Consider the following 70,445-nt stretch of genomic DNA (forward strand, 5'->3'; position numbering starts at 1 on the left):
GGCAAACGGAGGTGGATACAGACAGATAAGCAGATCCCTCCTACCCCCCTATTCTCACCTGACAACCTTCCTCCATCCCGCTCCCTGGCGCCCCTCTCCAGCCAGGACATCACACTGGGCTCCTCTCCTGGGCCCACCCCCTACACTGTTTCTGCAGAGTGAGGAAATGGGAGAGAGGCCAGGAAATGAGACCCCAGGACTCTCCAGTCCCCACTCATCCCAGGGCCCTCAGTCCATGCCCTGCGGACGTCCAGGGAGCTGTGAGAAGGAAGGAGGGCCAGGAGGAGCCAGGCCACTGAGACAGATCCCAGGTGGACCCCAAGATGGACATGAGGACAGGAGCAGGGAAAACGAGCTTTCAAGAGAGACATCCAAGATGGAAAAGGCAGTGGGGCTGGGACTGCCAATGACCAGAGAAGTGAGAGAAAGCCGGTGTGAGTGGAGAGGAGACCAGCAAACAGAGGGCAAAGGAAGTCGGGAGACAAGAAGACAAGAGGAAGGTGGAGGGCTCCGACCATCTCACAAAGAGCAGTGAGGGAGGGCCAGCATCAGGGGAGTGGGGGGAGGACAGGAATAAAGAAAGAGGAGAGGAAGCATGGTGTGCCACCAGTCAGGCTGCCAGGGAAACTGAGGCACAGAACAAGGTGACACGGCCTCATCTACAGGTTCCAGAAGCAAGCAAGGCCTGGGGCTCCGGGGACTCCCGCCACCCCAGACTCAGACCACTGAAGGGGCAGACACAGAGCAGAGTCTGAGCTGAGACCCTCAAGGGCCCAGCTGCAGCCCCTGTAGTCAGGAGCCAGATCCGGGCTAAGGCTCTCAGGGCACTTGCTTCCTGACTAGAAGGCCACAGCTGGTCCAGGGGGGCAGGCCCGGAACAAGCTCTTGGGAGGACCTCAAGCACCCCCAGATGTGAACCCTTCACCACTCCACAGAAGCCAGGAGAGCCGGCACGTCGGTGCACCCGGGCTGGACCCTGCATCAGATGTGGGTAAAATCCCTGCATCCCTTCAAGTCAAGGCTGGAGGCTCTCCTGGGCCTGCAGATTTCCATTTGCTCCCGTGACCTGAATGGTACAACACAGCTTCCTCTTCCCCCTCCTAAAAGGGTCCCAGACCCCCTCTGTGATCCACTTGAACCTGGCTTCTGGCATGTCCTATTCTCACTCTGTCTGGGAGCTTCTGGATAGAACAGGGCAGGCCCGGCCCCAGTCAGACCAGAGAGAATGAGGTTACTGATGCAGCCTCCCCCGCCCCATCGCAGCCCTGTGGATGGATGAACAGAGTCCTGAAGCCGTGAGGGATGAGGACTCGGACCCAAGGGTAGGAGGAAGCACCCCAGACTAGGCTTGGGGCACAGCCCCTCTGGGAGCCCCAGTGTCCTCATCTGGGAAACAGGCACTGTTGCATTTGCTTTTCTTCCCAGTGCAGTTGAGAGCATGCCAGGGGACACGTATGGGAAGTGTCACCTCCATCGTCCTCACTCTCACCTCCCAAAGAGAAAGATTGAGGTAAAAGCCAGCAGAGACCAAGGTCCAAATCCTGGCCCTGACACTTACCAGCTATGTGACCTTGAAGAGGTTATTTCTCTATTCTGAGCCTATTTCCTCTTCTATAAAATGGAGACAAGGATCCTAACCTCATGGGTAGTTGTGAGGATTAAATTAAACGTGAAAATGCCTGGCACCGGACCCAACTCATCCAGGCATTCTTTGGAGCTACTGGACAAATATATCTCAGAACCTGGGTCCAGGAGGGGCACGCTGGGGTGACTGTAAAAGCAAATTCACCCACCCCGAAACCCTTCCTGGGTCTGCTAGCTGCATACTACACACCCCACCCCCACCAGACAGATGCTCTCCGCCAGAGCCCTGGGCAAGAGCGCCCTGTCTGGAACACACAGTTCACACTGCCATCCGGGGAACGGAAACCCGAGGAAGAGGAGCCAGGAGTCCCAGCAGGATGAAGCCAAAACAGCATTGTGAGGAAGATGTTGGAAGCAGCCCAGAAGAGAGGTGGAATGGGGGCACATAAGCCCAGAAGAGGCTGGAACTCAGGAAGAGGGAGGAACTGAAGGATGTCTCTCAAGCAGGGGAGACAGAAAAGAAAGCACAGCAGTGAGTTCCTAAGCTTCCCGCCCCCACTGAAGATAATCAGGAGGAAATGGTCAGGACTAAGCAGGAAATACTCAAGTTAGACAACAGGTGGAACTTCCAATAAGGCACCACAGTGCCAGAGAGGCCTCTGTTCTCACCCTACTATTCCCCCACTCTCCTCTTCTAAACCCCAGGTCAGGTTTGAGTCTTCAACTTCCTAGGACTTCGCATAATACCTCAGTATTAGAAGTTCCTGTTCACTTTAGCAGGAGAACAGGCCGGCCCTGCCCCACTGGTCCCCAAATCTCCAGCGTTACTCAGTCCAGCACCTTCTGTATGGATTCTCTTGCCAAAACCAAAACTCATTCCCATCATCCGTGGCCATCTTAGATTCCTGGGGTAGGGGAACACTTCCCATGCAGACATCTACTCCTCATCCATCAGAAACATCTTCCTCAGACTTGCCTGGTGGTACAGTGGTTGAGAATCCGCCTGCCAATGCAGGGGACACGGGTTCGAGCCCTGGTCTGGGAGGATCCCACATGCCATGGAGCAGCTAGGCCCATGCGCCACAACTACTGAGCCTGTGCTCTGGAGCTTGTGAGCCACAACTACTGAGTCCACGTGCCACAACTGCTGAGGCCCGTGCACCTAGAGCCCATGCTCTGCAACAAGAGAAGCCACCACAATGACAAGCCCGCACACAGCAATGAAGAGTGGCCCCTGCTCACCGCAACTAGAGAAAGCCCGTGCACAACAACGAAGACCCAACGTAGCCAAAAAATAAATAAATAAATAAATAAATAAATAAATAAATAAATTTACAAAAAAAAATAGATAAATTGGACATCATGAAAATTTAAAAAAAATCTTAAAAAAAAAAAAAAAAAAAGAAACATCTTCCTCAACCAGGCCTTGCCTAGGCCACTCACACCTGGTTCTGTCTAACCCCAGATTGTCCCCTTCCTTAAGTTTCTGTCTCTGGGAGGCAGAGGAAAGTGTGCAGAGGCTGAGGATGGGGATAGAGGTGGTGGGAGTGGTGAAGCAGCTTGGAGGACAGGGTGGAGCCCTCTTAGGAAAAGGCTGATGGAACCCCCTTATTGTTGCTGAATGTTCGTAAGAAAGGGCTGGTCCCTGGTTAGGAATGGGCTATATTTTGTTTAAGGGGCCAAAGGAAGGAAGCAAACATGAGCCTGGAAAGAGAGGAATTGTGTACAGTGTACATGGACACACATAAAACACGCCCCTACAGGACAAGGTGAGGGTCCTGGAGCCAAAGGTCCAGGGCTGGGACTCTGGAGATGAGGAGTGGGGGACCAGAACAGGAAGGAGTGGAAGGGGGTAGAGCTGAGTACCCCTGGAGAAAGAAACATAGGTGCCAATGGAACCTTCTGGCCATTTTGGACCCCAAATAGCATGCAAATCGGATGCAGAAGAGTATGCAAATGAGGTTACTTTACAGGGAATTCTTCGTCTATGCCCTGCTTGACTATAAGGAGATGTCAGTGTAGGGCTGCCCTGGTGGTAAGAACCACCCCAGTCTTCCTCCTTGAGACCCCCATCTCCTTGAAGGAGGCCCCTCCCCCTCCAGCCTTGGGCCCAGGGAGGGGGGCCTTCTGGGGCCTCGCCCTACCCTTAAGTCTCTTTCTAGATCCCCAGACCTCCTTATATCTCTGCCCCCCACACCCCAAACTTCCTCTTCCACAAGGGGCTTATCCCTTAACCCCACAGAAGGGGGGACTCTGCGTCCCATGGAGAGAAGCTTTCTACTGATGAAAACAGGAAGGGTGGCAGCAAAGGGAAATCAAAAGATCAACAATCACGGGGGCAGGTCAGGCAGCAAGGCCCACGGGGATCGTCCCAGTCAGCACCCTGCCTTCCCGGAGATCCCCTCCAGCCCAGGTCAACCAAGGGCCCTCCTGGCTTAAAGTTCTTCCAGAAGGGAGACTCCAGAGCCTCCCCAGATCATCGTGTTCTCTGGCTTCACAGCCCTGGCTGCTGGGAAGTGCTTCCTAATGTCTGACCTCCAGCCCTTCTGCTGCTCTTTTCACACCTGCTGGTGGCTTCACACCTCACATCCCATCAATGGCCTCAAGGCCATAACTAAGAGAGCTGACTTAGGAGGAAGGGAATGGAGGACCCCCTGCATCTGGGTCGAGAAAAGGCTGCATCTTGCAGCCCTCCTCACCAGTCACAGCATTCCTGCCAGCCTCACTCCACGGCAGGTGAAGGAGGCCCCGGCCCAAAGGAGCGAAGTGGATACTTCCGGGGAAGTTGGCTGATTGAACACACACGTTTTACGTGCTCCCTCTTGAAACTCCTCTAAAGCAACAGGAAAGTTGTTGTTGTTTTAAGGAAAGCATAAAGCCTGGAGGATCAAAAAAAGAACTAAAAAGAGGGAGAGGAGACTACAGGAGCGATGTTCGGCACAGCACAACCACTGCGGTTGTTAAGAACTAAAATACTTCTGGTCCGGTGGGTAAGTAGTTACTGCACACCCGCCCTCCCAATGCTCTAGCCCCTCGCCTGGACCCAAAAAGGCTAATTCTTGTCTCATAAGGGGCCTCAGCACCCTCTCCAGCCTCTCAGCGCAGTCCCTAGGATCTCTTGTTAAATATTTTGATTATCACCCCTGACAACAATGTCAAGATTCTGGGAGTTGGAGATCAGATGGATGTGTGGGAACTGTGAGCCTGAGAAAGCTAAACCCCGAGCTGGCTGCGGAAAAGCCAAGAAGCCACCAGATTCTTCAGTGCAGAACCCCTCCAAGGCTCAGGATCCGTGGCACTGGAATACCTGGTGGGGGGTGAGCGGCGGCGGTGAATGTGAACCTGAACCAGGATTGGTAGGACACTGAAGAAGTGGTTAGATTTCCAGATCCTCTCCCTGACCCCTACCAGAAGACAGGAGATTTATTCCCTGGAAAGGGTAAGACAGTGGGCTCTGGCCCCAGGGCCACCAGGCACAGTTGAGGGCATGAGTACTAATAGAAAAGAGGGGGTCAAGTGAGTGTTTACTGAACATGAGGTGGCCAGGCCTGTACCTGCCCCAAGACAGAAAAGTGAAAACTTCTTTGGAGATCTGGCAAGCCCAAGAGGAGAGACCCAAAGATATTGACAGCAGTTTCCCTGATACAGCAGCCCAGCTGGACACCTGAGAGCCAGCAAAGCCCTCAACTGGTCCATCCCCACCCCCAGGGCAAAGAATCCACCCTTTAATGTTCCGCTTAAAATATAAGTGGAAAACCCAGGCTCCCAGGCCTCTGAGGAAAGCTTAGCGGAGAAGCAATAGAGACCAACAGCAACTTGAAGAAAGTGAAATTCAGTGGGAAGAACACTTTGAGAAAAAGTTCGTAATATCCTCAGAGAGATCAGAGAAGAAAATGCATCCATGAAACAAGAACAGCAGGTCATAAAATAAAAAGAATATTCAGAGAGCAACAGTAAAAAAGCTCTTGGGAATTTAAAAGCACAGAACCCAGATGGAGGCCCACGCTGGGCACCCAGCCTGTACTTGCCCCTTCACCCACTCTGCACACCATGGCAGAGGCCAGGCTCTCCTCTCCAAGGAGCTCTGCAGACCCCATAGGGCCCCCAAGTCCATGATGGGAGTCATCTGGAGACCAGAGAGGACATGGAGACCCAGACACAGGGGGAGATCCAAAGGGCCAGGAGGAGACAGAGGGTCCATAGCTGAGGCTGAAAAGCGACGGAGGCTGCCAGCTTGGTGAGCTTATGGACGTCCCCCGGGAGTCCTGTCAACCACTGACCCAGCAGCCATGTGCCTAGCAGTGGCCCCATCGTACAGGTAGGAAAGCTGATGCTCGGAGAGCCTGAGTCATTGCTCAGAGTCTAAAGCAAGAGAAGTGCAAAGCTGGGAGTGAGAACTCATCTTAACTCAACCTGCGTGCAACAAAACCAGCTACAGCTGGAGTGACTCTGCCTCCAGTCTGACAGCCTGGGCTTGGATTCAAGTCCTAACCATCGACACTTACCAGCTAGGAATCCTCGTTTGATCTTGGCACTCAGCTCGCCTCTTTCTGCCCACGTGTCACCCATCAGCACCAGAAAGTTCCTCCCAGGTATCGTTGGGGCCCGAGGCCCTCCAACCAAGCTTCTGGCTGCAGCAGGGTGGTGGGGAGGCCCCAGGGCCCCAGTGGAATATGTCCCCCAAGGAGACCATGAAGGACCTGTGGGCTGGACCCTGCCTCTGCCCCAGACTGCCTTGAAAGCACATCACGCATGGGTCTATTTTTAGCCAGGCCCCAGCGGGCGGCCAGCCACTCAGTGTTATTCTAGACTGTGGGGTCATCGGGCTGGCCGGGGTAAAGGGGAGCCACAGCTAAGGCTGTGGAAATAGTACCCCTGGGAGGAAGCACCCTGTAGATCGAGGAGGGAGGGGCAGGAAGAGTGGGGGTCCAGGGCAGGGAGTCAGGGCCAGGAGCGCTGAGTTGGGGACAGAAGTCAAGAAAAGGCTAGAATACTGGGAAGGCAGCAGGCGACAGGGCCTCCCTGGAACTGGCATTGAGGGGCAGGGAGGGGTACCTGTCTGGTGTCTCCTTGGTGAGGGGTCAGTGCCAAGGAAGGCAGACGCCAGGGTGAGAATGAGGGACGTGAAGGAGATAGTGGGCTGTGCAGAGAGAGAAGGAGCAGGGGAGGGAAAGGAGAGAGAAACAGACAGAATGATGGACCCAGAGAGAGAGCCAGGGGCGGGGAGGGGTGACAGCACCCACTCCCGGGGCCAGAGAATCACTCCCAAGCCCGATCCCCTCCTCCTCAAAGGCACCCAGTCTCCTTTCTCCCACTAGGGCCTCTCAGCCTTGTTGTAGGGGCCCCAAGACTGCTCTGCATCCCTGAATCCTTTCAAGATTCTCCCTGCCCACCGCCCATATAAAAGAGGCCAAACTGGGACATGACACACGCACGTGTACACACATACACACACACACACACACACACATACATACACGGCCTCCTGAGAAGAGACGGGACAATGGAGAGGGGAGAGAGGTGTCCCTCTGTCCCCCTGCCCAGCCTTGGGAGCTCAAATCCACATAAAGAGCTTCACAAAGGGCCTCTGGCTCCCAGAGGGGGAGATAAAAGGGGGGAGGAGGGGAGGAGGAGATGGGAGACCCCAGAGCTGGAAATTCCTGGTCAGTGGGTCTGGGAAGCAAGATGGGGGCTGTTCTCACAGCCACAGAGGCTGCTGGAGAGCTTAGGGGGAAGGAGAAGCAGGGATGGGGCATGGGGCTCCTGTGCTCAGTGGGTAAGGAGAAAGCTGGGGCGAGGAGTGGCTTCCTGGAGGGGGCAGTCAGAAGTGCCGACCTGCTAGAGGCAACTGAGGGAGAGGTAGCTGTGTTTCCCTGGCCAGCCTGAATGAGAGAGGCAACAGGACTAACCCCACCCCAGCCCCAAAGAAGGCAGATGAACCCCTACCCGTTCCCAACACTGCCTCGGGTCTGGCAGGGGGGAAGGTGGGTGCCTTCAAGGCTGAAGGCCAGGCCAGGAAGGGGGGTGTCCCAGGAGGACTGCCTGGTCAAACAAGACAATGACTTCTTTCTCCCAAGAGACCACTGAGAACAAGAGGAACCCCAACCCCAGTACAGTTGAGGGAGGCTGTGTTGCTCAGCAGAAAGAGAATGGGTAAGAGGCAGGAGGCAGGCCAAGTGCAGACAGCCAGGAACCCTAAGACCTGGCTCGCATCCCAACTCTGCACTTACAGTAATGAGACCATGGACAAGTCACTCCCTGGGCCTCAACCTCCCCATCTGTGAAATAGGGTGATAATGCCTGCTCACATCACTTTTCAGGGCTGTTGTGAGCATCATGTGAGGCTTGTTTTAAGGACATTTATTATCATTATTGCTAAATGACCTCTGACCTGTCTGCCAAGTCAGAGACCCTAAGCCCAGGGCTCTCCCCATCCCTCTCCCTCTTTCTGAAAGAGGCTCAGAGGTGAGGCCCTTGGCCAAGCCAGCAAGTGAAGGGGTCAACCAAATGACTTCAAAGGCCCCTTCCAGGAGGAGAAGGAAACATGTTTATTGAGGGCCTGCTAAGTGCTGGGAACTTTACCTACGTCAGCCAACTTAATCCCCTCCCTAACCCCGTGAGTAGGTGTTATCATTCCCATTTCCCAGATGAGAAAACTGAGGCTCACAAAGTTAGTCAGTGGCAGAGCCCAGACTTGCAACCAGATCAGTCCCACCCCTGGTTCCACACTTTTCTGCTACAAACCCTCCCTCATTTTATTGGTATCTGTCCCACCCCTCACCCCTAATCCCTGAACCCAAGAGCAGAGCTCTGAGAACAGCCTCTTCCTAGCACACCCATCCCCAGCTGACCTCAGGATTCAGGAGTCCAGACTGCAGAGGGTGAAAAAAGAAGGAAGGAGGTGCCAACAAGACCAGAGTGTGGACGGGCTGGAACAGTGCCACCTGCCCACTGTGTCCCAGAGCTTGGCATATACTCTTTCCAACAGCCTGGCAACGTGGGCTCTATTGTGCCCATTTCACAGGTGAGGAAGCTGAGGCTCAGAGACACTATTAGTTTGCCCAGGGCACCAAGCTAGGAAGCAGTAAGCAAGGACTCATCAGCTGCCTGTCCCCAAGTCCCTGCTCGCTTCACAACAGGGCCAGCCTTGGGAGAGGCAGTGTTGAGTCACACAGGGAGCCCAGGGGTCTTGCAGGAGAACCATGGAGAACTGCTCTCCCCCCAACCGGTTACCTCCAACACACTCAGCCTCTGCTGGCTTTGCTGCAATTCCATGAAGAAGCAAGGGAATAAATTAGCCCTGCTTAGCATATTGAGTGGCTGGGGATCAAGAGGCCGTCTGGGTGGCTCACGGATCTCAGTGAAGTCTGCAGTGGTGGGGAGCTAAGGGGGGGGCGGACAGTCTGACCGGGCTGGGCCTGGTCCGACCGCCCGCAGACGGCCTCAGCTCAGTGCCCAAAAACACTTGCTTCCACTCCAACTTCATTCCCTAATGGTGTCACAGCTTGGCTCGGCTCTCTGCACCCCTGCCCCACACTCCGGCCAGCTGGGCCAGTCCGGCCAGTCCCAGAGGACACCCAAGGTTAGCATCAGGGGTAGTATTGAGCTGCCCGGCCTCTCCTAGGATGAACTTTGAGGTGGATGGCTCTGTCCAGGGGGTAAGATTCCTGAATGCCCCTACCCAGAACCCTCACTGGCCCAGTGTGCCTGTGCTTCAGTTTCCCCCTCAGCACCAAGGTACCTCAAGCAGGAAGGGAAGATGGGGAGGGGAACAGAGAGCAGAGTCAGAGGCCAGGTGGAGTCAGCCCTCTGCTCCAAGCAGGACCACCACACCATTAACACGACTAAGCGAAAGGATATTAACGCAACAGCCAGGACCCAGCCTGAAGCCAGGCCCCGAGTGAGGAGGCCTGGCAGCCAGGCCAAGCAGGCAGGCCCGGAAGGGGGCATGACAGCCTGGGGCCCAGGCTGCTGCCTCCTTCCAGATCCTTGGGTCACCCCCCTCCACCCCTCCCAACCCACCTCAGACCCCAGGACCAAAGGCCCTGTCCTCCTCTGAGTTCGCAAGGCCCTGTGGCGGCCACTAGAATGCACCGCGCAGACCTCCTGCGGCAGGAGCAGGGGCCCCGCTGTGCACTGAAATCCATGCTTGCTGAGGCCACGCCTCCTCGGGCTGCTCCCCGCCACTGATTCTAAGGCAGACCTGTTCCTGGGGGTGAGGAGACTTGTCTGCCAACTTTGGTTCCTGGATTGCCTGTCTGCTTTGCTGAACTCTCCTGAGAGGGCACGGAGGTCTAGGGCACTTCCATCCCATTCTGGCTCCCTCTGTCTCCCCTTCACCCGGGGTCAGACTCACATTGCCATCTGAAGGCTCTCCCAGCCTTCCCCGGCTCCTTCCTTTCACTCAAGCATTTCCCTTAATAAAATCTTTACACATTTAATCCCATCTTGTTTCTCAGAGGACTTGGACTAATAACAATCACTCAATAACCATAACGACACCACCACCAACAGCTACTCTTTATAAAATGCTATCGATATGCCCCATGATGTTCTAAGTGCTTTTAAGGGCAGCAGAGGGAACCAAGGCACAGAGAGGTTACATAATACGCTCTGCGATGCACAGCCCTGAAGGGGCAAAGCCCAAAGCTGAATTTAGTTTAACCCAGAAGGCCACTTGTGTAACCACTACTCCACACTGCCTCCTGTGTAAGAGACAGGCCATCCATCCAACCCTTCTTCCTGCCTCAGGAGGGAAGAAAGAGGCTGGAAAAGGGATTTGAAACTCCTAAGGAATGGGCAAGCCAGATATAGAAAGAAACAGAGTTAGAGCATGAGAGAGATTTAAGGAGAGAAAGAAGGCGGAAATGAGACAGAGGAGACCAGGAGGAGAGCCAGCTCTGGCCCTCAAAGACTGCTGATCCTACAGGCAAGAGTGCCTCACCTCCCCAGGGCAGGGACGGGCTGAGCTATAGCAGCAAAAGAAGCAGAAGAGGAAGGAGAAGGCGGCCCTGGAGCACTTTCCACCCCACCCACCTCTTGCCACCCTTGGCCAAGCACCCCCAACTGGCGCCCTCGGGCACGTGACCAAGGTGTGCCAGAGGCAGCAGCCAAGGAACTCTGCAGCCAGGCTCCTCACAGCCCCAGGTCCCAAGAATCGCCATGCCTTCCCGCCTCCTCCATTCCTCGTCCTCCAGCCTCTCCAGGGCAGACACAGCAGGCCCAGCCCGGGTCTCAGGGTCCCAACAAAGCCAGGCCTGTCCCCTGCCCAGCCTCCGAGGGAGTGACGTCTGGGCTGGGCAGCAGGTGAAACTGAGCCAAAGAGACAAGGCAGAGAGCCAGGGACATACCTCCCCCAGGTGACCTCGCGGCTTAACTCCTGGCCTGCCGGACCCGAGTTCTTGGGGCTTAGGGGATGAAGGGGTGGGTGGAGGTGAAGTCAGGGATGAGGAAGGGGAAGCAGCTTCCAGGGGGCACCCGTACACACACACACACACACACACACACACACACACACACACACACACACACACACACACACACACACACACACACCCTCATTTGGTCCAGCCACAGCCATGTGAGAATGACCCATCAGCTAGCTCTAATCACCCCACACCCACCTGTCATCCATCCTCCACCCTGTGCCAGGGATACTTTAAAATGCAGACTCCCCCCAAACCTTGGTTGAGACTTCCAGAGGTTCTCCATGGCCCGAAGAAGTCTAAAATACAAACTCTTTGGCTTGGCATTCAAGGCCTTTCCCATGCTGATCCACTCTTTTTTTTTCTCACTCTCCTCTCCCACCCTCTACTCCAGCTCCCTGAGGGCATGCACATTTCTACACCCCCTGGGCCTGACAAAAAATGGCCTTGGCTCCCTTCTGTGTCACCTTGTAGGACCCAGGTCAAAATGTCACCTCCTCTGGGAGGGCTTTCCAGACTGCCCCAGGCAGAAGAGCCACTCCCTGCCCTAGAACCAGGTGACAGCTTGCACAGGCCTGCCTACACATTGTCTCAGGATGATGTGTTTGGATGTCTGCCCCCCACCTGCGCCCACTCCACGAGGCCTCCCACCACAGGGTGAGGACTCACTGGGAAAGACCAGTGTATGCACCCAGGACGTGGCAGAGGGTGAGTGAGTGGGAGAGAGGAAAGGTGATGGAGAGAAGGATGGAGGGTGGATGGAAAAGAGAAGATGGTGGAGGGAGCGAGAAGCAGGTGGGTGGAAAGGCAGATGGGCTGAGAGGTGAGCAGACAAATGAGAACTGGGAAGCTTCCACTGGGTACAGGACCAACATGGCACACATGGGCACCAGGGCCCACAGACCAAAGCTTTGCCAGAACCCTCTGAGGACTGGGTCTAAGGACCCACCCGGCCATTCTTGACAACTGCGGTTTCAGCTGTGGCAGGAAGAGGGGGTGAATGGGCTTTGATGGGGACCCCTAGAAGTTCCTGAGAAGGGGGTACTGACAGGAATGCCAAGAGGAGCTGGGCAGAGGCGAAAGCTTGATCTGAGATCAGAAGACAGCTCCACGCCCCCAACTGGCCTCCTCGTGACAGCCGCCCACTGCCGGGTCCCAGTCCAACACCAGGGTCTTATCTCCCTTCCTACTCTCTTCAAATCTCCAAAACGCCTGCTGTCAGTTGACCTCTTCCAACACTGTAGACATTCCTATTTTACCCCTAATCTTGCCTGAGCTTGACCCAGGTGGTCTTATCTCAGATCCCATCCCCACACCTGCACCCACCCAGTTGGTGCCCAGAAGAGCCCTAAGACCCAGGGGATACCACGGCTTCCCAGGCAGAAAAGCAGCAGGCCACACCTGCCCATCACTGTCCCCTGTGCCTGGCCTCCACCTGGGTTCTCTCTCCTCCTCTGGCATCTTTACCTGCCCCACCCTCGCCATCCACCCAGCCATCCACTGAGCAACCCTTATTGAGCTACACGTCCTGAGATACCAAATCCACTAAACCTTGACTCTGGCCTGAAAACACTGGCTCACAGACCTACCTACGGGGGAGACAGGCTTGTGAACAGACATTACCAGAAGCACCCCAACACTCTCCTTTTCTTGGCCAGAAAGGAACGCTAAAGCTGAGGCCCCTCCATCCCCTACTCCTGGGATGGGTTTGGAGACCCAGCTTCCTGCCCTGGGCCCTAGGGCTACTCAGGGTGGGAGACAGAGGATCTGGCCTGAAGCACCAGGGCGGGGGTCTCTTGATGGGGAGGGGGTCAACTTAGGGATCAGAGCTGGGACAGTCAGCAAGAAGACCTGGACCCTCGGCGTCGCCTGGGTCTCCTTCACTCCCCACCACTTGGCTTCTCTGCAGATGGCAGCCTCTGCTTCCCGCTCGCAGGCTGCTGCCCTTCCAGGGCTGCCTTGTCTTGCCTGCCCTTGGCGTCTTGTCTTGCCTGCCCTTGGCGCCGCACTCTGTCCTGGTGCCAGGGGCTCTCGGCAAGTTCGTACATCAAACAAGGAGGCAGTGGCTGGCTTCTTGCCCTCGGGAAAGAGAGAAGGACTAGAGGGCGTGGCCCCATCCTCAACCTCACGCACTCCTGACCCACCAGGGACCCGGGCCTGCCCCCAGAAAGTGGGTGAAGCTGAGAGAGGTGGTCAGCTGACTCCCACCCACCCCTAATCCAGCGCAGACCTCTAGGGCTTTTTCCTCCTTCCCCTCCGACACCTGAGCCCCATGTGGCCGGGGGGGGGGGGTGGCAAGATGAGAAGAGCCACCACAAGGGGACATGTTAGGGAGCTAGAGAATCTTCTCCCCTTCCCCAGGATGTCTCTCATCCACGTTGGCAAGACGCTGAAGTGCTCCCTTTGTAGAATGACGCCTCGGATTCTTGAGATGCTGGAGTCTTCTAGAGACACGCATCAAAAGAGATGGATGAGTCTACCCAATAGAAATTAGAACACAGGATGACCAAAGACATGCATGAAAATGTTCATGGCAGTGCTACGCGCAATAGCCCTGAACTGGAAACGACCCAAATGCCTGTCAATAGCAGAAGTGATAGCTTCACACAGTGGAACACTAGGCAGCAGTGAGAAGGAATGATCTACAGCCAAACGCAAGAATATGGATGAAATTCTCAACCATAATGCTGATCAGAAGAAGTCAGGCACAAAAGAACACATGTGCTCCATTTGTAAGTTCTGTAGCAGGCAGATCTATGCTGGTAGAAGTCAGGATAGTGAATAACCCTCAGAGGGGAAGTAGTACCTGGAAGGGGACAGGAAGGGGGACTTCTGGGTGTGGGCGATGCTCTATTTCTTGACTGATGCTGGTTACATGGACACAGGGGTGTGTTAAGTTTGTGGAAAGTTTGGGCACTTTTCTGTATTTATGAAATACTTCTCCCCCAGATGACTGCAACCACCTCCCCAGGTCTCCTTGCTTTGCCTCTCACCCCTTCCAATCCACACACACACACACCACGTGGACGGCAGTGCTCATGCAGGAGCAGCCAGAGAAAGCCTTTGTAAAACTCCCTAGGAGGTCCCAACTCTTCTCCATCTCAGGACCTTCACGTGTGCCATTCCCACCACCTAGAACACTTCTCCTCACTAACTTCTACCAGCACTTTGGCTCCTTGTTTAAACGCCACTTCTTCCACCTTCCCGATCTAACTGCGATCCATCTGGTAGCTCCCATTACATCCTTGACTTGTCCATCGCACTGTTTCCAATAACGCACTTGTGCAACTACTTGTTTGCACTTGGTTCTATCTCTCGCCCTGGACTGACACCCACTCTGAAGCCAAGAACAGGGGCTGCCTGCCTTCCTGCTCTGGCTTCAGCTCCCAGCTCCATGCTTGGTTCACAGCAGGTGCTCAGAAATGCTCATGGACTAAGAGACTAGATCTTCATTGTTCCCAACACAAAAAAGAAGTGATAATTATGTGACATGATAGAGGTGTCAGCTAACACTACAGTGGGAATCACATCACAATATATAAATGCACCAAATCAACACGTTGTATACCTTCACCTTACACAATTTATTCAATAAAAATAAATTTAAGAAATACATAAACTTACAGTGAAGTAAATTCTATTACACACTGAGGTAATGAATACCGTAAAACTAAAAGAAAAAGTTTGCTGAATGAATGAATGGCCAGGCCTGCCTATCTTGCAGGCAGTCTGGGAGCAAAACTCCCACTTCTGCAGGGTCAGGACACTTGGGTTATGGTCCTGGCTCTGCTACCCACTCGTGTGGCCCTGGGCCTTAGTCATTTCCCCTCTCTGGGCCTCAGTGTGCTCATTTGTGAAAGGCAGGGTTTTAAGGATCAGGACGCTGGGTGGGCTTGAGGGGGGTTACGATATTGTGTGTGTGTGTTTCTGCAGTGGCTGAGTGTATGATATTGTGTGTGTGTGCGCGTGTGTCTGTGTGTGTATCTGTGTGTGCACAAGCCCATGCACATTTCCCTAGCAGGAGAATCCATAGCTTTCATCAGATTCTCAAAGGAATCTGTGACCTTTTGAGGTTCAGAACCACTCACCAAGATCCTTCAGCTCTGGGGTCTATGACTATATATAACTAGAGAGAGAGAAAGAGGAAGTAATTCAACCCAGAGTAGAGGGAGTTAGCTTAGACCCCAGAACTTCCATTATAGATGTAGGACCCCATGACAGGAATGCAGGGGAGGCTGCAGGGCCACTACCCCTGGGGATCTCCTAAACTCAGCAGGGCTCTGGGCTATTGAGCAGAAGCCTGATGAACTGACCCCAGGAGTTGGCTTTCAGGGAGAGGAGGCAGAGGGAGCCCGGAGTCTCCTCACCTCTGCACCCACCACCTTCCGACAAGCACCCACCTGTCTTGGGATGCAGCAGAGAGCAAGGAGGCGAGGCTGGCGCCTGGAGATGCCCTCCAGGCCCCTTGGCGCCCAGGTCAGAGAAGGTTTGGCGGGAATGCTCAGGAGGGATGCCAAGCCCCACCTTCCCTTCTCCTGAGGCTGGCAGGCTGCTATGTGGGACCAAGGGAGGGCTCGGGGTGTAGGGCAGTCATGGGACCCTGAAGAGGCCACCTGAAGCGTGCAAGGCCTCTACCTCCAGGCTCCAGTAATCCAGAACTGAGGCTCAGAGGCATGGGAGCCAAGGCGGGCAATCTTCCTCAAAGCCAAGAGGACGAGCAGGCCACAAATTCCAGCCACGGGAGGAGAGAGGTGTGGGCAATGAGGTCTGGGGGGACAAAGAGGCCACCAGAGCGAGGAGGGCACTGTGGTCTGCGAAGAGGACAGGCTGCTTAGGGGGATGAGTGGGGACAGCGTGCAGGGGCAAGAGGACAGGATGGCCTGGTAGGAAGGGGGCTTGCCAGAGGGGAGAGAGGAGGGGCGAGGCTGCGGGTGGAGACAGGTGACGTGAGCACAGCCTGTGGCCCAAGGAGAGAAGTCTGGCCTGCGGAATGGGGGGTGGAGGGGTCTGTGGCAGGAATGGTGGCGTTTCAGCGGCAGGACTGTCAGTAGGAGTGTGCCCTGGCTGGGAGCCCAGATGCTTGCGTAGCTTCTAAGCCCTGACTCCTGAGGGAGGCTGAGAGCCCGAGAGATGTTTATCCAGCACAAGAACATGGTGAAACACCTCCTGTGGTGAGGTGACAGGCAGTCTGGCTGCCCTTTTCAGGGTGGCTGAAGTCTCCTGAGAGGTGCGGTGTGAACCGGGGCCCTGGCGAGGGGAGAGGGCACCAGCAACAGCGTCCCCTGCTGGAGCCGGAGCCAGAGGAGAGGTGGGCACGAGCTGGGACTGAGACAGAGTTTCATCCTGCAGCTAAAGGCGGGCTGAGTCATGGGTGAGCGCCAGGGTCTCTCAAGAGGCTGCTCAGAGACCAGCTCATCCGAATGCAGACAGACACTCGTCCCCATGCCCGTCCCTGTGGCCATCACAAGCCCACGCAGGCACCGGGCCCGCCCCCACCTTCTCCCCTCTCCTTGATCACCCACCTCCGGTGCCCCTGGCTCTTTCCTCCATCTCAGCTCTGCCTGCCTGTCCCTGTCCCTGCCCACCCTCAGCTGGCCCCCCTGCCACCCACCCCACTGCTGGCCGCATGCGGCGCGGAGAAGGTAGGGAGATGGGGAGTCCAGAGATCCCCCAACAGAGAGTAAAGTCAGGAAGGGTCTGAGATAGGAACAGATAAGGGAGGGAGACTGTGAACTCACTTCCCCCTGAAACCTTTCAAGGTCAGAGGAGGGTTCATGAGGCTCTGAGGCAGGCGGGGAGTCCTGATGACCCCTGGGGATGGCCCTAAAGTCCGAGAGTTCTGCCATGTCACCTTCACTCTCTGTCCCTTTGCCTGGGACCAAGAGGTGGTAGTCTGGGATGCCCAGCTGACACACCCAGGGCCTCACCCTTCCCCCGGGGCCCAAAGCTAAGCTCAAGCCTCCAACAGGATCATCCCTGGGCCATCAGCCACTGTGAGGACTCAGTCAACAACTACACCCCACCAAGCCTGTCCCTCACCGCGGTCAGTCATCGTGGTGAGGACCGGAGCTAGAGCTTGGGAAGGAGAGAGTTCGCTTTATAAGTGTAGCCCTATGCCTGGCACTGTGGAGTACAACCACGAATATGCCAAATCTATGACCTGGAGGGACGTCCAGTCAAGTGGGGTGCGGTGTGGGGGGGGGGGTCACTTTGGTGCACACGCGCACACACACACACACACACGTGCACGTGCACGCACAAGCGCGCGCACGCTTGGTTTCACTGGCTGCCGCAGGGAAGGAGGATAAAGGGGAGGGGCTGCGGCCACACCATACATTTTGAGTTGCCCAAACTCTGTGAGCCCCAGGGGGAGGGAGGTAAGATTCCAGCATAATCCAAACTCCACACAGCAAACAAATCTTAGGAGGCTGCAGCCTTCACAGCCCCCAAACAGAGAGGTAGGTTGGGATTATGCAGGGAGCCTAGAGCAGGGTTGTCTAGTCCCTGGTAACCCCAAATATCTCCCCCACTCCTCCTCCTTGGAGAAATCCAATGCCCACACCTAAACCAAGTCTGCTGGTTCACAGACAGGTGCCTCATCCAGAACAAACACCTGCCTCCTTGCACTGGCCTATTCCCACCCCTTTGCGTCAGCTTCCTACTCGCAAGGCTCCAAGACTTACCCAGAACAGAGAATGCAAGGGTGAGGGTCCAGCTCCCCCACCATCTTCAGGTCAGTCCTGGCTCTAATGGGGCCCTCCTTGACTCAGAAGGTCCCCTCCCTCCTGGCTACAGAGCCCTGGTCAGAAGCAATAGCCCCAGCTACCTGTGGGACACACAGTCAACTCCTGGACCAGGTCGGGGGAAATTCACTCTTTCAGTGCCTTTCCCAGCAAGCCCAGCCCTGCCCCTCTTGGGTGGCTCCTAAAACCTCACCTGAACTATTTGTCCTTTTAAGACTCAGGCCCTACTTTACCCTTCTCCCAAGGGCACAAGACAGCCAGGTGAGACCTCGGCCTAACTCGCTTGCCCCTTCACCTGGTCTTGGCTCCTGAGCCCCCCGACCGCTGTCCGGCGCTTTCCCGGCGGGGCTCTTTACCTCTCAGGTGAGCCGGGCTCTGCCGGCCACCCACCCCGCGCGGCGCCCTACCTGAAGCAGTAGCCGCCTGCTCTCGGCGCGGCCCGAGCCCCGGGGCTCCCGGCACTTGGGCGGCGCGGGGGCCGGGGGGCTCCCCGGGGCCTGGGGGCTGCAGGGAGGCCCGGGCTCCAGCGCCTCGCAGCACACCAAGCTCACGGTGCAGCCCATCCGGCCGGGGCGCCAGCCAGCCCCTCGCCCTGGCGTCCGCTCGGCCCAGGGAGCCTGCGACGTCGGGAGGGGGACGGCGACACCCCCAGCCCGTCCCCTCCCGGAGCCTCCTTGGCCCGCAGCTCCAGGAAGCGGGGGAGCACGGAGCCCGGCAAGGGGCGGTGACACGGGCGCGGACGCCCGGACGCAGCCAGTGAGGAGGGAGACCCGAGGGCGCGGTGGCGTGGGGAGGGGCGGCGCAGGGTCTCGGGACCGGGGCGGCGGACCGGCAGAGAGAGAGAGAGTGCGCCAGCGGACGCGACGGGAGAGGCAGGAAGCAGATAAGGAGAGATAATGAGGGAGAGACGGGGACACGGGGGACAGAGAGGGGGGACGCAGCCTCTGCACGCGGGAGACCAAGTCCCAGAGAAGGAGAGACAGACGGGCAGGCAGTCCCCATGGTAGGACAGAGCCAGGCTTGGGTACCGCGTGCTCCAGTGTTTACATGAGGTTCCTGGGGGGTTGTGAAACGGGTAGTCCTCGCAGATGCCTGCTCCTCTGTTCTCTGCCCCCAATACTAGCCCCTGGGAACCAACAGTGGAAAGACCCCAGCCTCAAGGAGACAAAGCACAGCCAGGGCGGGAGGGCCACAGTCTGCCTGGGCAACCCACCGGGCCACTTCCTGGACAGAGCATCTCACCAGTGCTTTCACTTTCAACCTTTCAGCGGTGAGTCCCAGAACTGGGGGGATGGCACTGGTGACCAGCACTCAACGGGACCCCTCAGAAGAGATGGGGAGGAGGAGGGAGACGTGAGGTGGGACCCTTGTCCTCCCCTCCACACCTGCACCACACTCCAACCAAGTGACAGTAAAGGTGGGACAGCCTCATAGCCTCTTTGTGCCACCTGGTGGCGATAAGGAAAAAGACAAGAGCAAGTGACCGTGATGAGAAGGGGAGAGAACTCGCAGAGCAACAATTGCCACTACCTCATCGGTGAGTCTGGGTCCCAGTCTGTGTTTGGCCAACAAGCGAACCTACCCCAGGTCTGCCTAAGAGGAACCATCCCCCATCTCACCATTGTGCCCTGGTGCCCTCCATCCTGCCTCTACCACTTCTGCCCCACTGTCTTCCGCTCCTCCTGCTCTGAGCAAGATTTCCCCCTCCTCCAGGGTGCTGGGCTGGGCATGAGTCACTTCCCAGGCAGCAAACTCTGGAAAAGGCTGTGCAGAGCCCTCAGTCACAAATGACAGGCTCAGGCTGCAGTGCTCTGCTTTCCATGCCCCAACCAGCCAGGCCTTCCCAGGTGAGTAGCAAGGAGACCCCTGGGTCTGGGGGTGGCCAGGAGCAAGGGCAGAGGAATCCTGGATAGAGATGAGGAAGGGGAGGAGGTCCATCTGGGTGTCTGTGGATTTCATAGATCATCTGAGCTAAAAGGAGCAGCAGAGACCCTCAGTCCAACCCCTTGGTCTACAGATGGGGAAATCCAGGCCCAAGAAAAGCGAAGGATGTGCCCCAGGTCACACAATGAGCCAGCAGCAGGGCCAGGATGGAGAACCAGGTCTCTTGACTCCCAGCACTGTGCTCCCTGAATGCCATTCCCCACCCACCCTCCCTTGTTTACCTTCGTTTCCTTCTCCCTTCCCCTCCTCTGTGTCCCAGCGCTCCTTCACTCCCACTCACTCCCAAATTCCAGCCACCACAGCATGGGAGGCAGGACACCTGGGTCTCCCACTCCATGCCTGTCTTTACTTCTGGCTCTCAGAACAAGCCCACGGGCCCTCAGGGACCACAGTATTCCTCTCTGAGCCCCGGGACCCACTGTGGGGGGAACAGGCTGAGATTCACTGGGGACAGAGCAGTGGGATTAAAACCCTGCTCCCTACACAGCCCCCCAGCATTCTGGCCCAGGCCCGACTCTGGGGCCTCGCCTTACTTCTGCCTCCTTTTCCTCAGAGAACACACATTTTCCATGCAGCTGGGGCCCAGGAAAGGATGAATGTGTGTCCCAGGGATGACGACTGCTCTGGCAAGGCCCCCTGGGGGGGAGGGGGTGACAGCCCCTCAGCCCAGCGTCCACATGGCTTGCACACATGCGCACTAGCAGGGCTGCTCACAGCCAGTCAGGGCTGAGAGCATGAGCCCTGCAGGCACAGGGACCTGAGTTCCAATTCTAGCTTCACCACTTAGAACTTTGTGACATTGGAAAAAACACTTACCCTCTCTAAGCCCCCCTCTCTTGGTATAAAATGGAGTTAATAACCTCCCAGGGTTATTATGGGGACTGAATAAGACAAGGATGTCAGGCACAGGACACAGGGCCTGGCACCCAGGAACGGCTCCATAGGTGGGGACCACACCGTCATCCTCCCGCCCTGCCTTACAAGAAAGAGCTGGGTCTTCTCCTACCAGTGAACTCGCTGTGTGACCCTAGAGACGTCACATTGTTTCTCTTGGCTCTGATTCTTCCTTTGTATAAGGAGAGAGCTGGGCAGCTGAAGCCAGAGGCTCCTTCTTGGACTCTAGACCCGCAAGGAATCACGTCATTTCCAAATACTCATGGCAGAAGAAGGGGCTGTCTTCAAGATGACCAGTGACCTGAAGGGTGAGTGTGTCCTGAGAGAGTTTCTGGGACCGAAATGGGGGAGAGGTGAGGGGTCTTGAGAGCCTTTCCTTCAGAGCCCTCACCATCTGAGGTCTGATGTCCACCATCCTCCCCACAGCTGTCATCTCTGCCATCCTCCAGGGCTATGGGCGTGGGCGGCAGCCGGTGACAGACGCCAGTGCTGAACTGCACAGACTCTGTGGCTGCCTGGAGCAACTGCTGCAGGTAGGGCCCTCCCCTCCCCCCCGTCTCTCCCATCTCTCCAGGTCCCAGTAACCAATAACCGAACGGGCTTTCCCAGATCCTGAGGGAAGAGCCACTGCCTCTCTTCATTACCACGCACTACCTCATCTCTGTCAATCGGCAAACCCTTCCTGACATCTAACCTCACTCTTGGAGGCTGTCACTGTAGCCTGGGAAGTGAGGTGGGACAAGACTGGGGCAGGGTTGGGTGGGGCTGGGGGCAGTCACCCTGCTCCAAAAACAAAAGTTTCAGAGGCACAGATGTCCTCGGGCTGGCCTTCCTCGCTTCTGGTTAGAGCCCCAGTCATCACTATCACTAGCTTTTATTGAGCACGTATTATGTGCCCAGCTAAACCCTTTACGTGCCCATCTTGTTTAATTTTCCTTCTAACCCCCTGAGGTGCTTGATGACCAGCCCATCCCCCACACACACACACATACCCTTCCTACTTCTCTGACGATGTGCATGTACATGTGTGGTGTGAGTGTGCATGTATGTGAGGTTTGTGTGTGTGTGGTGTATGTTGTGTGCCTGTGTGGTCTCCTGCCAGTCTGCCCCTCATGTGCTGCACTCCAATCACACCGGCCTCCTTGATCTTCCTAAAGCACAGCAGAAAAGCACCTACCTCAGGGCCTTTGCACTTGCTATTCCCTCTGCCTGGAATGCTCTTCACCCAGAAATTTGGATGGAACCCTTTCTCGTTTCCTTCAGATCTGGACTTGAATAGAGCCTCCTCAGTGAGGCTTTCTCTAGCCACCCTAATCTACATTTTTAACACACACACCACACATACACACCACACACTCACACACGCCACACACATCTCACACATGAATGCACACACCATGCGCTTTCCACTCCCTTTCCCCGCTTTATTTTTCTCCTTATCAGTCAGCGCAATCTAACATACTATATGTTTTGCTTATTCCGATTGTTCATTGCTGTATCCCCAGGGCTTAAAACAGGGCCCAGCACATAGTAAGTGCTCAATAAGTATTTCTGGAATGAATGAATGAATGAGAACACTGAAAGCTCAAAGAGGTCAAGCAGCTTGCTCCTGGTCACACAGCCAGTAGGGGCAGACCAGGACCTGAAGTGGGCCTGTCTGCACGAGCCCTTTCCGCTATACTGCTCAGCGTGCTGGAACACAGAGTGTTCTGGGAGGGAACATTTCCACACTTTCCTTTCCCTCATCTTGCTCCCAGTTTGACCAGAAAGAGCAGAAGAGCTTCCTGAGGCCTCGGAAGGATTACTGGGACTTCCTCTGCACGGCCCTGTGGCAGCAGCGGGGGGACACGGAGCCAGTCCTCTTTGTCCACTCACAGGACAAGGTATCCAGGGCCAGGTGGCAGGGGGGCTGGCCTCGGTGCGATGGGGTCCTGCCCCCAGGTCCTTGACGAGGATGGCTCGGTGGCCGGAGGGGACACCGGCCTGCCCGAGGCTCCTTTCTCACCCATCCCAGCTCCACTGACCATAGCCCCCCTCACCTGGTCCTCACCTGTTGTTAGCCCTGCCCTCACACCCCTCCGGTCACCCCCTTTCCTCCCACAGCCTTAAGTCCCAGGACACTCTTTCTCATGCACCACTCATTCTAGCTTTTCTCCCTCTGTGCTGGCTGCGTTCCCTCTGTCCTAATACCACCATGCCCCCACTTGTCGTCTGTGTGCTGTGCAGTTGAAGACCCCGCTGGGAAAAGGCCGAGCCTTCATCCGCTTCTGTCTTGCCCACGGACAGCTGGCCGAGTCCCTGCAGCTCTGCCTCCTGAATCCAGAGCTAACCAGGTGGGGCTACTGATACCATCCGAGCCCGTGGCCCTCCTTCGGGAAGATTCCTCATTACCCCTAGAAGGGTGGTTTGATATGAAAGATGACTAAAATAAGGGTCATAAAGGGAAAGCCAAGGAAGAAAGGGCAAAGGGGAGGTTAGAACCCCAGTCCCGGTAGCATCATGATGCTTGGCCTCCTGGTCCGCAAGGACCATAACCCTGTCTGGGGAACCATCCCACCCTGGTGTGCAGTGGAGGTAGATTCTCTGAGGTCGGGGGTGGCAATAGCACCAGAACCAAAGGCCAAGGGTGCTGCTCCCTGTTAACACAGGGAGTGGTATGGCCCCCGGAGCCCTCTGGTGTGCCCTGAACTCCAGGAAGACATCCTGGATTCCCTCTATGCTCTCAACGAGGTGACCTTCGACTTGGACCTGCAACAGCCAGACTTGGATGGAGCCTGGCCCATGTTCTCAGAGTGAGTGGGGACAGCGTGGAGGGAAGCTTCTTTTCAAAGCCTGCTCCCATTACTACCACCCACCCAAACTAACCCCAAGCCCTCAACCCCCAGCCCCATCTTTTCCTCCCTCCCTTCTTACTCCCTGACTCCCGATTCTCCACCTCCCTAGCCTTCTGTTTTCCCAGTGTCATCTTAGGATGTCCCATGGTGCTGCACAGAAGACACACTCATTAAAGAGTTGTTGGATGGTTGGGGTAGACGGTTAGAAGGATGAATGGATGTTGGGATGTTGGAATGGAATGGAAGGACGGATGGAGGGTGGGATGCATGGGTGCATGGAGAGAAGGATGCATGCATGAGGGTGGAAGGGCAGGAAAGTGGGATGGGTGGTGGGATGAATGGGTGGTTGGAAAGATGGGGTATCCTGCATCTGAGGACCAAGATCACTGCTGGAGAGAGGTCCAGGGTCCCCCTGCTTCTTTCACTTTCAGGTCCCGCTGCTCCAATTCCAACTGGACCCAGGGAAGAAGACCCAGAAGGATCAAAGATTCCCCTAAGGAGGTGCCTCTTCCCAACCTTCACTCTAGTTGCCTCTTCTCTATCTCTGTTGGGACCCTCAGGTTGAGAAGTAACTGAGCCCTGACTCAGCTGGACAGAGAGGGAGAGGCCAACGTGTGGACCTGGGGCTAGGGAGCCACAGAAGCGAAGGCTCACATTCGTAAGGTGGTGAGGATATCAGGGAGAGAAGGGAACCACTGGCAGCACCTGCAGGCGCCACTGGGACCCCTGGGAGGAGGGAAGGTTGGGGAGGGTGACCGGAAGCTTCCAGGAAACAGCCCAGGGAAACAACCTCTGCTGGACAATTTGCAAACATCTCAGTTCAATTCAGGGAGCGATTGAAGAGCCAGATTGCCTGGCTGATATCCCAGCCCCATGCCTTACTAACCATAGTCCTTGGGCACGTAACTTGTCCTGCCTCACGGGGGCATCGTGAGGATGCACTGAGACAGCCCAGGTGCAGCACAGAGCAAGGCTCCTGCTATGTGCCCAATAAGCGGTAGCTTGGGGTTGTCATCTTTCCACAAGCCAGCTTGGCACCCCCGCCAGCTTCCAGGCCCCAGGTGTAGATACTGTGACGCAGTCTCTGACCTAAAGGAGTTCCAGGTCTGCTGGGGAGACAGACCCCAAAGGAACGCATTGCAACACAAGTTAAGTGTAGTGATCAGACACGCCCAGGAACGTAGGAGAACAGAGAAGGCTTCTTGACAGAGGTGACTTTTAGGGGCTGTCTGTCTATTTAAGCTTTCACCACAACCCTATAAGGAAGTATTATTACTCCCATTTTACAGACCAGAAAACGGAAACACAGAGAAGTCAAGTTCAGGGGGGAAGATCAGAGGAGAGTGGTGGGAAGAACTAAGGGGAAATCAGATCGATGCAGAAGATGGAGATAAAGGAGGGAGAAGGATGCCAGCAAGAGGCGAGGAAGGAAAGGGCGTTGAGAAGCACTGCTCAGATCAAAGCCTGGGCCTTAGGTCACCTGGGGTGTTTTCAATATTCAGATTCCTGGGCCCTACCCCAGATCTGCTGAATCAGTATTTCCAGTGGGAGGACCAGGAATCCATATATTTAGCAAACCCACTGGATTAGGGCTGTGGCCTCTCCCATGCACCAGGTTGGTGAATTGGTGCTGAGAGGGATAACGGGTTTGCGGCTTCTCTGCAGATCTCACCCACATATGGAGACCCCACAGGAGGCCACCCAGAGGAGCCATATACCAGGCAAGCCAGTTCTCTGCAAGATGCACCCAGGGAAGACAGGTTGGCTGGACTCCCCAGGTCCCAGCAACACAAGCATCAGCCCCTCTTTTTGGAAAAGAAGAAAGAAGATCCCAGGAGGCTTGGGCCTCCCCAGAGCATGTGGGAACTAGAGGGGGAGGAGCTTCAGCAAAACCAGGAGAAAGGAGCTCCAAGGACGGGGATCTGCCTGGAGAACTCAACACCTAGCATCCAGGGACAGGGGAAGGGGGCCAAAGGGACTCTGAAGGAGGTGATAGGAACAGAGGCTGAGGGCAGGGGGGTTTTGCTGAGTGCAGAGGACCAGAGAACAATAGATGGGACTTATGAAGGGGAAGCAGAGAGGAGTCATATCCATAGGCTGCTGGCCTCCAGCCCCAAAGAGATGTTAGGGGATGCAGTGTCAGGGAGTCGTCAGGGCGGGAAAGTGCCCAGCATCCCGAGGGAGTTCTGGGTCCTTCAGGGCCTGGAAACAAAGGAAGGCTCCACCACGGAGAAGCCCCAAGAGCAAATAGGAGTGACCACTGCAACCAGGAGGGAGGAACAAGCAGAGATGGCCTTGCAGGATGTGGTCAAGGTGAGAGCAGTTGAGCTCTGTACCTGTCTCTGCTCCCTATCTCTAACCTAGCCCACAGGTGGGTGTCTTCAAGGATGGCCCAGGGCCATTCCAGCCCACAGTCCAATTTGCATTGGGCCACACCGGATCATTATGATCTGAGGATGCCTTTTGGAAGTTCTCCAGTTCATCACATGAAGAACACGCATTCTTCAGTTTACCACAATACCCACCTCTCCCTATTGCCTCACACCAGGCCCACTTTGTTCATCCTGCCCAGCCCCTGTAGGCATCTGAGTTTGTAATCCCCTCCCAACAGTTCTTCGGGGCAGTTGCTTGTTCTCAAGTTCCATAGCCCTCATTATTGGCAGGTTTCTTCCCAATATCTAAGTTCTGCTATTGCAGGCCCTACCTAATTGCTTCTGTAGATGTTTCTCTTCAAGGTCACCCAAACTGTTTTCAAGCCTTCCTTCAGCATCCTCCCTAGCCTGAGTCTTCCAGATCCTTGAGGTCTGTAACTTCCATCCTTTAGCGAAGGAGGAAATGGTGGCTCCAGGCTCACCCAGGGGCAGAGGCAAAGCACCACAGCTCCCAGCGCTGTCCCCAGTCCTGCTCTCCACCCAAGGGCTGTTTCACATGGCCTGGGGTCTCACGGGGGTGTTTGTCAGGTCAGGCCCCGGGCTGGGGTCTCTGCCCTCCTCCTTCAGCTTCCATTTCCCCTCCTTTTACCCTCTCCCTGCCCTCAGAGTCTCAGACATGGGCTCCAGAAAACCAAGGAGCAGGCCCAGCACCAGGAACAGCTGCTGAAGGAGCAGGAAGGGGAGCTGAAGGCACTGCAGGAACAGCTCAGCAGGTAACCTAGGCAACCACCAGTGCCACAGGGCATGGGAGCCAGGAGGCCAGGGGGGCAGGAGGCTCACGTTCACGGTCACGCCAGCAAGCATCTTCTGAGCACCTCCCGTGCACCAGGCCCTGTGCGGGCACAACTTTGGCATGCCGTGCATACAGGAAATTGTTCCCACTCTCAGGGTGCTCCTGCCCCCCTCCCCTCCCCTCCCCTTTGCCAGCCCCCTCCCTCGCTGGCCTCCCTCAATAGCCCCAGGAGAGGTCTATGCGTCCCATCCCTCCCTTCCCTCCCGCACTCACCTTTGCGCCTTTCTGCTGCCTCTTCTGGGCTCCCCTCTCTCTTTTCCGTCCACACAGCCTCCCTCTCCCACCACACTCCTGCCCCACTATCTCTCTCAGTCTCCCTCTTTGCCTCTTATTTTCCTGTTCCCTATTGTACAGTCGCTCTTTCACCCTCTTGGTTACAGTAATCATAACTATCATCACTGAGCACTTACTATGTCCCTGGCACTGTTCCAGGTGCTTCCTGGTAACAATCTCAGGAGATTGGTCCTCCAAGAACACCCATTTTATAGATGCGACGGCTAAGGCTCAAAGACCCACCTAACTCACCCAACATCAGCTGGTTAGTAGAGGAGCTGAGATCCAGACCCTACAACTGACTCCAGAACCAGTGGGCCTACAAGCTGCCCCGTCAGCCAGTATCCCCAGTGCTGGTGTCTCAGTCTCCTGTCTCTCCCCTCAGCCCCTCTCAGCATCTGGCATCTTCATCCTCCCACCATCACATTCACCTCAAGGGTCCAAAGTGCATGTTTTGTCTCTACGTTCCCCCTCAGTCTCTCCGTGTCTCAGTTTCTTTGTCATAATTTATTTTTAAAGAAATTATGACACCATGCAAAGATCTTCCTTGGTCTGACTCAGTCTCTCTGTGTGTCTCTCCTTTGGTCTCCACGTGCCTCAGTCTGCCCACCTGCCTGGTCTCTCCCGCTTGACTGACACCTGCCCTGACCCCCAGGGGAGCCTGCAAAACTGTGATTCAGACTGAATCACAGAGCTGTCTATTGCCTGCTTAATAGGCTGAGAGAGGCCCGGGGGCCCAGGAGCCAACCTCAAAAGGCCCCTGGGAACTCCTCCCACCAGACTCGCAGCTGAGTCCTGTGGTTTGGTCAGCAAAGAATCCCATGATTCAGGCCCTAAGTGAGTGCAGGGGCCTTGCCCACTCAAGGCCATCTCTGGGGATCAAGACAGGCTGGAGGGAGAAGCCAGGAGGCTCCAGGGAGACTGCCCAGCCCCAGGCTGCTCCCTGAGGCTGGGGGAGCCCTTGTTTCACAGACCCCTGTCCTGCCCCCGTCATCCCGTCCATCATTCGGTCATTCCACAAACACTCGGAGCCAGACCTGTTCTCTGTGCTGAAATACTCTCATGGACAAAACAGATAAAATGCCTGCCCTTTTGGAGCTTACATGCCAGTGGGAGAGGCAGTTGATAAATACAAGCAAGTAAAATACATAGGATGCAGATTGTGATAAGTTCTAAGAAGAAAAAAGTAAAGCAGGGAAGGGGAATGGGAAGTGTCAGAGGTGACATTTTAGATGAGGTGGCATGGCTAAGGGGGCCTCCCTGGAAAGGTGACATTTGAGTCAAGACCTGAAGGAACTGAGGTCTGAGCCATTTGGATATGTGGTAGAGGAATGTTCCAGGCAGAGGGAATGGCGAGAGCAAAGGCTCTGCAGTGGGAATGGGCATGGCATCAAGGACGCCACTGTAGCCCCAGTGGAGTCAAGGAGGGGAAGGATGTAGGAAAAGGTCAGGTGGGTAACAGGAGACCCTAGCAGGTCATCAAAAGGACCTTGGCTTTGACTTGACTTTGAACCACTGAGAGTCCTGAGCAGAGGAGGGACGTGATGTGACTGTCTGCATGTTAAAAATATGTTTCTCTGCTTTAAAAAAACAATTCAGTGGTTTTTAGTGTATTCACAAAGTTGTGCATCCATCACCACCATCAATTTTAGAATATTTTTATCACCCCAAAGAGAAACCCTATACTCATTAGCAGTCACTGCCCATCTCTCCGCAACCCTCCAGCCCTAGGCAACTGCTAATCTGCCTTCTGTCTGTGTGGATGTGCCTATTCTGGGCTGACATGTACTTCAAGGACTCACGCCCGCTGCTCCGTGGAGCTGGTCCGTAGGCTAGCAGGGGTGGAAGCGAGGAGACCGATGAGAAAGGGGAGCTGGGATGCACTGGTGGCAATGGAGGTGTGAAGGAGCCGCTGGATCCTGGATCCAACGTGAGGTCGGGCTTCCCGAGGGATGGGTGTGGGGTGTGAGAGAAAGACGGAAGTCAAGAATGACTCCGAGTCTTCGGCCTGACCGACTGGAAAGGTAGAGTCACTGTGTGGCAGAGCAGGTTGGCAGGGAAGGCTCAGGCATTGGGTTAGGAGCCTGCTAAGTTCAAGACCCCTGTTAGACTCTAAGTGGATCCTTGGGTGGGTGGCTGAGTGTGGAGTTGGGAAGAGAGGTTGGGCCGGGGGGACCCACCAGAGAGTCATCGGAATGCGGTGGTAAGTTACAGAAGCCCCTGAGGCCTGGACAAGAATGCGTCCCCTGCCTCCTGGGATCCAGGGAACTTAGACAAACCCCTCACCCATGGGAAAGGGGCCGTGGGCTTCGAGCTCATGACGGTATTTCACCACCAGTGAAGAGAAGGGCCACGGGGGCCCAGGCATTTAATGAACAATATTTACTGTGCCTCTGCTATGGCCACGTGGGGGGACAGAAGGGAACAGAACAGGCAATGTGTGCTCTCACAGACCTAGGGAGATGTAGGGAGACAGACAATAGATCAACAAATAGAAATACGATGTCAGGTGGTCATGGGCCCTGTGGGGACTAGAGAGAGAGAGAGACAGGAGAATCATCTAGAATTAGAGTCAGGGAAGCGCTGTCCGAGGAGGTGACATTTGAGCAGAAATCCCAACCACAGGAAGAGCTGGACCACGCAGGTATCTCGAGAGGAGTGCTCCAGGCAGGGGGACCGGCAGATGCAAAGGCCCAGGAGACATGAGCTTGGGGACAAGCAGGCCTGTGGCTGGAGCAGAGACTCCCACGTGGGGGAGGAGCAGAGGGCTCTCCTAGTCTGACTCGGGCTTCTGAAGGACTGCTCTGGCTGTGGTGTGGAGAATAGACTCAAGGTGGGCAGGGGTGCAGAGCCCCAGGCTAGACACAAAGGTGAGACACAGCAGGCCCCAGAGCAGACCAGCTGGGGGCTATAAAAATACACTTGGGCTTCTGATACCCACTCCCCGGCTGTCTGGCTGTGGGGCACTAGGACACTGAGCTTCCCTCTTCGGTCTGAGGTCCCTGATTTGCAAAAGGAGATGGTTAGACCTCTTCCAGCTCAGATGATCTGTGAGACCATCTTTCCAAGCAAATGGGTTTCCTCTGCCCTCTGGGTTAGACCTCAAAGCAAAAGGGATTAGGACAGGTACAAGTGGAAGGTCCTCAGATGGGGAGTTAGGCAAACATCAAATCTTCCCCCCACCTTGGGTGGCAGCATTGAGCTCCTTGGAGGCATGCCACAGGACCATAAGGATCCATCCCTCTCTCCCACCTGCTACCCACTCAGCCCTGGTGCCACGAACCACCGGTGATCAGGGCCCCGCGTGGATGCAAGTGTGGAGACGCAAGAAGAGATTAGAGCTGGAAAGGCCTGCATTCAGATTTTTGCTCCCCTCACTTATCAAGCTGTGTGACCCTGGGCAAATGTTACTCCCTCTCTGAAGCTCTGTTTTCTTTCCTGTGAAATGATGATCATATCACCTGTCCCATAAATTTGTGAAAATTCAGTGAAACAAGGCTATAAAGCACTAAGCTCAGTGCCGGGCACCTAGTAGGTACTCAGTAGACTTTAATTCCTTTCATGTCCTCTCCTGCCCTAGGAGTGTCTGTCACCCCCATAAATACTTTAAATACTTAAAATGCTTCAGTGGCTTCCTTTGCACTGTGATCAAACTCCACTCCTTCTGGGGCCCCTGAGGGAGCCTGCCTACCTCCCACCTTGCCTTCTGCCTCCCCAGCCCTGCCCTTCACGGAACTACAGTGTCACTAGCCCTTCTTTCATTTCCTCAAACAAGCCATGTTCTTCCCAACTTGCAGAACTTTGCATGTGCCCTTGGCTGGCTTTACATGGCTGCCTCCTCGTCTTTCAGATCTGCTTAAATGTCGCCTTGTCTAAGAAGACTTCCTGAGCATCCCCTCAACTCTGCATCTTGCCCCCTCCTTTGTCACTGTCACACAGTTATCTTACTGGTTTATCACAAAGAAACACACTAACCGCAGTGGTCACGTTAGGGCCTGGCCACACCAGAGACCCTGGGATCCCTGGGCAAGTAAACTAGCTTAGGAAAATGAAATCCTAATACTAAGAAATGAAGAGGCTGAAGACTAGAATGTTCGTTAGAAGTCATGTCTCCCTAAGGCTGCAGGAACTGGCCTTTTTGGAATTTCGGTGGCTAGCTGTGTCAGTTTGATTTCATGGCCCACTCAGCTTTCCTCCCTGCAGCATGCTACATGGCAGAATTTTTAAAATTATAACTCAATTCATTGTCAAGCCTCCTCCCCTCAAACACACTCAGCCGGGGGCACAGGTACACACACGCGCGCATGCGCGAGAGAGAGAGAGCATCCAGAGGTCACAGGATGGGCACCACCGTTGCAACACCTACCCATCTGAGCATCTGAGCAACGGAGTAAGAGGCTGGGACCTGGGATTGGGACCTTTTTATTTCCAGTCCATTACATTTCTTGGGACCTTCTAGGAAGCCACTAAAGACAAAAAGAAGAGGCAAGAATAGAGCTGAGGAGTTTCCAAGCCCAAACTGAAACTGAAATTTAAGAAAGCCATATGTTTAAGATTACTTTTTTAAATTGAAGAGACAATGTAATGAAATTTTTCAAAATATTTTAAAGCCAAAAAGTCATTTCAAATCGTACACCACTTACTCCCTCTCCCCAAACACCACAAATGTTTTCAGCAGGCACAGCCCGTCCAGCCTGGGTTCCCAGACACCCACTTCCCCCCAGAGAGCTGCCAGGATTGTGAACATGCCTTTCCAGAAAATTACATTTTAAAATGGAAATGTTTTTAAAAAAAAAAGAAAGAAAAAGAAGGAAAACAAATGAAAATGTTGGCTTGTTCCCTCTAAAGGAACATGCAAGGCTAGGCCCTGTTTTCACTGCTCTGAACGGTTGATGAGGGGTCAGTCTATAGGTGTCAGGCCACACAGTGCCTGGTTCACTGTGGTGTGTGTGTGGTGGGGGTGGGTGTGTATGTGTTATGTACATGTGTGTGATGTGTGTTATGATGTGTGGTATGTGTGTGGTATGCGGTGTGTGGTGTGTGTGGTGTGTGTGTGCTGTGTTGTGAATGTACGGTGTGGGTATGTTGTATGTGCTGTGTAGTGTGTGGTGTGTGTAGTGTGTGGTGTGTGTGCTGTGTTGTGAATGTACGGTGTGGGTATGTTGTATGTGCTGTGTAGTGTGTGGTGTGTGTAGTGTGTGTTGTGTGTGCTGTGTTGTGAATGTACGGTGTGGGTATGTTGTATGTGCTGTGTAGTGTGTGGTGTGTGTAGTGTGTGTTGTGTGTGCTGTGTTGTGAATGTACGGTGTGGGTATGTTGTATGTGCTGTGTAGTGTGTGGTGTGTGTAGTGTGTGGTGTGTGTGCTGTGTTGTGAATGTACGGTGTGGGTATGTTGTGTGTGGTGTGTGTAGTGTGTGGTGTGTGTGCTGTGTTGTGAATGTACGGTGTGGGTATGTTGTATGTGCTGTGTAGTGTGTGGTGTGTGTAGTGTGTGGTGTGTGTGCTGTGTTGTGAATGTACGGTGTGTGGTATGCGTGTGTGTGTGCTCACTTCAGCTGCAGGGGGCATCACCAGCTTCCCTGGTGGGGCTCCCTGTCAGGCAGAGGCCCAGCCCAGCTCAGACACAGATGCTGCGCTTTTCCCTTCACAACTCAGTCTTCCTTCCGCGCCCAGGTGTCAGGAGGAGAGGGCCCGGCTGCAGGCGGAGCTGGAGCAGAAGCAACGGGAGGCCGAAAGGAAGGGTGCCGTGTATGAGGAGGAGCTTGGAGGGCAGCGGGACCTGGTCCGAGCCATGAAGAGGCGGGTGCTGGAGCTGATTCAGTAAGGGTGGGACACTGGGGAGGGGGTGCACAAGGGGGCATGGTACAGCAGCTCTGGACCTTTTGTATGTACTAACTCATTTTCTGCTTTCAGCCATCCCCTGCTGTTATTCCCATTTTTTTTTTTATAAATTTATTTATTTATTTTTGGCTGCGTTGGGTCTTCGTTGCTGCACACGGGCTTTCTCTACTTGTGACGAGCAGGGGCTACTCTTCGTTGCAGTGCGCGGGCTTCTCTTGTTGTAGAGCATGGGCTCTAGGCACACGGGCTTCAACAGTTGCAGCACGTGGACTCAGTAGTTGTGGCTCGCGGGCTCCAGAGCACAGGCTCAGTAGTTGTGGCTCGCGGGCTCCAGAGCGCAGGCTCAGTAGTTGTGGCTCGCGGGCTCCAGAGCGCAGGCTCAGTAGTTGTGGCGCACGGGCTTAGTTGCTCCGCAGCATCACATTGGCTTCTTTCACTTAGGAATATGCATTTAAGTTTCCTTCATGTCGTTTCTTTTCTTTTATTTATTTGTTTGTTTGTTTGTTTATTTTTGGCTGCATTGGGTCTTCGTTGCTGCGCGCGGGCTTCCTCTATTTGCGGCAAGCGGGGGCTACTCTTCACTGCGGTGCACGGGCTTCTCATTGCGGTGGCTTCTCTTGTTGCGGAGCACGGGCTCTAGGCGCTCGGGCTTCAGTAGTTGTGGCACGCGGGCTTCAACAGTTGTGACGCACGGGCTTATTTGCTCCGCGGCATATGGGATCTTCCCGAACCAGGGCTTGAACCTGTGTTCCCTGCATTGGCAGGCAGATTCTTAACCACTGAACCACGAGGGAAGTCCCTATTCCCATGTTATAGATGAGAAAACCGAGGGTCAGAGAGGCTGACTTGGCCACCAGGGACACACAGCATATAAGTTGCATAGAGTCCTCCGCCTCTAAGGCAAGCTACCCTCCAACCCCCACATACACACACACCAACCAAGGTTAGGAGAAGGGAAAGGAGCCCATAGGTTAACCGAGAGGTAATCGCATGTCCTACACCTGCCTGCCTACTGGACTTCCTCAGACAATTGGGCCTGTGGCCCATCTTGGGTCAGCTGTCCTGGCCTCCAGAGGCTGAGCTCACCAGGATTAATCCCAAACCACTAAGCTCACTGCAGGATGGATGAAATGTGTAAAACCTGCTTTCTACCCTTCAGTCTAGTGAGGAGATAATTCACAGATATACATTATACTTTCACCTCCTTCAGGAAATAGGAGACCATTGGACTCAGGTTCCATTAGAATTGGAAGGTTGCTGAGGGATCATCTAGGACTAAATCCTCTTGCACAAAATCCAAGTGATTAAAGATGAGAAAAGGGAGAGATCAGCCTGGAAAGAACAAAGAATTTAAGGAATAATCTCCTCTGAGGAGCTGTCAACCGGGAGGAAGCTAATAAAAAATTAGCTATGTATCTCACAAAAGAATTTAAGGTAGCTAACAATAAGACATATATATTGTGTATATGTGCATGCATATGTATATGTACACACACACACACACACACACACACACACACACACATATACATATAGTTAAAGAAAAACAGAAGATTTAATGAAAGATGAAAAATATATACTCCTGAAGTGTTAGGGTTAAAACTTAGGTCTGAACATCTTGATAGCAGGATGGAAAAGGGAAACACAGAAAGTTTCACTGTCCATTCAAAGCAGCAATACCAGTTCATCCAGAGAGACAAATGTTTTTCCTAGTGCTAAAGAAATTCATCACAAGGCCCCAAACCACATAACACAATGTTCCTCCCAGAAGCGTTGTGGAAGATATGGCCTTAAGGGAAAAAAAAAAAAAAGATGGAGCATGAAGGTTGACTTCTGTGTCAAGATGGTAGACTGACCACACGTTATCCAGTCTCCATCCTGAGATCTCACTAAAATGACTGTAAAAGAATAAAACATAAACAGAGAGAAAGGTGGAGGAGCCAACCACAAATGAGAGATTTCAGCTAATTTCCAGAAGCCAGAAAACAGATGGAAAAGTGGTTACTGGATTTAGCCCAAGTTAGAACTTCAGGGCCCAGAGACACCAAGAACACAGATGGCAGAAGTGAGATGAGGGGCAAAAATCAGGAAAATTAACTGATAAGGTCATTAGAAAAGCAGTGTACAACCCGTGCTTTCTGCCTGCCTCCCCCACTGCAGAACATCTAACAGTGAGGGGCCTATCACCCAGGCAAATAACTAAAAGGTCTTTCTCTAAAGAATGCCCCAAATAAAAGAGCAGAGTCTTCTGGCATTTGAGAGTCTGGAGTGGCAGGTAGCTCCCTGCCCAATCTCTCCTAAAGGGACGCTACGAGTCAATCATCCCCTTCTACTCCCTGGAGCTCTAGCAGCTTTTATCGCCTCTTTCTTAAACATGAAATGACAACCAAGGATCCCCAGACATTTGAGGAGAGGCTAGAAAATAAAGGGGAATGACAAAGATAGACAAACAAACAAAAATGATCCACCTTCCATGATGCTGTGAAAAGCGACCATCAAAAGATGACAAACATTCTTGGAAATTAAAAATATGATCACTGAAATTACTTTTAATTCACTAGGATTAGAAGATAAAGATGATGCAGTCTCTCAGAAAGTAGAATAAAAGCACGGATAAATGAAGACATGAGAGAAATAGAGACATAGAGAATCAATCTAGGAGTTCTAATATCTTCTCCAACTGACAGGAATTCCAAAAAAGAAAAGAATAAAAAGGAGGTAGGGCTTCCCTGGTGGCGCAGTGGTTGAGAATCTGCCTGCCAATGCAGGGGACACGGGTTCGAGCCCTGGTCTGGGAAGATCCCACATGCCACAGAGCAACTGGGCCCGTGAGCCACAATTACTGAGCCTGCGCGTCTGGAGCCTGTGCTCCGCAACAAGAGAGGCCGCGATGGTGAGAGGCCCGCGCACGGCGATGAAGAGTGGTCCCCACTTGCCGCAACTAGAGAAAGCCCTCGCACAGAAACGAAGACTCAACACAGTCATAAATAAATAAATAAATAAAAGAACGTGAATTTCTTAAAAAAAAAAAAAAAAAAAGGAGGTGATTATCAGATAAAAATATGAGACACTTTCCCAGCTCTGATGGACATAGATCTTCAGATTTAAATATTTCACTGAGTGACCAGCACAATAAAGGAGAGGGGTGGGTGGTAAACTACATCTAGATACATCATTGTGAAATTTCAGTAAAACAAAGATAAGGAGAATATCCTAAAAGACAGGTCCACTTATAAAAGGAGTAGAACCCAACAAATGTTAAGACTCAATGGTGTAATCCTTTCAAGTTCTGAGAAAAACTGGCTTTTGCCCTAGAATTCTATATCTAGCCAAACTGTGAAGCAAGTGGGGAGGTGATAGAGGAAAGACATTTTTTCAGATAGACAGGTCACATAAAATTCACCTCCCACACAGCCTTTCTTAGGAAGTTAATTAAGGATGTGCTCCAAAAAACAAGGAAATAAACCAAGAATGGAGAAGATGCAGAATTCAGGGACTAGTAGCTCTAGCCCATGAGAGAAGAAAAGGGAATTCCCAAGATGACAAGGGGGCAGCAAGCCCAGGAAGCAGTCAGTTCAGGCTATAGCAGAAGTATTGAGGGCCCAGGAGGGAAGTCTCAAGGGAGAAGAGCATCAGAAGAATATCTGATATGATGAAGAATTAGGGGCATGGGGGATTAGGCTGTGTTAAAGGCAAGTCATGCAAAGAGCAAAGAAAGGCAATTAGAAAGTCCTAGAAAAACAAAAAATTTCCAAGAAGGGAAATGATATAGAACACATCTTAGCTTCAGTTGATGAAATATGCTTATATATTGTCTAATAATGTAAATACTATTCATTGATTTTTTTCAGTATTGGAATCAACCTAAAGGCAAAGCACAGAAAACAATCATAATTATAGAACAAACCTCACTGTTACCACCTAAACAATATTAAGTATAGAACAGAATCCAGTAGGAATTTCTGTGAAGATGGAAATGTCCTGATTTTGCCCTGTCCAATATGGTAGCTACTAGTCCCATGTAGCGATTGAGTACCTCAAATGTGGCTGGTGCAACTGAGGAACTGAAGTTTTAACTTTATTTAACTTTAATTAAGTTAAATATGCACCTGATATCACTTATATGTGGAATCTAAAAAATACAACAAACTAGTGAATAAAACAAAAAGAAGCAGACTAACAGATATAGACAACAAACTAGTGGATACCAGTGGGGAAAGGAAAGGGGGAAGGGACAATATAGGAGTAGGGGATTTTTTTTTTTTTTTTTTTGGCTGCGTTGGGTCTTCCTTGCTGCGTGCGTGCTTTCTCCAGTTGCGGTGAGCGGGGGCTACTCTTCATTGCGGTGCGTGGGCTTCTCATTGCGGTGGCTTCTCTTGTTGCGGAGCATGGGCTCTAGGCGCGCGGGCTTCGGTAGTTGGGGCACGAGGACTCAGTAGTTGTGGCTTTTGGGCTCTAGAGCGCAGGCTCAGTAGTTGTGGCGCACGGGCTTCATTGCTCTGCGGCATGTGGGAACTTCCCGGACCAGGGCTTGAACCCTTGTTCCCTGCATTGGCAGGCGGATTCTTAACCACTGCGCCACCAGGGAAGCCCATAGGAGATTTTTTTTTAAAGGGGGTTATTATGGGATTACATGAAATCATGTGTGTGAAACTTTTGAAAATTGTAAAGTACTGTAGAATTTAAAGAATCATTAAATTAAAACATTAATAAATAAAATAAAGAGTTAACTCTACATCTAAATAGCCACATGTGGCCAGTGGGTACCACATTGGATGTTGCAGGAATAGATAAGTTAGGAGGTTGAGAAGGAGGAGAGCTGAAGAGAAGGGATGCTGGCACCATCTTATTACAGAATGGCAGTCGTATGATGCTATCTGTAGTCCATAGAGTGAGTGAGAAATAAACGTGTGAGTATATTCTGTAAAATTCCAACGGTAACCAATAGAGGAACCAAAAATGGGGATATAACTGCACTGGGAGGAAGGAGGAGGAGTTACTGAGGATGGTAATAAATAACCCATATCCTCAAATGTTAAGACTTAATGGTGTAATGCTTTCAAGTTCTGAGAAAAGCTGGCTTTTGCCCTAGAATCCTATATCCAGCCGAACTAGGAAGCAAGTGAGGAGGTGACAGAGGAAAGACATTTTTTCAGATAGACAGGTCACATAAAATTCACCTCCCACACTGCCCTTCTTAGGAAGTTAATTAAGGATGTGCTCCTTGTGATATCAAGGAGCTCTATGGAAGATGTTCTTTCTTGATAAATCAAGGAGGAGGAATATGAGCATATTACTTAAATACGGAAGTAATATCAAGGAGAAAAAGCTAAAGGATGTAAGAAGTGGTTTGCCACTGAGTACGGGAAGGAGGTATATCTATTGCCTTTTGATATAAGTCCTTCTGTACTGTTCGATTTTTAAATCGTACGTGTGTATGTCATTTTGATAAAAATGTTGAACAACCCATATTCCTAAACATCTTTAAAAAAACAGTGAGGATAGTTTTGCAGGAGCATAAACATATGTAACTACATATGTTACATGTCTTTCTCCATCACTATGTCTCTTTCTTGGTCTCTCCATCTTTCTCCATATTTGTCTCCCTCTCTGTCTGTGTCTCTGTCCCTGTCTGTCTCTGCATCTTCTCCCCTGTGTCTTTCTCTCTCCCTCTACATTGATCTCCCTGTCTGCTTCTCTGTGTGTCTCTGTCTCCTTCTCCAACTCCCTGACTTCCTTTTTTTCTCTCTGAGTGCCTGTCTCTCTATCCCTCTTTGTCTCCCTCTCCATTTCTGTGTCTCTTTCTGCTCCACTGTCTCTCATCTCTTTTGGTTTCTTTATGTGTATATCTCTGTGTGACTCCCTCTCTGTCTCTCTCTTCTTTGTTTCTGTGTATCTCTTTCTCTCACTCTCCATCTCTCCATCTGTGCATTTCCATCTTTCTGTCTTCTGTGTGTGTGTGTGTGTGTGTGTGTGTGTGTGTGTGTGTGTGTGTGTGTACACCTCCACCCACCCATCAGAGAGAAGGATAACCTGTGGCAGAAGGTCCAGCATCTCTCTTCCTTGGCCCCTGGATGCTGTGTTGTCTGTAACAAGATCTTTGGTCGGCTGTCTCGGCGGTACCTGTGCAGGTAATGGGTGGGGTACAGAATCCTTCCTCTGGGACAACCCAGTTTCCACCAGCCCACAGCCCCCTGCCCACTCCAGGGAAGGGAGGGACACAGGAAATAGGCATTTATGAAAGGCCACTTAAAGCTGGCTACTCATTTTACCCGACACTTTGCAGAGACATGAACAAGAACAGTGGAAAGGGGGCAGACAAGGAATGGCATCTGGAAGATGGGACTGGGTAACCCTTCCACAAATAGACTGATTAATTGATCAGCTAATCTCATCTGGGAAGAGATTTCCTGTACAGAGGAATCTGCTTCCCTCACCTTGCCCTGGAAACACAGTGGCAGGACAAACAGCAAGAGAGAGGACAGTGGGCTGTCAGGAGAACCTGCCATTTGGAGTTAGAGGACCCTGGAGGGGTGGGGCATCGGGACCCCTTTTAGGAAAGGGGAGGCCTCCTGAGACAGACCCAGGGCCATTCTGCTGGGAGATGGGAAACACACAGATGGACACAAAGATGCTCGAACCCCATGACCCCCTCCCCCATACGCACCCACACGTACCCACTCTTCTGCTTCTGCTCCCCAGGCTCTGCGGAGGCCTGGTTTGCCATGCCTGCTCTGTGGATTTTAAGAAGAAGGAGTGCCACTGCCCACCCTGCTCCCAGAGGAGAGAAGCCCAGGTCCTCTGACTGAGACCCACCCACCCCACCTGATTGGCCGTCCCCTCGGCCCTTCCCAGCCCTCTGGTCTGACCAGTCCTGCCTTCTAGAAGTTGGCCATCTAAGGTGGACAGCACTTGAGTGGACAGACCGTGGTGTGGAGGATGGAAGGAGCCGGGCTGGCAGTCAGGAAAGAGGTTCTAACCCTGCATCTCCCACTGATGAGCTGGGTGACTTTGGCAAAGCTGTCAGGCTTTTTCCATAACATGAGGGAGTGGGCACCATCCTCTCTAAAGTCCCTGCAGGCTCAAAGTCCTTGTCCAAGAGTAAGGCCCAGTGGCCCTGACGTTTCTCCTCTGCACTCCCTTCTCAGCCAGCCCATCCTTCATGATACACGGGAGCTTCCTGTCTGCAGTCTGCTTCGGAGGTCTGCTTTCATTCTTAACAGCTTTCTTTAGGTACTATTAATGTATAATACACTTCACATAAACCTGATGAGTACAGTCTGATGAGTTTTGACTTTAATATACACCCTGAAGCCATCACCATATTCAAAATAATAGACACATCCGTCAGCCCAGTTTCCTTGTGCCCTTTGTCATCTCTCCCTCCCCCCACCTCTCCCCATCCCCGGGCAACCACTTACTTGCTTTCTGTCATTAGAGACTAGTTTGCATTTTCTAGAATTTTGTATAAATGGAATCGTACAATATATACTCCTTATTATCTGCCCTCTTTCATTTGGCATAATTATTTTATCATCTGTGTTGTAGCATATATCAAGTTCCTTTTTACTGTTGAGTAGTATTCCACTGCATGGATATACCCCAATTTATTTACACATTCACCTGTTGCTGATACTTGGGTTGTTTCCAATTCCAGGCTATTACAAATAAGTTTCCCATCTTCACCTGTGTACAAATCTTTGTATAGACATATACCTTTATTCCTCTTGGGTAAATGCCTAGGAAATGAAATGGCAAGGTGGTATCGTAGGTGTATGTTTAACTTTTAAGAAATGGCTGAGTTATTTCCCAAAGAGATTGTACGTTGTACCTTCCCACCAAGAGAGTGTGGGAGTCCCAGTTACTCCCCAGGGTGTCTGGTTTGATGGGCAGGAGGGGAGGCTTGAGCCTCTGCCCTTCCCTTCCAACCACTATGCTGACTTGATGGGTCCCAAGTTGTGAGCACCCAGAAGAAGGGGCTGATCTAGGTAACTCTCTATGCAGTGCTTACTCAGCTAGACTTTAATATTAAAGACAGTTGATGAGGACTTGTTTAGCTCCACGGTACAAGATCATATCCCCTGACTGCCCAAGAAGTCTTAACACGAATTATGGTCATTCAGTGGTCACCCAGTTGTGGTGCTTTTGACAACGCTGTTTCAGAAGAAGTGTGGGCCCCACTGTATGACAAGGAGATTAGCTGCCCTAGCTGGGCTCCAGGGCAGACTTTGTGGTCCCAAAGAGGCATGCATGCTGTCTCTGTCCCCTCTGCCTCACGCAGACTGCCAAAGCCTCTGCAGCGGTTGGGCAACCCTGTCAATCTGACCAGAGCCCATGGACCGCCTCTTGGGGTAGGGCCGCCCAGAGTTGCATCCCATTACCATCTCAAGGAGGAAGAGTTTTGTAACAGCAGTTCCTGCCCTGGAGAGCTGGTGAGAACTTCTCCTTATCAAAGGCAGCAACGAGGTGGGGGGCAGGGAATGGAGGGAGTAAGGGGCAGAGCTGGGGCTCCCGGAGCAATCAAGGCAATAGAATCACCCCTGCCCTAAAGGACAGCGGTCCCTTTCTAGAGGTTCGACTTGCTCAGATACTTTTATTAGGGCAGGTTCTTATTACAGCAGAATACATCATATTCTAGTAGGAACTCCAGCATGGAGTTCAGACTTACCTGAGGAACTGATGGGGGAGAGGGGACCTAGCTGAAGTCTGTGTTCTAAGAGGTAGCAAGATGCTCCTGGACAAGAACTCAGGAGGAAAGCAGGGGCCAGGAATGGGGGAGCTTGACCTTCACCCCCTGTTTGGGAGGGATGGAAGGGCAATGCTGAAGACCAGCCTCTAGCTCAACACTGCCCCCCAAAGGGTCCCCAGCAAGTCCAATGAAGAGCACAGAAGCTCCACAAAGATATTGGGAGGCTCATTAGACTCTGGGGACCCTCTGGCAGAAGGTTCCACAAGGGTCACCATAGACTATCCCAGAGCGTGGCACTGAAAGGGCACCAGTTCCCCAGTGGTGAGTCCAGAGCACACGTCTAGCCCAGCAGTACCAGAGGAGCACCTGGGGGACACCTCCAACAGACTCTCCCAAATTCCTGGGGAGCATTCTACAGGGGGGGGTAAGCCCTGCATGAACACACAGGGTCTAAAACAGTGCAATCTGGATTATCGCCATTGACGTGACTTCGTTTGTGCTCACAGGCTGGGGGTGCCCTGGGAAATATGGGCGACATAATTATTTCTTTAAATTAGATGTCACTCGGATGCACTAACGTACGTTGGTTTCCTCACTTTGTCAGTTCATTCAGTGCTCAACAAAATGATATCAAACACCTAGGGTTTGCCAAACACTGTGTGTCTGGTTTGGGGAGACGAAAATTTCATATATATATATATATAAAATCCCTGCTTTCAAGAACCTCACATCAAGGAGGAGGAAGCAGCCAAACTGATGATTATAAATCCCCGAAATTGATGCCATTGTAGAGGTAAGCCCGGGGATGCAGAGGAGCACAGAGCGGGGTGGCAATGCATGGAGGTGACGACTGGGCTGAACTGGAAAGGAGAGAGAGCTGACCAGCCCAAGAGGGTGGCGATAAGGAAAAGGGAAATGAGTGCCGAGGCCCAAGCGAAGCCAGAACAGCTCTGAGGGGGAACTGCAGGTCGTTCCCTGTGGCCAGAGTTAAGGATTCAAGAGGGCATGGCCTGAAATAAGGCTGGAGAAGCACACAGGGTCAGATGCAGGGGCGCCAGGTGCCGTATCAGGAATTTGACTCTGCCTGAGGGCAACGGGAGTCTTTGAAGGGTTGTAAGAGGGAAAGAGGGTGATCAAATTCACTTTTTTTTTTTTTTTTTTTTGGCCACACCGCGCGGCTTGTGGGATCTTAGTTCCCCAATCAGGGATCGAACCCAGGCCCACCGCAGTGAAAGCGCTGAGTCTTAACCGCTGGACTACCAGGTAATTCCCTCAAATTCACATTTTAGGAAGATGGTTCTGGTAGAGAGTGGAGGATGGATTGAGGGAGGGAAGACTTAACACAGAGAGCATTTAGGAAAATAGTGATCTGGTAGTGTTGGTAGTAGATGTAGCAGCAGCAACCAACAGTGCCAAGCACCATGCTAACTGCTTTATAAATACAGACTCATTTAAGCCACATGACAATTCTATGCAGTGGGTGCTCTCATTATCCCCATTTTACAGATGATGAAACTGAGACCAGTGAGATGAAATAACTTGCCCGAGGTCTACAACCACTGACATTGCTGGGATCCTAACACAGACAGTCTAGCTCTGAAATCACAGCCATCCCATGACAAATGCAGTAGTTTAGGCAAGAGAAAATAAAGTGGGGCCTAACATCATCAGTGAAGACGGTGAGGAAGAGATAATCAAGAGAGATGTTAAGGAGATGGCCTCCGTGGAGGGGAGGAGCAAGGCAAGCGTGAGGGGCACGCCTGTTTCCGGGTTAAGGAGGAGGGGCACCCGTGTCAGGGAATTCCGTGAGACCGGTTTTCTACATGTTGAGTTTGCAGCATCTGTGGGACCTCAGGGGAGATTCAGGAAGTGATTACATGTAAGAATTTGAGCTTAAAGAGAAGCTTAGAAGAGAAGCTGGGAACTATAGGTGTAGGAGACACTGGCACATACTGGGTGGGGGCTGAAGCCAAGGAGGCAGGTGGGCTAGTCTAGGGAGAACAGGTAGAGAAGAGGACCGAGGCAGACTCTGAGGAACATCCATATTTGAGGAATGAATTGAGAAAAAAAGTAACAAATAAGACCAAGAGAAGTTCTCTGAGAAATAAGAAAACAATGGGATCAGTGGGGTTAAATGGTTCAGAGATCAAATAAGATAAGGCTTGAACGGTATCCATTTCACCATAAATACAGTTAAAAAGCATACAGCAGGCTGGGAGAAGGTATTTTACCATGATTGACAAGTATGAGACAGTATGAGTAGACGGGGTAACAGGCCCTTTTATAAACTGGTAACAGGAGAATACACTGCAACAGTCTTTTTGAAGCGCAATGAGTAGTATTTATCAACATATCAACATGCACAGTTATGACCTAGCAAAATTATACTTAAGCTACTGAAACACTCATACAAGTTTCCAAAGACCAATATCCAAAAACGTTCATAGTGAGAACCTAAATATTCATCTATAAGGTAATTATCAAATAAATCAGGTTATGTCCTTGCCATGGACCATTATGTCATCACTGAAAAGCGTAAGATGGATCTATATGTACTGATGTGAAATAGGTACATGATACATTGTTAAAGTGCAGAACAATATAACTAGTTAAATACTATTTTATTAAAGAAGGAAAAAGCATGTTTGTATGTGCATGGGGGAAGTCTGGAAAAATATTCACAAGATACAGGTGAACAGACGGATGGAGGAGAATCACATTTTACTTTATATGCTTTTTACCACCTGTTTTCTTTACAATATGCACAGTTTATTTTTATAATATTAAAACAGCTTTATTTAAGAAAAGAGTTTACTGGATTTAGCAACCCTAGGTCACCGGGAACATTGGCAAAAGCTGTTTCCTCAGTACAGTGGGCAGGAAGCTGGTTGCAGTGGGTTGAACAGTGAACAAGAAGTTGGCGAAGTGGAAAAGGCAACTGCTCACTGCTTTTTCAAGAAGCTTGCCTGTGAAATGGAGGGCCCAGGGGGAGTGGTCGCTAAAGGAGTTCTAGAACAGAGGGAGGGAGAGAAAGACATATACAAGTTCAGGGAAAGAGCTGGTCGAGGAGCAGAGGGTGCAGGAGGCAAGACCTTCAAGGACGTGAGAGGCAGTGGGGTCCCACGGCCAGGCGCAGGACCGAAAGAGAAGGAAGGATACTTCTCACGCTGCTCCTAGAAGGAAGGGAGAAAGTGCACACACAAATTCAGGCTTACGTGTCAGCTGGGGGCTGGGGTTGCCTGCATCTCCCTTGTAAAGAAGGAGGTGTACGTTGAAAACGAGACAGAGGTAGACTAGGTAAACTTCCGCCTTCAGACTGGCAGGCTCTTGCAGAAGCCATTAGACAAGAAGGTGTGAAAATTCCCAGCTCTCATTACACAATTGCCAGGAGGAGGCTTGGCCTTCAGTCAGAGTCCCAGAACAGACCTCATTGCTCCTCTGTGGGAACACCTCCCCTGGTGGGCCTCCTGGATTTCCCCCTCAGCAGCCCTGGGTCAGAACTTTCCACATAAAGGCTGCTTTGCTTTTTTCCTGTCCAACAGCTGTGACAGCTATCAAGCCCTGAGTCACAGAGGAGGCATCAGTGGCCACTCCAACAACACAGCAGCTGTAGCAGCAACAACAGGTAGGTGAGCAGTTCGGTCTTCGGGCTGCTGGGGACTATTTCTGATAGAAGGAATTTGGAAACTTCAGCCTCCTCCTGTGAGTCCCCTGAGAACTGAGGTGGTGAATTGCAGAAACAAAATAAGTCTTCACCAAGACAGCATGGTACAAATGAACTTTCTACAGTAATGGAAATGTCCTGTATCTGCACTGTCCAGTATGGTAGCCACTAGTCACATGTAGCTATTGAGCACTTGAAATGAGAAACTAAATTTTTATTTTATTTTAATCAATTTAAATTTAAGGGACTTCCGTGGTGGTGCAGTGGTTAAGAATCCGCCTGCCAATGCAGGGGACACAGGTTCGAGCCCTGGTCTGGGAAGATCCCACATGCTGCGGAGCAACTAAGCCCGTGCGCCACAACTACTGAGCCTGTGCTCTAGAGCCCACAGGCCACAACTACTGAGCCTGCATGCCACAACTACTGAAGCTCGCGTGCCTAGAGCCTGAGCTCTGCAACAAGAGAAGCCATCACATTGAGAAGCCTGCACACAACAACGAAGAGTAGCCCCTGCTAGCCGCAACGAGAGAAAGCCCGCGCACAGCAACGAAGACCCAACGCAGCCAAAAATAAATAAATAAATAAATTTTTTTTAAGTGCACAGTATAATGCACTTTAAATATAAATATGAAGTGCATTTACAAACATATTAAATTTAAGTAGCCACGTGTGGCTAATCTCATTTTCCAGGGGACCACATTGAGGCACAGAGAGAAATGTCCTGCCCAAGCTCACCCTGACCATTAACAGCAGAGCCAGGACTGGATGCCGGTTCTGTATTCACCCCACCATTGGTAGGCCTGCTGTGGGCTCAGTGGAAATGAAATCAATCTAATGAAAATCAAGAAGTAGGATGGTTGGGAAATGTCAAATCTGGGCTGTCCCTTGCACACCCAGTTGTCTGGGACAGAGAGGTACTTAGTGGAGCTCAGCCCCACACTGCAGTGGACACAATAGCAGATTTGAAGTCAGATTAAAAAAAAAAAAAAGTCTCAAAAACTGCTTAAAAGTCAGTTCATCTGCGTCACTCTAGGTAAGTTGCCTAACTCCAGAGTCTTAGTTTCCTCATTCAAAAAGTGCACACTCCATGGGGTTGTTGTGAGAATTAAATGATACAGATTCTGAAAAGCACTTTCCCTGGAAGCTAGGCCTTAGCAGGCACTCAACATTAGAGCTAATGTGACTATTGCTATTCAGGTTAAAGCAAATTAAGATGTACCTGGAAGTCAGCCCCGAAAGCAGACCCACTGCTTTCTCTTGCTTGGGGATGTAGTGGGAGAGACCCCATGCTATTAGTTAATTAACTATTTCAGTAATAATAATCACAACAATAAATGCTAACATCGTGCTTTATATGCGTTTTAAGGGCTTTACAGGTAATCCCTCATTTCATCCTCAGCACAACCCAATTAGTTAGATTCTATCATTGGCCTCATTTTACAGATGAGTAAACTGAGACTCAGAAAGGAAAAGTCGCTTGCCCAGAGTTGCTAGGCTAGCAGAGTTCTTAACTGCTGTTCTCATGACCTCTCTCCGTGTGTCCTGGGCCTCTGCCTGGGTTTAGCATCACCTGGCCAGGAGTCACTGTGTTCTTCAGCATGGAAAAGAGAAAGATGACAAAGAACGTTTGCTAAATAGCTGGACTCAAAGGTTCTTTCCTAGGGGTAGGCAGCTTAGACGAGTTTGCCACAGGCTTTGAGCACTGTGTGGGCCCTGGGATGCATGGAGCAACAGGTCAGGGTGAGGAGTAGTGGAGGGGACTGAGGCATCAATCACTGGGGTGGGGGCTTAGGAGGGAGCAGTGAATTAGTGTTCACTGCTCTGCCTGGATTTATCCTTTCAATTGTTATCAACAGCAAATGTGACAAAATATATTCTTGGTGTCACTCAACACTGTTTTCAAAAATGTATTTGAACTTGGGTGGGATTTTAACTTTTACCAAATGGCTTTCTTTCCAAATTAGATGGTCTTGGTTCCAAAGGTAGTAGCTACTGCAGATCCAATTCCAAGTGGACAAGCTAAGAAAAAATAGCAATGCCCTAAGAGAGGCATGCGGTCAGAGCAGATGGTTGGGGAGGGAGGTGAAAGACCAGGTGAGGTGGAACGGGGCCCCTATTTGGGGGTGGGAGTTCTCAAAGGGGTGTGGCATGGAGAAGGAATCTGTGAGGCTTTAAGGATGCCCAGGGTGAATGGGGTGGAGACAAGAGGCATTAAGTCCAGGGAAGAAAGCCACCAGACGCACCAGAAGCTAGTTCCGTTTCTGTTGCCTTAAAGAGATGTTCCCCTTTGAGATGGGAAAGATGTTTAAGAGCAGTAATGCTGCTGGGTTGTAAGCACGGGGTTCCCAAGACAGCTGAATTGTGGGGAGAGTCAGACAGGGTGGCTGAAAAAGCCAGGGGCTGCTGAGCTCAGGGCAAAGATAAGAGAAATCTGTGCCGTCCTGGGCCAACTACTTCCTTTGGGTGGGCCTCAGTTTCCTCATCTGTGAAATGGAAAGATTGGCTAGAAAACCCCACAGGCCCCTTCCCAGTGTGAACTCTGCCAGTTAATAAAATGACTACTAGTTATCGAAGAGTTGACCTGGGAATTAATTATTCAAGCTATCAAAGGCATCCCGCACCCTCAGGGGCTCCACCCCAGAATTGAGCAATCTAGTCCACCACTCACTTCCTCCACTGTGTTCTCACCACTGCCGCCCTTTGTGTCAGGCACATCTGCCTTCCTGGAGGTGTCCCACAGGTGACAAGCCCAGAATCCTGGTAAGTCTTGGAACACCCTTCCAGAATGTCTCTGTTCTCTGTCCCCCTTGACACCCAGCCTCCATTTATCCCCTCCATTTATCCCCACACTCCTCAGTCTCTCCATTCTTTCTCTAGGCCTCCCTATCCCCAAAGGGAGAGGTTCTGCCCCTCTTCCCTACACCTCTGTCCAACAAGCACCTAGGGCAACTGGCTGCCCACCGCCTTCTCTTGCGGACCCAGCCGGCTCTCCCTGCCTTGGCTAGTATTGGGTCTGAGGAAGAGCCAGATACTACTGAGGCCCTCTTCCCCTCTATTAAATGTAAATATGTGTGGATTATATTTCTAGAGAGAAAGGATACTGGAATTGTATTCAAATAACCTTGAATTTGTTGTTGTTATTATTGTGCTGCCGTTGTTAAAAAGATTGCCTTAAATGTTTGGGCTTTTGTAAATGTAGCATTTTCATGAAATAAATTAGAATAATCCTTTCCATGAGTTTTTGAACTATCATGAGTCATTAAGGGGCTGGCAGCTTCATTCAGTAAGGGGATCTCCTGCTTGGTTACCGAGAACATGACTGGGTGGTCAGCAGGGGCCAGTCAGTTCAAGGGCATTTGGTTTATTATTCCTGTAAGGGCTGTTTCTCTCGTTCTGGGCCTAAGGAATAGCAAAGAAAGCAATGCACAAGACATCAAACAATGGGAGTGAACCAGAGCCAGGTTAACTTCATGATATCTCAAGAACTTAGCTTACAGCTATATTTGACACATGAGCTGTGATTTTTTTTTTTTTTTTTTTTTTTGTAAGAAGTAGATCTGTAGACTGAAAATAGCACGTGAAGCCTTCACACCTAGTTGGAATCCGGGCTGCGGCACTAAGAGGCTCTGTGACCACAGGCTGGTTTCCGAGCCTTGCTGTGACTGTCTATCGGTAACTGCCAAACGAGACCATGTACCTGTGAGGCACAAAGCAGATCTCAGATGTGTATGCCCCTTCCCTTAGTTTCTCCCTTTAACTGTCAAAACATCCTCACCAGAGATTGGTAAATTAAAAAACAAACAGACAACAACAAAACATTCCCCTCCCTCACCCTCCAGTGGCTGGAGGTCATTGCCCTGGCCTGCTTCCCGTTTCTGAGTTCTCTACCTTCTGTCCTAACTTGCATGGTCTCCCTCTGGACCCTGAAGCTGAGCCTTCATGTCTGGGAGTGGGAGTTCGCCCATACACCTCCAGCCCAGCTCCAGCACAGCCGAGTACTGGATTATCCAGAATGAGGACTTGTCTGTGAAACATGCTTGGCTGTTGCTGCTTCTTCTGAGAGGCAGTTTCTGCGGCCAATGCTTGTAAATGTGGGGTTCTCCTCTCTAAGGGCACAAGCTCTCTGCTCCCATCGTGCTCTGTAACCACTCTCAGAGGTGGGTCTTCTCTTAGGTCATGGGTTCCCTTAAGAACATCTCTGATCATCTGCTCCCGGAAGTGACCCCACCTTGTGACTTCATTAGACATTACCCTGGGCTTCTGAGCAAACTTGCTCTTGACCTTGGGGCTGCAGCGTCAGTGATTTCACGCAGGTTTTGTCAGCAACACTGGCTGAGCCAGCTGTACTATCCTCCTCTCTCACTACCCTCCCTGCCTCCTGGCCAGACAGGGCTCCATCCTTATCATCACAACTTTTAGGTTCACAGACTGATCAAATCTGCTCTATCTGTGGTATCTGTGTGCTGAGAAGGCAATTTATCTGGCTCCCATCACTTAGGGGAGAAATACCTTCTCAGGAAGGTGAAGGCTAAGAATTCTATCACTCTAGGGAAAAGGGGCATTGTTTCTCCAGTTTCCCTAACCTCATTTAGCTTTTTTTTTTTGCTATGTATGATTGACAGTAACAGTTTCTTCTGCTAAAGAGAAAAGCTTCCTAGGGCCTTTGTTGTTGTTGATGATGATGATGATATTGTTGTTTTAATATTTGTGTTTCCTTTGCAAGCCTATACACCTTTGATTAATCTTTTTTAATTGAGATATAATTCACATACTATAAAAGTCATCTTATGTGCATATACACACACACACACTCACACACACACACTCACACACACACACACAATGGAATACTACTCAGTCATAAAAAAGAATGAAAAAATGTCATTTGCAGCAAATGTCCATCCTAGAACATGGACATTTCTAGGATGGAACTAGAAATTATCGTACTAAGTGAAGTAAGTCAGACAGGGAAAGACAAATATCACATGATATCACTTATATGTGGAATCTAAAAAAATGATACAAATGAACTTATTTAAAAAACAGAAAAAGACTCACAGACAATGAAAACAAATTTATGGTTACCAAAGGGGAAATGGAGGGGAAAGGGATGGATTAGGAGCTTGGGATTAACGGATACACACTACTGTGTGTAGAATGGATAAACAACAGGGACCTATTGCATAGCACGGGGAACTATATTCAGTGTCTTGTGATAACCTATAATGGAAAAGAATCTGAAGGAGAATGTAATGTGTATGTGTAACTGAGTCACTTTGCTGTGCACCTGAAACTAACACAACATTGTAAATCAACTATACTTCAATAAAAAATTTTTTAGAAAAAAAAAAGTCACCAATTTACAGTATACAATTCAGTGGGGTTTTGTATATAGATGGTCCCCAATTTACAATGGTTCAACTTAAAATTTTTCAACTTTATGATGGTGCAAAAGTGATACTCCTTAGCTAGAAGCTGTACTTCGAATTTTGAATTTTGATCTTTTCCCAGACTAGCAATGTACAATAGGATACTCTCTCATGATGCTGGGCAGTGGCCATGCAATCATGAGGATAAACAATACACTTGTCCGATACACTTACAGCCATTCTTTACCCATGCAAGCAACCATTCTATTTTTCACTTTCAGTATAGTATTCAATAAATTACTTGAGGTATTCCACACTTTTTATAAAATAGGTTTTGTGTTAGATGATTTTGCACAACTGTAGGCTAATGTAAGTGTTCTGAGCACATACAGGGTAGGCTAGGCTACTCTATGATGGTCAGTAGGTTAGGTGTATTAAATGCATTTTCGACTTAGGATATTTTCAACTTATGATAGGTTTACTGGGACATCACCCCACCGTAAGTTGAGGAAGATCTATATTCACGAAATTACATAATCATTGTCACTGTCTAATTCCAGAGCACTTTCATCACCCCAAAAAGAAACCCTGTACTCAGTAACACTCCCCCGCCCCCAGCCCCTGGCAACCACTAATCTACTTTTTGTCTCTACCAATTTGCCTATTCTGGACATTTCACATACATGGAATCATACAGTATGAAGCCTTTTGTGTCTGGCTTTTTTCACTTAGAATAATGTTTTCAAGGTTCATCCATGTTGTAGCCTGTATCAGTACTTCATTAATTTTTATGATTGAATAATGTTCCCTTGTATATGTATACCACAATTTGCTTATCCGTTTATCAGTTGATGGACGTTTGGATTACTTCCACTTTTTTGCTGCATGCTGCTGAGAATATTCACACACAAGTTTTTGTGCAGACGTATGTTTTCTATTCTCTTGGGTATACTAGGAGTGGAATCGCTGGGTCGTATGGTAACTCTGTATTTAACTTTCTTAACAACTGCCAAACCGTTTTCCAAAGCAACTGCACCATTTTACTTTCCCACCAGCAATGTACGAGGGGTTCAACTTCTCCACATCCTCATCGCCATCGTTATAGTCCTTCTTTTTAAATTATGATCATGCTAGTGAGTGTGAGGTAGTTTACTTTATATTCTTCACTTTAACACTGGGTTCCATGTTGAGGTGGGCTACAGACTGGCATAGGGTAACAGGATGGCCATATCTTGTTATAAAGAAATGGCATGATGCTGATATATTTTGTGGTTCAAAAGGAAGCTAATTCAGTAGCTGGTCACTTTACTTCCTCTTTGCAAACTGGGATAATATTTCAGGGTGGCTGCAGCTTCCCCCAAAAGAAGGCTCTCTGCTACGCCAATAACAAGGGCAGAGCCCACAGAGGTTAGCTAGGTGTACTGGAGAGTCAGGTTTGGAAGAAGGCACTCACTAGCAGGGCAGGAAGGGTCCCCCACCAGGACTGGAAAGCCACCAAAACAAGGATCGTGTGTCTCCACCTGCCTTCTCTGCTTCCTGCTGCCTCTCCTCCTTATGCTGGGAACATACTGCCTTTCTCTGCTCACCTCTACATGGCAGAATATGCCTGTTCAGAGCTCCCAAGATAATCTGTTACATTTCCACCCATGTGGAGAATCAGTCAGCCACCTGCTTATGATTTTTAATATATTTTTTTCAAACTACACAAGTATGCCCAGAGCAGGCCCCTCGCATCTCAGAAGAAAAATGCTGGGCTGTACTAGTGGAGTCAACTTTCTCTTAGCTCAAGCATCCTGAAACTCCGTGCTGCTATCACTCAGACTGTTTTTCCAGAACACTTCTTTTAAAATAACTTTCAGAAAGTTGGACAAAGGGACTCATCTCTTAGGTTTATAGTCAAGCCTTGATCTTTTCCTAGGGATCTAACACAATTGGATTGCCTGCTTAGTCCCCCAGATTGAGAACTGAATGGTACCTCGTGTTTCTGACATTAAAATCAGCCTCAATAGTCAGAGATGCCCACCACTGAGGATCCAAGACATGTTCTGTAGGGATTATCCAAGGGGAAGTTTCAACAGTGGTTTGGGTGATAGCAATGTTATGGAAAGTGATAAGAACCTCTCTCTGATGTTGAAGGGAACTAGACACTTTTTGTGAAATGTATCATTTTTTACTAAATATGTCTCCAAAACCTTAGTGCTCTGGCCATTCCTTGAAGTGAAAGTTACTTCCATGTAATATACAAGCTAACACAAAGAATCCTATCTAAATGTTGTGAGCAGACAGGCTAGAATCTGGGGAGATTTATTGTGCAGTAACCCTCGTCTCTCTTCTCTAGGCCGGAAATTAAGTTTACTTCAAATATGGAAGGATTTAACTGGGAAAACTACAGTGATGAAGATTTTGGTAATTACAGTTACAACACTGACCTGCCCTCTATTCTACCAGACTCTGCCCCATGCCAGCCGGAATCTCTGGATATCAACAAGTATGCTGTGGTCATCATCTATGCCCTGGTCTTCCTGCTGAGCCTCCTGGGAAACTCCCTGGTGATGCTGGTCATCTTATACAGCCGGGTGGGCCGCTCTGTCACCGATGTCTACCTGCTGAACCTGGCCATGGCTGACCTGCTCTTCGCCCTGACCTTGCCTATCTGGGCCACCTCCAAGGCAAAGGGCTGGATCTTTGGCACACCCCTGTGCAAGGTGGTCTCACTCCTGAAGGAAGTCAACTTCTACAGTGGTATTCTACTGCTGGCCTGCATCAGCGTGGACCGCTACCTGGCCATTGTCCATGCCACACGCACGCTGACCCAGAAGCGGCACTGGGTCAAGTTCATATGTTTAGGCATCTGGGTCCTGTCCTTGATCCTGGCCCTACCCATCTTCGTCTTCCGAAGGGCCATCCACCCGCCCTATTCCAGCCCAGTCTGCTACGAGGACATGGGTGCCAATACGACAAAATGGCGGATGGTGATGCGGGTCCTGCCCCAGACCTTTGGCTTCCTCCTGCCCCTGCTGGTCATGCTGATCTGCTACGGACTCACCCTGCGCACGCTCTTTGCAGCCCACATGGGGCAGAAGCACCGGGCCATGCGGGTCATCTTTGCTGTCGTGCTCGTCTTCCTGCTCTGCTGGCTGCCCTACAACCTGGTCCTGGTTGCAGACACCCTCATGAGGGTCCGGGTGATCGCAGAGACCTGTGAGCGCCGCAATGACATTGGCCGGGCCCTGGATGCCACCGAGATCCTGGGCTTCCTCCACAGCTGCCTCAATCCTCTCATCTACGTCTTCATTGGCCAGAAGTTTCGCCACGGACTCCTCAGAATCATGGCCATCCATGGCCTGGTCAGCAAGGAGTTCTTGGTCAAGGACGGCAGGCCTTCCTTTGTTGGCTCTTCTTCAGGGAACACTTCTACTACCCTCTGAGACCGCGCGCAGGGCTCCCCCCTTCCCTTCAGCATCCGCCCCAAGCCGCATGTCCTCTGGCTGCTCACAGCCTTGTGTCAGGGCAGCCCCCCACTGTGGTTACAGGAAGTGGCTGAGGCCACATCCTTACTAGGCCCCCAGCTATGGATTCGAAAGCCCTGGCCCCCACCTCTTACCGTAATTACCATGTCAACTGCTAGAGCTCGGCCCATCCCACCACTGAGACCACAGCACTCTGTCTTCTGGCAGACATTCTTTGAAGATATTCTTTTAAGTGATTACAAAAATTTCCCACCATTGGGAGGCATTAGTGTCAAACACCATTGGTTGCTTCCCCAACTCTCCCTTTCCTTGCCTGCTAACGAAGTCCACCTCCCTTGAGAGAGGCTGAAAATGACAGATACTCACTTTCTCAGACTTCCTTAAGCCAGCAGTGGCCATATCACCTGGTCCTGATAAATAAGAATTAAAGGCAAATTTTGTGCTGATAAATCACTTTCCTGGGAGAAAAAGTCTTGATTTGTAGCGTTTACCACATTCCGTGGTGTAAATAAATGCTCCCACCATGACCGATTTCAAGGTGGCAGTGTTTAGCAACGGGATCACAAGATCTAGAAAATGTAATAATCTGCTTTCACAAGCACATACAAACTGGCTTCAGTGCATCATTGCTTAAGAAGTCAACTGGGGCCAGGAAACCCCTGGGAAGTATTCCTGACGTGTGTGTGTGTGTGTGTGTGTGAGAGAGAGAGAGAGAGAGAGAGAGAGAGGGAAACATATCTTTGGTTCTTGCTTTTGAATATGGTTATAGGATATGCTGTGTGGTGCCAAGGCAGCCACTTTGTGAAAATGAGACGAAAAGTATGCCCAACACACTTGAGCTGTTGGAGCCGAAGGATATAAAGAACCTGAGAGGACTTCCCTGGTGGCGCAGTGGTTAAGAATCCGCCTGCCAATGCAGGGGACACGGGTTCAAGCCCTGGTCCGGGAAGATCCCACAAGCCGCGGAGCAACTAAGCCCATACGCCACAACTACTGAGCCTGCACTCTAGAGCCTGCAAGCCACAACTACTGAAACCTGTCTGTCTAGAGCCAGTTCTCCACAACAAGAGAAGCCACTGCAATGAGAAGCCCATGCACTGCAATGAAGAGTAGCCCCCGCTTGCCGCAACTAGAGAAAGCCCGCAAGCAGCAGCGAAGACCCAATGCGCCAAAAATAAATTAATAAATAAATTAATTAATTATTTTTAAAAAAAGAACCTGAGAATAAAGAGCCCAGAATAAACCTAAGCATAAACAGTCATTTTCAACAAGGGTGCCAAGGCTATTCAATGGGGAAATGATAGTCTTTCACCAAATTGTGCTGGGAAAATTAAATATCCACATGCACAGAATGAAAGTGGACCCTCACCTTACACCATACACAAAAATTAACTCAAAATAGATCAAAGACCTAAAATTAGAGCTAAAACTATAAAACTCTTAGAAGAAAACACAGAGGGAAATCTTCATGTCATTGGATTTGGCAATGATTTCTTGGATATGACACCAAAAACACAGGTAACAAAAGAAAAAGTAGTTTAATTGGATTGCATCAAAGTTTAAAACTTCTGTGCAGCAAAGAACACTATCAACAGAGTGAAAAGGCAAATCACAGAATGGGAGAAAATATTTGACATCGTATATCCTATAACGGGTTAATATCCTTATAAAAAATTCCTACAGCTCAGCAAAACACAAACGAACAAGCAAACAACCTAATTCAAAAATAGGCAAAAGAATTAGAGAATAAACATTTCTCCAAAGAACGTAAACAAAGAGCCTATCACTAATAATTAGGAAAATGTAAATCAAAACCACAATGAGGTACCACTTCACACATATTAGGATGACAATTATAAAAAAAAAAAAAAAAGAATGAAAGAAAGAAGAAAAGAACAAGCACTGGCAAAGATATGGAGAAACTACAACCCTTGTGCACTGTTGGTGGGTATGTAAGATGGTGTAGCCACTGTGGAAAACAGTGTGACAGTTCATCAAAAAATTAAACATAGAGTTACCATATGATCCAGCAATTCTACTTCTAGGTGTATACCCAAAAGAACTGAAAGCAGAGACTCAAACAAATATTTGTACACTAATGTTCATAGCAGCACTATTCACAATAGCCAACAGGTGAAAACAACCCAAATATCCATCAGCCCATGAATGGATAAACAAAGTGTGATATACCCCTACAATGGAATATCATTCAGTCTTAAAAAGGAATAAAATTCTGATATATGCAACAACATGGATGAACCTTGAAAACATTATGCTAAGTGAAATAAGCCAGACACAAATGTTATATGATTCCACTTATATGAAGTACCTAGAATAGTGACATTCATAGAGACAGAAAGTAAAATAGTGTTTACCAGGGGCTGGGGGGAAAGGGGAAAATGGGGAGTTATTGTTTAATGGGTATATAATTCAGTTTGGGATGATGAAAAAATTCTGGAGATGGACAGTGGTGACAATTGTACAACAATGTGAATGTACTTAATGCCACTAAACCGTACACTTTAAAATGGGTAAAATGGTAAATTTTATGTTATGTATATTTTACCACAATTAAACACAAAAAACCTAGTTCCAAAAAGGCAAACTTGAACCACTGGAACCACCTACCTGTAACTTCTTAAGTGAGATAATTAAATGTCTTTATTTGTATAAACTACTTTTAGTTGGGTATTTCATTACTTGCAACAAAAAACATCCAAAGTGCTACAGAGAGGTCGGGCAAGAGTGAGCAGAGGTCCTGAATGAGGGTCTTTACAATAAATAAATCCCTTCGTTGTTTATCGGGTACATAGAGAGAAGGTCTAAAATCGAGATGGAGGTTGGTATTTATTCCTTCTTCTTCCCCAGCCCAAGCCTCCTGCTGCTGAACATGTATTATGGAAGGAAACATGTCCTGGGATCATCTTGTGCTTCTCGTATCCTTGGGTGAAACAGGAGTCAAGAGTATCAAGGGTGGGACTTAGAATGGCCAAGAAAGTCTACCAAATCAGCTGGATTGGGTAGATGGAAGTCAGAGAGCTCTTCTGAGCTCGACCAGCAACTCTCACTTTGAGTCATCCTTCACTCTCTCCCCTCTCCCCCACCCCACACACACCCATCATTCAGGTTTGACAAAAGGGCACTCATGCAGAATGGGAAAATGACTATGTCACCCAGACAAAACAAAGAATTGGACTCATTCCTTCAACAGTATTGAGAACCTGCTCTTCTAGGGCTTTGGGTATATAAACAATCAAAGCAGAGAGTGCCTCACCCTGGCACAGCCCCTGTTCATAGGGCTTGTCTCTGAAGGGTCTTGGGCAGGAGGGGCTCTGGCTCTGAGCAGCCTACTAAGGAAGTAAGGAAACAAGGGGAACTGAACTTCACTGTCACCACACTTTTACCAGGTTCCAATCCCTTTCATGTTAACAACTCTCTGACCATTAAATCAAGGAGACAGCAGCTGTAGCTATGACAAGAGGCCTCTCCAGGCAGACAGAGGCAAACCTCTGAGCTTCAGTGCTCAAGGGGCAGGTAACCACCACCCCTAACTCACGAAAGTGCTTTTCCTTTTGCAGTCAACAAGCAGGATTAATTCAGCAACAATAATCCCTTGTTCCAAGCTCATTCTGCCAGGCACTGGGCTAAACTCAGGATCAAGCATGACTTAGCTGCTCTGGCTGAGTCTTCAGAACAGCTTCCGATTCAGCAGGAGGGAAAGGCAAGGGAATGTGTCTTTACAAAACACCCAATTTGCCAGAGGGACCAATGGTGTCCTGACAGGACAAGGCAAATGGACAGGATGGCTCGCTGAGATGACTGTCGGTGGGAGGAGGCCACTCTGGTGCCAGGAACGCTGCTCTTTCCTCCCTGAACAAGGGCTAGAGGAAACATGGTTCTCCAAGGAAAACAAGAGGATAAAATAAGCCCAGAAGCAATGAGGCGGAGGCTGAGTTGTACTTACGTGAACTATTAATATTTATCCCTGGTTCTTACACTCTCTCTCACATACACATATAAAGACAGTCTTGGCATAAATAATCGATCAGCCAAGCCATCACTAGGACAGGACATGCTTTTGAGTTGCTGATTTCTTTCTTCCCTCCCATCTTTCCAGGCTTAAGTAAGTCCCACTGTGTCAGGGCCCAGCAGCTTTCTGCCTAGATCTGCCCGCTGAGTCTGAGCTGGACCCTCTTGCTTCCAGAGATATGTTCCTATACTTACACTAACACCATCTGTCTTTTTTCTCTGTCCCCAATGTTTATGACATCTTCCTCCCCCACAATCCCTCCCCAGACTCTGCAGGATGGGCTCCCTTTTTTCATGACATCAGTACAGCCGCCAGCCTCCCTTGGATGATGAGAAGAAGTACCTCCAGTTTGCACGTCACGTTGAAACGCATCACATGTAGGCCCACAAGGAGGACCACATCATCACACAATAGCAAAGCCAGGGGAAACCTAGAGACAACCCCCCCAGGCCAACTCTTTTAATACATAAATGAGGAAACTGAGGCCCAAGCAAAGCAACTTGACCAAAATCTCATGGCTAACTAGTAATGGAACTGGAATAAAAATTCCTAGTTCATTTCTTCAGATATTTTGCTTTTCTAACGGTAAATCTGTAGACATCTTAAGAATGAATGGGTAATATATACATTGAACTGCTCAGAGCGTTCTGCTCACTCGGCAGGGCCAGTCTACCGCTTCAGTGCCTAGACTCATCTGTGTTGGCACCGGGGTTTGGAGTCTCCATCATCTTCTGCTAAAGGTAAGGGCCAGCTGAGGCTTGGGGCACAGGTGTGGGAGCAGGCTCAGGTGGGGTTACCCTACTCTGCGCTGGCAGGCAGGGTAGTTAAGAGGCAATCGGAGCCCAACACGAAGTTCAAAGACAGGCCAAACTAAACCCTGTGTTGAGACACACGCTCTATCACACAAGGTTGATTTAGAAAAGCAGAACCACTAGGAGGGATTTGTTACAGGGATCTGACTATAGCAATTGGGAGCTGGTTTTTTGTTGTTGTTTGTTGTTTGTAAACAACAGAAATTTATTTCTCACAGTTCTGGAGGCTGAAAGTCCAAGATTAAAGCACTGGCAGATTTGGTGTCTGGTGAAAACACCCTTCCTGGTTCATAGACCTGTCTTTTCACATGGTGAGGAGTTTCCGGCATTCCTTTTTTTTTTTTTTTTTTTTTAATTTTTTGGCCGCACCTCGTGACATGCAGGATCTTAGTTCCCAGACCAGGGATTAAACCGACGTCCCCTGCAGTGGAAGTGTGGAGTCTTAACCACTGGACCGCCAGGGAAGTCCTGGGAGCTGGTTAAATAGTCTAGAGCAGGCTGTTGACTTTGCTTCTGGTTCTGGGACCTGAAAGTGGCAGGACAGACAGCTGAGAAGAAAAGATGCACTTGAAGTGGAGAAGAGCGAGGACAGACTGAAAGTTGTGTGGGGCTCTCGCAGCCTCCAAGCTCAGGCTGTGGATGGCCTGCCTGCTGGAGAAGTTGGCTCCTGTATCTCAAAGATCAGCACACTCCCGGCTCAGGAGTGTGCGGGGCTGTGGACCCATTTCCAGCCAAGCCAGCAAGAGCAGCCAGCAGATAAGCACAGCAACGTCACAGCGGCACTGACCTTCCAGAGCATTAAAAAATGCAGCTTCTGCCCTACCCCTGCCCTCCAAATCCCACACTAAAGTCTCTTCTGGCCAACACTAACCTGGAACTATGCAAGGAAGGGAATCGGGGGAAACATAGTTCCAGCTGAACTAAATGGACTCCGTACAAATCTTTCACACGTATATATGTTACCTATGAAAAGGAATCTAAAGAAAAAGGAATGTTTACCACAAAAGTTTGGATCATGTTTTTTTAAGGTTTCAGTCCATCAGGCAGGAGCACACTGGGGCTTTTGAGGGTCCTGATAATATTCTCTTTCTTTACCTAGATCACAGATATCTGGAGTTCATTGTACTATCATTCTTTAAGCTATAAACATAAGTTTTCTACAAACTGTAGTATGTGTGCTATTCACAATAAAAATGCTTTTAATCATTAAAATAAAGGGGAAAACTATGAAGAAAATTATCAAAAGCACAAAGGGACAACTCCCATCATTTCAAGGAACCCTGGCAGGGAGTTGGGCAGAGGCTTCTACATCCTATAGTTCTGGGGTCAGAATTCAGCAGATTAGAAGGCAATATCATCATCCACTACTTCTAGGAGAGTAAATAGGTGCAACCTTTAGAGAAGGCAATTTGATCATACCTATTTTAGTGCACACACCCTCTGATCAAGGAATTGCACTTCTAGAAATGTACCCTATAGAAATACCCACATAAGTGGACAAATGTATATAGGCTATTTGTTGCAGCTTTATTTATAAAATGCAAAGCTTAGAAACAACCTAATGTTCATCAATAGGGAAATGGCTAGTTCAACGATGAAGGTGAATCCACACCATGGAATACATTGAAGGCAGTGGTTTAAACATAAGGTTAAAACCATGATGCTAAGTGGAAGAAGCCAGAACAGAAGACCACATATATATGAGTCCATTAAAATAAAATGCCCAGAAAAGACAAACCTATAGCGGCAGAAAGCAGATTAGTGGTTGCCTGGGGCTGGGAATGGGAGCAGGGCACTGCGGATAGGCACTAGGGTTCTATTAGGGGTGATGGAAATACTCTAAATCTGAATTGTGGTAAAAGTTGTACAACTCTGTAAATTTACTAAAAATTATTAGATCATGTACTTAAAGCAGGTCAATTTTATATTAAGTAAATTATACTTCAATAAAACTGTTTTTAAAAATCTTTAACAAATAATGAAGTAGTTACAGTCAGCCCTCCATATCCATGGGTTCTGCATCTGTGGATTCAACCAACCGTGAATTGAAAATATTTGGAAAAAGCATTCTAGAAAGGTCCAAAAAGCTGAACTTGAATTTGCCATCCATCAGCAAGTATTTTCATAGCATTTACATTGTGTTAACTATTATAAGGAATCTAGAGATGATTTAAAGTATACAGGAGGATGTGCAGAAATTATATGCAAGTACAATGCTATTTTATATAAGGGACTTGAACATCCATGGAGTTTGGTACCCATGGTGGGGGGTCCTAGAACAAATACCCTGTGATACTGAGGGTTTGTTGTATATGAATGGACATGGGAAGATCTTCAAGAAATAATGTTGAATGAAAAATGAAAATAGAACAGCATGCGTAGTAAATGGCTTATCCATTTGTGTAAAAACATTATAATATATATGGTTTTATAAGTGTTCAAAAGCTATCTGGGAGGATATATACCAAACTGTTAAAAGGAGTTACTGTTAAAGAGAACTGGAGGGTAGAGTAATATTCATGATTAATTCATACAGTTTTGCATTGTTCCAATTTATTTGGTTGGGGCAGAGTTTTTCCAAAAATGAGGGAACTGAGGCCTGGTGTCTGTGGATGGGACCTGTGGGCTAGCATGGATATAGGCCTCCTTACAGACGAGGAGGCTGAGCTTTGTGGATATGCCCATTTCTATGCCTTTATATTTTCTCACTGAATAGTATCAGTCCTTTTTTTTTTTTTTTAAACTTCATTTCTTGGTAAAGTTGCTTTTGAAAAACATCACCTTAGTCTCAAGTAAGTTAAGCACTAGGGGACCAAAAAAGAACTAAGAAGCATTCAAGGCCATTGGAGCAGTATTTCTAATGTATTTCTATAATAATTTCTATATCGTGTTTAAAATGGACTCCTTGCTTAAAATGCAGCTTTAGGGATAAGCCCTGAATGGATCTGGGTCCTGGCAATAACCAGGTGGCATAGTGGAGCTGGGCAAGGAGAGAGAGTTTCATCAAGTTCATGAGAATTGAATAAAGGGACCTTTAACAAAAGTGTGAGAAGGGTTTGGGGAAAGTAATGAGCCATGGTCAGCACCCCAAGGCCAGTAACGACTGAGAGCTGTTACTATCCCTAGGCCTAAGGGGTGAGGTAGGGAAGCCATTGCAGGAGCCCAGAGGGAAAGCTGTATGACAAGGCCTATCAGACAAGAGCCAATCCCAGCATCCAGCAGGGACAAAGCTGGGAGAATAAATGCCCTGACTTGAAGCTTCTGCCCACAGATACCCGACCAGGGCTCCTATCGGCTGAGCTCAGAAACCAGAGGACGGGGAATCCACTAAGGCAGTCCATATTGGTCAGTATCCCAGGGCATAGAGCGTGGTAGAGAAACGCAGAGAATGGATCCAGAAGAACAAACAGAAGGTACCCAACTCACCACCCCAGCTTAAGGTTAAGGTAACGTGACAGTCCCAGGCCCAAGGAATCTGAATGGCTGAGGGTGGGTCCTTGGAAATTTGGAGCCCAAGATGAGTCTGATGAAGACTCAAGTTTATTTTGGTGGGAATGTAAGTTGGTGCAGCCACTATGGAAAACAGTATGGAGGTTCCTCAGAAAACTAAAAATAGAATTACCATATGATCCAGCAATCCCACTCCTGGGCATATACCCAGACAAAACTATAATTCAAAAAGATACATGCACCCTATGTTCACAGCAGCACTATTCACCATAGCCAAGACATGGAAACAGCCTAAATGTCCATTGACAGATGAATGGATAAAGAAGATGTGGTACATATATACAGTGGAATACTACTTGGACATTAAAAAGAATGAAATAATGCCGTTTGCAGCAATACAGATGCAACTAGAGATTATCATACTAACTGAAGTAAGTCAGAAAGAGAAAGACAAATACCATATGATATCACTTATACGTGGAATCTAAAATGTGACACAAATGAACCTATCTACAAAACAGAAACAGACTTACAGACTTGGAGATCAGACTTGTGGTTGCCAAGGGGGAGGGGGTATGGGGAAAGGGATGGACTGGGAGTTTGGGGTTAGTAGATGGAAACTATTACATATAGAATGGATGAACCACAAGGTCCTACTGTAGAGCACAGGGAACTATATTCAATATCCTGGGATAAACCATAAAGGAAAAGAATATTTAAAAAATGTATATATGTGTAAAACTAAGTCACTTTGCTGTACAGCAGAAATTAACACAACATTGTAAATCAACTATACTTCAATAAAAAATAAATTTTCAAGAAGTCAATGTTATTAAAAAAAAAACTCAAGTTTAAAACCCATTGACTCAGAAGCAATGGTGGCAAAGCTTTTCAAACTGGAGATGAGAAATGTCCTGTTGGAATTAAAATTGTCTGTGAGGATGATTCTTTCCCTTGCAGGTCCGTATTCTACTTCCTCTCTCTCTCCACATACACCCGCTCTCTAAGACCCCCACAACTCCCCTTAGCTGACCTCTAGCCAAAAGCAAGGTGGCCTTGCATGGAGCCTCCTCCTGACCATTCCAGCTGCCCAAGTTGGGGCAGATGTGGTGGTGGGGAGGGGATGCGGGGAGGTGCAGACATCACTGCCCCAACCTAAGTCCCCTCCCCCATCAGCTTCAGAAGCATGCACAAGGCACCTTCCCGGAGAAGACAGATGCATCACTGATTTCCCAACAGAGCCTTGCAAAGTCTGATGTCAGACACATTCCCCTGGCCATAAACAGCAGCACCGGTTTCCTAGCAAAGCTGGCTCTGTGCCAAGTTGACCCAGCGTTTGGGTCAAACTCTTGACTCCCACAAGGTGTCCTGTCCCATGTTTGTTCTCTATTCCCACTACAGCAATTATACCAGCTGGCATTTCTAGAGGACTTGCTTGGAGGTCCAGCATTATGCTAAGGGATTTACTTCACTAGACTATACAGTTGGCTATGGCACTTGGACACCTCTACTGCCCCCTGCCTAACTCCCTTGCCCAAGTGTCCAAGTCAACTGCCAAAAATGAATAAGCATGACTCCCAGGGAGCTTCTGAAAGCTTCCAGGGTCTCAGTGTCATAGTAGCTCCCAGGGACCAGGGTCAAGGTTGCACAAAATCCCTTGTTTATGGGAAGATTCTACTAATTCTGCTTAGGACATATACATGTAATAAGTGTGTTTGTCACATTGTACTCTCTGCAAATGGCATCCCTCTATGGCTGTACAGTGTCAAACCTGCCCATCTGTGAGTGGTGGCCTTGAACTTCTTTACCTAAATCTAGACTGTCTGGGTGCAAGGGAGCCTAAAAGATTCACTTATAGACTGACCTCCCCTTTTGACAGGTGAGCTACTTGTTGCCCAGAGCAGGTGGACACTTGCCAAAGGTCTTGAACTACAGGTGATGGAAGCAATGCCAAACCCAGGTCTCCAAGTTCCCCATTCATTCCTCTCTTTGCTATACTGGGACACCTCCTCACAAGTCACTGGGGAACCTAATTCCCACAGGACAAATGGCAGGATTCGCCATTGTGCCCATGACCTTTTTCTTCCAAACGTGTAGATAAAGATTCAGGGAGAAAGAAGACCTGGTTTTGAGAGAGACCCAGAGGGTAGTTCCAAAGTTGCTCCGTCACTTATTCATTTATTCCCAACCATCACGTGAAGCAGGTAAACGTTTGGAGCTCATTTAGTGGTAAACATTAACATGATTAAAGCTTCTTGCAAGAGTTTTTAATGCCACGAAGTCTTAACAGCCCCACAGAGAGGGGGTTTTTTACATTTTTTTAACAGCTTCTTTGAGATGTAATTGACATACCAAAAAAGCTGCAGGTGTTTAATGTAAACAATTTGATGAGTTTGGACATATGAATACACCCATGACCATCACCATAATCAAGATAATAAACATATCCATCACCTCCGAAAATTTCCTTGTGTCCCTTTGTGCTTTTGCTTTTTTGTTGTTTTTGGTTTTGTTTTTTTGTTTGTTTGTTTGCTTGCTTGCTTTTTGTGATAAGAACACAATATTTGAGATCTACTCTCTTAACAAAATTTTAAGTGCACGATATCATATGGCTAATTATAGACACCATATTGTACAGCAGATCTCTATAACTAATTCATCTTTGAGATGCATTTTTTTAATCCAGCAGATTAGAAAATGTTAAATTTTTTTATTATACCAGTGTTAGTAAGAAAAGGGGGAAATTGAAATTCCAAACATGGATTTTGTAAGGCACAGAGAGATTTTTTTTTTACCTAAAAGCATAAACATAAACGATGTTTTAAAAGAAAAACTCAACTAAAGCATGGTGAAACAAGGCATAATTAAGTAACCATCATTAACAGATAAGTATTGGAAGAAAGGTACCAAACCGTACCTTGAGGTGGTTTAGCAGAGTGCTTGAGGGGGTAGGCCCTGGGGTCAAATCCCTGCATGCATATCCCAACTCTAGTTAAACTCTTGTGCCTCAGTTTCCTCCTCTGTAAAATGGGCTAAAAAGTAATTAACAAGAACTAGCCCCATAGGGTAGTCTAGTGGTTAAATTAGTTAGTTACTACATATAAAGCACTTAGCCCAGTAATAGACCATGGTAAGCTTTCAATAAATGTTAGCTATTAGGGAATTCCCTGGCGGTCCAGTGGTTAGGACTTGGTGCTTTTACTGCCGAGGCCGTGGGTTCAATCCCTGGTCAGGGAACTAGGATCCCACAAGCCACACAGCGAGGCCAAAAAAAAAAAAAAAAAGTTAGCTATTAATACTTATTTAAATCTTTAATTTTGTTCCAACTTATGGATGTAGTAATTTGGACTAAACTTTATGCATAGCAATTTTCATATAAAGTTCAAATGAGTTCCTAGCTATAGTGTTAATACAAAATGTACACAGCCACCATCCACTTGCTTGTCATATAAAGGTGGTGATGTTTTTCCAATCTGTTCTAAAATCTGATGTGTTCCCCTTTTAGCCATTCATTTATTTATGTCAGCTACTAAGTGAAATTAGGCAGTTCTCATCTAGGAAGTCACAACCCTGTAAACTTGCAGAAAACTAAGCCTAAATTACGCAGTTTCCCGAGGGCTGATATTCATGGAACGCTGCTGAACAGTGAGGAACATGCTGCCATCAGAATAAGCCAACTGTGGTATTTTCTTTTTTCCCATCTTATGCCTGAATCCAGCCCCTCAAAAAACCTGCATGTGGTGGATAGAGACTAATGGGCTGTTCCACTCATTCATTTAAAAGTTGACTCTATCCCCATTTTAGACCTAGCTATTCTTCCAAATCTAGAGGGAAAGAGGTGAAAGGTTCAGTGACCTCATGGTGTAGTGGAGAGATAGACCAGAAATCAATGAACACAACCCAAATGTGATAAGCGTTAGAGACAAGTTATGCAATGGTCTTATGGGAACACATGGGGGGACTCGTAACTCAGCCTGGGGAGGCTTTCTGGAAGGTCTAAATCTTGACCTACCTTTTGAGGGATGAATGGAATTTAGCCAACTGGAGAGGCAGGGAAGAACATGCAGTAAAGGGGAATGGTATATGCAAAGGCTCAGCAGTGTTACAGTTTAGAGACTTTTGTATGGGTCATACAGAAGTCTCTCACCCAAGCCTCACTTCTCCAAGCTACGTGTGTTCTACCTCCCCGGCCAAAGCAGAGCTAACCAGAGTTGCTTTCCTGGAAATGGGAGACTGGGATGTTACCTGAGCTTTTCAATTGATTTGGGGTGATGTAAACTCATGGATAGCTGTGGGCAGAAAGAAGCAGAGAAAGCTGGTGTACCTAGAAAGAGGAGTGAAATAGACCTGCTAAATGAAGTAGAGCTGAAGAAGTGTGGCCCTCAAAAAGAGAGGGCCCAAGTAAGGAACCACCTTCCTGCTCCTAGTACTGGTCCCTCTTAGAATCTCATGACCCTTGGGGTCCATCAGATACCCTTGGGATCCTGTCACTAAATTCCCTTTAGGCTTCTGCCTCCTTAAAGCAGATTTCTGTTACTTACAACCAAAGAAATCTAGACTAAGGCAGCCAGTATGAGGTATTCAGGGAAATTTAAGGAATCCAGTATGGCCAAAGCAAAGGCTATACCAGATGTGGGTATGCCATATCGAGACCTGGGCCAGCAGGCAAGGCCTAACGGCAGAGGGCCTTGAGTGCTGTGCTAAAGTGTGGAAACTTCATCCCACAGGCAACAGGAGCTTTAAGCAGATGAACACTGCAATCAGATTGCTCCCTGAGTGGTATATGAATAGACCGAACGTGGTTGAGGATCAAGGCAGGAGTCCAGTTAGGAGGTTATAGAAGAAATGGTGAGTGTCTGGGCAAAGTAATGACAGAGGGGGTGGAGATCAGGGCTTGAGTTTAAGAGATCTTTAAGGGCAAAACAACAGGACTTGGCTATGAATTGGATAGGGGTTGGGTAGTGAAAAGGAGGGAGTCAAAAGGATTCTTCAACCTATAACTTGGACCAACGGCTTGAAGGAAGCAGGTTTTGGAGGGAAGACGCTGGCTTTAACTTTGAATTTATGGTGTGGGTACAAGGAGGCATGTCAATGTGCATTGGAATCCAGCTCTGGAAGCCCAGGGAAAATGGGCTAGAATCTCCACATTTTTGGAGATCATTCTCCCAGAGACAGCAGATCATTCAAGCCACAGGAGTAGATGATGTCATTCAGGGAAAGCAGACAATAGGGAAAGGGCAGAAAAGGGGGAGGAAGAGGATCCGGAAGAATGTCAGCATTTAAAGGACTGAAAGAGGAAAGGGGTCTTCCAAAAAGACTGAAAAGAAGGCAAAGATGCAGGAGGAAAGCAGGAGCCCAGAGAAAACAGAACTTTAAGAAGGAGGAAGTGTGTGGCGAGTGGGGAAATAACAATGATGCTCTTCTGCACCCCTCATGGGACAGAAATCTGACTCCTTTTCTCTTTTTGAGCTCTTTCTTTGTTTACACCTGTCTGTGTACATCCAGTGAGAATGCAGTGATTCAGCACCTCAGGAAAGCTCTCCAGGACCCTCTTCCCACCTGCCCCCTTGAAGCTCCCGAGCCTTGTTGCCAAGCTGGGCTTCACCCTCAGCTGATTGCAGATCATCCAGCTCAGCCACCTGGAACGGAACAGGGCCAGGTTATCCACGTATGTTGCTTGAACTGCCAAAGTCTCCCGGCTTTTCTCATGTTCACTTCCAGCCCCACCTCCCTAACATTCAGGCGAGAGTCCACAGGCCAGGGCTGGTCTTAACTGCAGCGCCCACTCCCACTGCCCCCAGTTCTGAGTGATGGCTTTCTGCAGACCCATGAGTTTTACTCTTGTCACCCAGGGATGAGCTCGTTCCCTAAAGGGCCCTTGACCATTCATTCCTTTCATTTGTGCCCAGACTTATGCCAACCCCAGAGTCAGCCCAGGTCAGGATCCAGCTGAGACTCCGCTAAATGTTCCTCAGCTCCCTTCACAGGCTTAAAGCACCCTTTGAGCAGTGAGACTCAGAGCTTAGCTGCAAAGTGGAGCAGAGAAACAGGACCGTAGCTGATAGCGCTGTGGGGTCAACAAGAGTTATTGTAAGATGAGAGCTCATATGTTAATGGCAATGACCCGGGAGAAGAAGAAAAAATGGATGTTGGAAAAACATGAAGGAAGACCGTTGGTCCCCTTTCCAGCTGTGTTTTCATCTCAGAACAGCCCGATGTCTTTGAAAGCAGTATATCTTATCTTTCCTATTAGCCCCTGACCCTGTGACATCATGCAGGAAGCACTGCCCTTAAAGTTAGATTTGGGATTACTTGCCTGTTCCTCAGCTGACACAACTCTCTAAGACTCTCTGCTCTGATAATAATGTCTGCCATTTTTCAAGGCCCTAGTCTATTCCAAGAACCTGGCATCCATTACCTTGAACCTTGACAAGCTTCTAATTCTACTGAGCCTTCAAGGAAACAGGGGTCAGAGAAGTTAAGTGATTGCTCAAGATCATACAACTCAGGATAGACTAAGACCCAACCTGACTCAAAGCCCGCTGGGGCTCTCACTCCACCCCAGTGCTTCTCCACGTATCATGAGTAGTTGAGAACCCAGACTCTGCAAGCAGTTAATCCTTGATTTAAACTCCAATTTACCACTTATCTGCTGCTGTGTTACCTTGGACAAGGTATTTAATCTCCTTGGGTCTTATTTTCCTCATCTATAAGACAGGATAATAATAATTCCTACCGTAAGGTCTTGGTAAGCTTTCAATGAAATATTTCATGTAAAAAATGCTTTTCACCGAGCCTAGGTCTGCAGTTACCAGTAGGCACATCTGTTAGTAAGAGGCTAAGCTGACGTGTTGGATTGTAGTGTGCAAGTTTGCTCATGACCTTGAAAGCTCAGAAAGAGAGGCTCTTCTGTGCAAGAGAATGATTTCAAAAACCCATTATCTTTCTAGGCTTAATGACTGAAAGAAATGTATTCCCCTCACCAGGGGTATTTGCTGTTTTTCCAAGGGGCCTGCCAAGTGCAAAGGAATGAATTGCTGACAGTTGAGGGAGGAAGGTGTTGGAGGGTGAGTTGCGGGGGAAAGGAGGAATAAGAAAAGAGAGGGGGAAGGAGGGAGGCCTCTCTAGAAATTTTCATGTCAACCCTGGTCAGCAGCTGCCCAGAAAGCACACATTAAGAAGTGATCTTCTATGAAGCACCTAATTACTAAGGTTCATGTTCTGAGCAAAGATAGAAGTTTCATATCAAGTTCACATCTGTAGATGTATAGATTCTTCAACAGAGCATCTCGTCTTAGAACTAGAAAGGAGCTTACCTAATTCAACCTCATTTCATGGAAGAGGAAACTGAGCTCAGAAAGGTTTTTTGTTTGTTTTTTGTTTGTTTTTACTCCTAAAAGAGCAAATATTTATTGAGCTCCTATGTGCCAGCAGAAAGTCTAAATGAATATTCTAGGTCACACAACTACTAAGTCTTTCTTTTCTTTCTTTTATTTAATTAGAAACATTTTTTCCCAAATCTTCAGATTCAGCTTGTGGTTCACTAGAACCCCCAGACAGATCTCTTTGTCCTGATCACCTTGACACTATAGGAAATTTCATGAACTCCTCACATATCCTCCATTCACAAGTTTCCTTGTCCCCTAAGTTTCATTTCTATAGTACCTGTCCTTATTTTAAGGGTCTGGCACAAAGTTGGGTGCCTAATAGGCATTTGATACATAATCAGCTAACTGGCCATTTGATTCCTATTTATGAACATATGTTTTCTATAACATCTTGGCGAATGGGCACAGGGGACGGTGCCTGCAGAATATCATCAGGATCCCAGCTAAGGGGAGTGTACAAGGACGCTGGCAAAGTGGGGAGCCCTGCGCTGTGTGGCCCTTAGGCCTTACTTGTTTAGTCTCCCTCCACCTTCAACACTCTCAAAGTTGGAGCAAAGCCAGCTCTTTCGGAAAAACAGTCTTGTTTACAACATGGGAACCAAGAGAAGTACGGATGTGGCCTCATAGGTTTCTGTTGGGCAATCTGATTTCTTCCCATGTCGGAAGTGACTGGATTTCCCCAGAAGCACCTCCCCACTTACCTTCTATATCTTACTTCTTTCACACTGCTGATTTGAACCTGGCTAAAAGAAAGGCGTGATAATCCTGAGATACTGCAGGGTCATTCACCTCCAACACATACATACACA

General features: G+C 49.5%; 2 protein-coding genes across 8 annotated transcripts; both read left to right on the forward strand.

Moving 5' to 3' along the window:
• The first annotated feature begins 18,447 nt into the window (after positions 1 to 18,447).
• RUFY4 (RUN and FYVE domain containing 4) lies at positions 18,448 to 40,449 on the forward strand. 6 transcript variants are annotated; one of them, XM_057551611.1, is made up of 16 exons: positions 18,448 to 18,508; positions 18,876 to 19,022; positions 19,215 to 19,289; positions 19,466 to 19,599; positions 20,774 to 20,898; positions 21,017 to 21,123; positions 22,348 to 22,473; positions 22,817 to 22,923; positions 23,239 to 23,382; positions 23,856 to 23,925; positions 25,090 to 25,737; positions 26,463 to 26,569; positions 32,597 to 32,743; positions 38,785 to 38,895; positions 39,467 to 39,560; positions 39,650 to 40,449. In XM_057551611.1, exons 5-16 carry the CDS (start codon positions 20,853 to 20,855, stop codon positions 39,662 to 39,664), a joined length of 1,722 nt encoding a protein of 573 aa, XP_057407594.1. In that variant the 5' UTR covers positions 18,448 to 18,508; positions 18,876 to 19,022; positions 19,215 to 19,289; positions 19,466 to 19,599; positions 20,774 to 20,852; the 3' UTR covers positions 39,665 to 40,449. The 6 variants fall into 6 exon arrangements, with proteins under 6 accessions (XP_057407594.1, XP_057407591.1, XP_057407592.1 ...); XM_057551608.1 differs by lacking the exon at positions 18,448 to 18,508 and adding an exon at positions 19,714 to 19,854 and having other exon boundaries at positions 18,588 to 19,022; XM_057551609.1 differs by lacking the exon at positions 18,448 to 18,508 and adding an exon at positions 19,770 to 19,854 and having other exon boundaries at positions 18,588 to 19,022.
• A 2,194-nt stretch (positions 40,450 to 42,643) lies between these two features.
• Positions 42,644 to 54,444, forward strand: CXCR2 (C-X-C motif chemokine receptor 2). Of its 2 annotated transcripts, XM_057551510.1 has the most exons (3): positions 42,644 to 42,716; positions 44,996 to 45,078; positions 52,825 to 54,444. In XM_057551510.1, the coding sequence occupies exon 3, from the start codon at positions 52,850 to 52,852 to the stop codon at positions 53,912 to 53,914; it is 1,065 nt and encodes a 354-aa protein (XP_057407493.1). In that variant the 5' UTR covers positions 42,644 to 42,716; positions 44,996 to 45,078; positions 52,825 to 52,849; the 3' UTR covers positions 53,915 to 54,444. The 2 variants fall into 2 exon arrangements, with proteins under 2 accessions (XP_057407493.1, XP_028023740.2); XM_028167939.2 differs by lacking the exons at positions 42,644 to 42,716; positions 44,996 to 45,078 and adding an exon at positions 47,733 to 47,877.
• Positions 54,445 to 70,445: the final 16,001 nt, after the last annotated feature.

This window comes from Balaenoptera acutorostrata, chromosome 8 (genome assembly GCF_949987535.1).
Source record: "Balaenoptera acutorostrata chromosome 8, mBalAcu1.1, whole genome shotgun sequence".
Classification (NCBI taxonomy): domain Eukaryota; kingdom Metazoa; phylum Chordata; class Mammalia; order Artiodactyla; family Balaenopteridae; genus Balaenoptera; species Balaenoptera acutorostrata.

Bases quoted from the DNA above. Each gene is read 5' to 3' on its own strand.
- CXCR2 (XM_057551510.1), top strand. From the start codon at position 52,850: ATGGAAGGATTTAACTGGGAAAACTACAGTGATGAAGATTTTGGTAAT.
- RUFY4 (XM_057551611.1), top strand. From the start codon at position 20,853: ATGGCAGAAGAAGGGGCTGTCTTCAAGATGACCAGTGACCTGAAGG. The intron at 20,899-21,016 runs GTGAGTGTGTCC...TCCTCCCCACAG, and splicing joins GATGACCAGTGACCTGAAGG to CTGTCATCTCTGCCATCCTC. The intron at 22,474-22,816 runs GTATCCAGGGCC...TGTGCTGTGCAG, and splicing joins TTGTCCACTCACAGGACAAG to TTGAAGACCCCGCTGGGAAA.